Source organism: Dendrobates tinctorius, unplaced genomic scaffold (genome assembly GCF_039654945.1).
Source record: "Dendrobates tinctorius isolate UK_male_01 unplaced genomic scaffold, ASM3965494v1 ptg000060l, whole genome shotgun sequence".
Taxonomy (NCBI): domain Eukaryota; kingdom Metazoa; phylum Chordata; class Amphibia; order Anura; family Dendrobatidae; genus Dendrobates; species Dendrobates tinctorius.
Window position 1 is genome coordinate 46,425,139 of NW_027361728.1, and position 72,089 is coordinate 46,497,227.

Below are 72,089 nucleotides of genomic sequence, written 5' to 3' on the forward strand. Positions count from 1 at the left end.
ACTTTGGTCACAGCTGTGCCATCGAGCCTGTGACATAGCGCTCAGATATCAGTGGGCCTCACTCAATACAAAAGTGTCCAGTGTCCAAAAGTGTGTGCAGAGATTCAAAATCTCCCTTATCCTCTAGTCACTTTGGTCACAGCTGTGCCATCGAGCCTGTCACATAGCGCTCAGATATTCATTGGGCCTCACACAATCCAAAAGTGTCCAGTGTCCAAAAGTGTGTGCAGAGATTCAAAATCTCCCTTATCCTCTAGTCACTTTGGTCACAGCTGTGCCATCGAGCCTGTCACATAGCGCTCAGATATTCATTGGGCCTCACACAATCCAAAAGTGTCCAGTGTCTAAAAGTGTGTGCAGAGATTCAAAATCTCCCTTATCCTCTAGTCACTTTGGTCACAGCTGTGCCATCGAGCCTGTCACATAGCGCTCAGATATTCATTGGGCCTCACACAATCCAAAAGTGTCCAGTGTCTAAAAGTGTGTGCAGAGATTCAAAATCTCCCTTATCCTCTAGTCACTTTGGTCACAGCTGTGCCAACGAGCCTGTCACATAGCGCTCAGATATCAGTGGGCCTCACACAATCCAAAAGTGTCCAAAAGTGTGTGCATAGATTCAAAATCTCCCTTATCCTCTAGTCACTTTGGTCACAGCTGTGCCATCGAGCCTGTCACATAGCGCTCAGATATTCATTGGGCCTCACACAATCCAAAAGTGTCCAGTGTCCAAAAGTGTGTGCAGAGATTCAAAATCTCCCTTATCCTCTAGTCACTTTGGTCACAGCTGTGCCATCGAGCCTGTCACATAGCGCTCAGATATTCATTGGGCCTCACACAATCCAAAAGTGTCCAGTGTCTAAAAGTGTGTGCAGAGATTCAAAATCTCCCTTATCCTCTAGTCACTTTGGTCACAGCTGTGCCATCGAGCCTGTCACATAGCGCTCAGATATTCATTGGGCCTCACACAATCCAAAAGTGTCCAGTGTCTAAAAGTGTGTGCAGAGATTCAAAATCTCCCTTATCCTCTAGCCACTTTGGTCACAGCTGTGCCAACGAGCCTGTCACATAGCGCTCAGATATCAGTGGGCCTCACACAATCCAAAAGTGTCCAAAAGTGTGTGCAGAGATTCAAAATCTCCCTTATCCTCTAGTCACTTTGGTCACAGCTGTGCCATCGAGCCTGTCACATAGCGCTCAGATATTCATTGGGCCTCACACAATCCAAAAGTGTCCAGTGTCCAAAAGTGTGTGCAGAGATTCAAAATCTCCCTTATCCTCTAGTCAATTTGGTCACAGATGTGCCATCGAGCCTGTCACATAGCGCTAAGATATTCATTGGGCCTCACACAATCCAAAAGTGTCCAGTGTCTAAAAGTGTGTGCAGAGATTCAAAATCTCCCTTATTCTCTAGTCACTTTGGTCACAGCTGTGCCATCGAGCCTGTCACATAGCGCTCAGATATTCATTGGGCCTCACACAATCCAAAAGTGTCCAGTGTCTAAAAGTGTGTGCAGAGATTCAAAATCTCCCTTATCCTCTAGTCACTTTGGTCACAGCTGTGCCAACGAGCCTGTCACATAGCGCTCAGATATCAGTGGGCCTCACACAATCCAAAAGTGTCCAAAAGTGTGTGCAGAGATTCAAAATCTCCCTTTTCCTCTAGTCACTTTGGTCACAGCTGTGCCATCGAGCCTGTCACATAGCGCTCAGATATTCATTGGGCCTCACACAATCCAAAAATGTCCAGTGTCCAAAAGTGTGTGCAGAGATTCAAAATCTCCCTTATCCTCTAGTCACTTTGGTCACAGCTGTGCCATCGAGCCTGTCACATAGCGCTCACATATTCATTGGGCCTCACACAATCCAAAAGTGTCCAGTGTCTAAAAGTGTGTGCAGAGATTCAAAATCTCCGTTATCCTCTAGTCACTTTGGTCACAGCTGTGCCATCGAGCCTGTCACATAGCGCTCAGATATTCATTGGGCCTCACACAATCCAAAAGTGTCCAGTGTCTAAAAGTGTGTGCAGAGATTCAAAATCTCCCTTATCCTCTAGCCACTTTGGTCACAGCTGTGCCAACGAGCCTGTCACATAGCGCTCAGATATCAGTGGGCCTCACACAATCCAAAAGTGTCCAAAAGTGTGTGCAGAGATTCAAAATCTCCCTTATCCTCTAGTCACTTTGGTCACAGCTGTGCCATCGAGCCTGTCACATAGCGCTCAGATATTCATTGGGCCTCACACAATCCAAAAGTGTCCAGTGTCCAAAAGTGTGTGCAGAGATTCAAAATCTCCCTTATCCTCTAGTCACTTTGGTCACAGCTGTGCCATCGAGCCTGTCACATAGCGCTCAGATATTCATTGGGCCTCACACAATCCAAAAGTGTCCAGTGTCTAAAAGTGTGTGCAGAGATTCAAAATCTCCCTTATCCTCTAGTCACTTTGGTCACAGCTGTGCCATCGAGCCTGTCACATAGCGCTCAGATATTCATTGGGCCTCACACAATCCAAAAGTGTCCAGTGTCTAAAAGTGTGTGCAGAGATTCAAAATCTCCCTTATCCTCTAGTCACTTTGGTCACAGCTGTGCCAACGAGCCTGTCACATAGCGCTCAGATATCAGTGGGCCTCACACAATCCAAAAGTGTCCAAAAGTGTGTGCAGAGATTCAAAATCTCCCTTTTCCTCTAGTCACTTTGGTCACAGCTGTGCCATCGAGCCTGTCACATAGCGCTCAGATATTCATTGGGCCTCACACAATCCAAAAATGTCCAGTGTCCAAAAGTGTGTGCAGAGATTCAAAATCTCCCTTATCCTCTAGTCACTTTGGTCACAGCTGTGCCATCGAGCCTGTCACATAGCGCTCACATATTCATTGGGCCTCACACAATCCAAAAGTGTCCAGTGTCTAAAAGTGTGTGCAGAGATTCAAAATCTCCGTTATCCTCTAGTCACTTTGGTCACAGCTGTGCCATCGAGCCTGTCACATAGCGCTCAGATATTCATTGGGCCTCACACAATCCAAAAGTGTCCAGTGTCTAAAAGTGTGTGCAGAGATTCAAAATCTCCCTTATCCTCTAGTCACTTTGGTCACAGCTGTGCCATCGAGCCTGTGACATAGCGCTCAGATATCAGTGGGCCTCACACAATCCAAAAGTGTCCAGTGTCCAAAAGTGTGTGCAGAGATTCAAAATCTACCTTATCCTCTAGTCACTTTGGTCACAGCTGTGCCATCGAGCCTGTCACATAGTGCTCAGATATGCATTGGGCCTCACACAATCCAAAAGTGTCCAGTGTCCAAAAGTGTGTGCAGAGATTCAAAATCTCCCTTATCCTCTAGTCACTTTGGTCACAGTTGTGCCATCGAGCCTGTCACATAGCGCTCAGATATTCATTGGGCCTCACACAATCCAAAAGTGTCCAGTGTCTAAAAGTGTGTGCAGAGATTCAAAATCTCCCTTATCCTCTAGCCACTTTGGTCACAGCTGTGCCAACGAGCCTGTCACATAGCGCTCAGATATCAGTGGGCCTCACACAATCCAAAAGTGTCCAAAAGTGTGTGCAGAGATTCAAAATCTCCCTTATCCTCTAGTCACTTTGGTCACAGCTGTGCCATCGAGCCTGTCACATAGCGCTCAGATATTCATTGGGCCTCACACAATCCAAAAGTGTCCAGTGTCTAAAAGTGTGTGCAGAGATTCAAAATCTCCCTTATCCTCTAGTCACTTTGGTCACAGCTGTGCCAACGAGCCTGTCACATAGCGCTCAGATATCAGTGGGCCTCACACAATCCAAAAGTGTCCAAAAGTGTGTGCAGAGATTCAAAATCTCCCTTTTCCTCTAGTCACTTTGGTCACAGCTGTGCCATCGAGCCTGTCACATAGCGCTCAGATATTCATTGGGCCTCACACAATCCAAAAATGTCCAGTGTCAAAAAGTGTGTGCAGAGATTCAAAATCTCCCTTATCCTCTAGTCACTTTGGTCACAGCTGTGCCATCGAGCCTGTCACATAGCGCTCACATATTCATTGGGCCTCACACAATCCAAAAGTGTCCAGTGTCTAAAAGTGTGTGCAGAGATTCAAAATCTCCATTATCCTCTAGTCACTTTGGTCACAGCTGTGCCATCGAGCCTGTCACATAGCGCTCAGATATTCATTGGGCCTCACACAATCCAAAAGTGTCCAGTGTCTAAAAGTGTGTGCAGAGATTCAAAATCTCCCTTATCCTCTAGTCACTTTGGTCACAGCTGTGCCATCGAGCCTGTGACATAGCGCTCAGATATCAGTGGGCCTCACACAATCCAAAAGTGTCCAGTGTCCAAAAGTGTGTGCAGAGATTCAAAATCTACCTTATCCTCTAGTCACTTTGGTCACAGCTGTGCCATCGAGCCTGTCACATAGCGCTCAGATATGCATTGGGCCTCACACAATCCAAAAGTGTCCAGTGTCCAAAAGTGTGTGCAGATATTCAAAATCTCCCTTATCCTCTAGTCACTTTGGTCACAGCTGTGCCATCGAGCCTGTCACATAGCGCTCAGATATTCATTGGGCCTCACACAATCCAAAAGTGTCCAGTGTCTAAAAGTGTGTGCAGAGATTCAAAATCTCCCTTATCCTCTAGTCACTTTGGTCACAGCTGTGCCATCGAGCCTGTCACATAGCGCTCAGATATTCATTGGGCCTCACACAATCCAAAAGTGTCCAGTGTCTAAAAGTGTGTGCCGAGATTCAAAATCTCCCTTATCCTCTAGCCACTTTGGTCACAGCTGTGCCAACGAGCCTGTCACATAGCGCTCAGATATCAGTGGGCCTCACACAATCCAAAAGTGTCCAAAAGTGTGTGCAGAGATTCAAAATCTCCCTTATCCTCTAGTCACTTTGGTCACAGCTGTGCCATCGAGCCTGTCACATAGCGCTCAGATATTCATTGGGCCTCACACAATCCAAAAGTGTCCAGTGTCCAAAAGTGTGTGCAGAGATTCAAAATCTCCCTTATCCTCTAGTCACTTTGGTCACAGCTGTGCCATCGAGCCTGTCACATAGCGCTCAGATATTCATTGGGCCTCACACAATCCAAAAGTGTCCAGTGTCTAAAAGTGTGTGCAGAGATTCAAAATCTCCCTTATCCTCTAGTCACTTTGGTCACAGCTGTGCCATCGAGCCTGTCACATAGCGCTCAGATATTCATTGGGCCTCACACAATCCAAAAGTGTCCAGTGTCTAAAAGTGTGTGCAGAGATTCAAAATCTCCCTTATCCTCTAGTCACTTTGGTCACAGCTGTGCCAACGAGCCTGTCACATAGCGCTCAGATATCAGTGGGCCTCACACAATCCAAAAGTGTCCAAAAGTGTGTGCAGAGATTCAAAATCTCCCTTTTCCTCTAGTCACTTTGGTCACAGCTGTGCCATCGAGCCTGTCACATAGCGCTCAGATATTCATTGGGCCTCACACAATCCAAAAATGTCCAGTGTCCAAAAGTGTGTGCAGAGATTCAAAATCTCCCTTATCCTCTAGTCACTTTGGTCACAGCTGTGCCATCGAGCCTGTCACATAGCGCTCACATATTCATTGGGCCTCACACAATCCAAAAGTGTCCAGTGTCTAAAAGTGTGTGCAGAGATTCAAAATCTCCATTATCCTCTAGTCACTTTGGTCACAGCTGTGCCATCGAGCCTGTCACATAGAGCTCAGATATTCATTGGGCCTCACACAATCCAAAAGTGTCCAGTGTCTAAAAGTGTGTGCAGAGATTCAAAATCTCCCTTATCCTCTAGTCACTTTGGTCACAGCTGTGCCATCGAGCCTGTGACATAGCGCTCAGATATCAGTGGGCCTCACACAATCCAAAAGTGTCCAGTGTCCAAAAGTGTGTGCAGAGATTCAAAATCTACCTTATCCTCTAGTCACTTTGGTCACAGCTGTGCCATCGAGCCTGTCACATAGCGCTCAGATATGCATTGGGCCGCACACAATCCAAAAGTGTCCAGTGTCTAAAAGTGTGTGCAGAGATTCAAAATCTCCCTTATCCTCTAGTCACTTTGGTCACAGCTGTGCCATCGAGCCTGTGACATAGCGCTCAGATATCAGTGGGCCTCACACAATCCAAAAGTGTCCAGTGTCCAAAAGTGTGTGCAGAGATTCAAAATCTCCCTTATCCTCTAGTCACTTTGGTCACAGCTGTGCCATCGAGCCTGTCACATAGCGCTCAGATATTCATTGGGCCTCACACAATCCAAAAGTGTCCAGTGTCTAAAAGTGTGTGCAGAGATTCAAAATCTCCCTTATCCTCTAGTCACTTTGGTCACAGCTGTGCCATCGAGCCTGTCACATAGCGCTCAGATATTCACTGGGCCTCACACAATCCAAAAGTGTCCAGTGTCTAAAAGTGTGTGCAGAGATTCAAAATCTCCCTTATACTCTAGTCACTTTGGTCACAGCTGTGCCATCGAGCCTGTTACATAGCGCTCAGATATCAGTGGGCCTCACACAATCCAAAAGTGTCCAGTGTCCAAAAGTGTGTGCAGAGATTCAAAATCTCCCTTATCCTCTAGTCACTTTGGTCACAGCTGTGTCATCGAGCCTGTCACATAGCGCTCAGATATTCATTGGGCCTCACACAATCCAAAAGTGTCCAGTGTCTAAAAGTGTGTGCAGAGATTCAAAATCTCCCTTATCCTCTAGTCACTTTGGTCACAGCTGTGCCATCGAGCCTGTGACATAGCGCTCAGATATCAGTGGGCCTCACACAATCCAAAAGTGTCCAGTGTCCAAAAGTGTGTGCAGAGATTCAAAATCTCCCTTATCCTCTAGTCACTTTGGTCACAGCTGTGCCATCGAGCCTGTCACATAGCGCTCAGATATTCATTGGGCCTCACACAATCCAAAAGTGTCCAGTGTCCAAAAGTGTGTGCAGAGATTCAAAATCTCCCTTATCCTCTAGTCACTTTGGTCACAGCTGTGCCATGGAGCCTGTGACATAGCGCTCAGATATCAGTGGGCCTCACACAATCCAAAAGTGTCCAGTGTCCAAAAGTGTGTGCAGAGATTCAAAATCTCCCTTATCCTCTAGTCACTTTGGTCACAGCAGCTGTGCCATCGAGCCTGTCACATAGCGCTCAGATATTCATTGGGCCTCACACAATCCAAAAGTGTCCAGTGTCCAAAAGTGTGTGCAGAGATTCAAAATCTCCCTTATCCTCTAGTCACTTTGATCACAGCAGCTGTGCCATCTAGCCTGTCACATAGCGCTCAGATATCAGTGGGCCTCACACAATCCAAAAGTGTCCAGTGTCCAAAAGTGTGTGCAGAGATTCAAAATCTCCCTTATCCTCTAGTCACTTTGATCACAGCAGCTGTGCCATCTAGCCTGTCACATAGCGCTCAGATATTCATTGGGCCTCACACAATCCAAAAGTGTCCAGTGTCCAAAAGTGTGTGCAGAGATTCAAAATCTCCCTTATCCTCTAGTCACTTTGGTCACAGCTGTGCCATCGAGCCTGTGACATAGCGCTCAGATATCAGTGGGCCTCACACAATCCAAAAGTGTCCAGTGTCCACAAGTGTCTGCAGAAATTCAAAATCTCCCCTGTCCTATAGACACCTTGTACCTTGTTTTACATTACTATATAGTTTGTTGAATTTTGTCTACATTTCTACCAAAAATGAGGAAGGCTGGTGGAAGAGGCCGTGGAATTGGGCGGGAGTTGGCAGCTGGTAATGATGTTGGTGGTGGTGGATCTGATGGTAGTGGCAAGAGCAAAATAGGACCGAATGCAGGAGGTGTTGAGCCTGCGTCATCGTCTGGCTACATAAGGCCTCGAACTCTTAGTTTTCTAGGAGTTGGCAAACCGCTTTTAAAGCCAGAGCATCAGGAAAAAGTTTTGTCTTACATTGCTGACTCAGCCTCCAGCTCTATCACCTCCTCTTCTTCAGTTGTAAAAAGTAAAAGCACTGAGTCGTCATTGGAGGCTCATGTTCTTGAACCACACCTTTCCTTGTGTCCTTCACCCCAACCAAGATTGAAGGATGACGCAGGCCATACTACTGATTACTCCATGGAGCTGTTTTCACATACCATGCCTGGATTATCAAGTGAAATGGTGAATTACCCAGGCCAAGATGAATCTGACATAGAGTGCACTGATGCACAGCCGCTGATGGATGATTCTGCTGGTACATTCACTCAGAGCACTACATTGTCCTCGCAGTGTACAGAGCCAGATTCTGACCAATGTTGATGAGGAGGAAGAGGAGGAGGGAATCCTTGATGACATTCAGCCATTGTCTGCTCAGGGACCTCTCCTGGACGAGGTGGAGGAAGAAGAGGAGGAGGAGGATGATGATGGGGATGATTACTTAGGGATGGAGGATGCATCTCGTGGGGCAAGTGAAAATGTTGGCATGGCAAGGTCTGGTACAGGGTTTGTGCGTGACTGGAGGGATGTGGATTTGCCAGAAAGTGCTCCTCCAACCAGCACTCGCAGTGCATCATTGACACCGGGAACATTGGCCCACATGTCAGATTATGCCTTGCGGATCCTAAAAAGGGACCCCCGCATTGCCAAAATGATGAACGATGACGACTACTGGTTGGCCAGCATCCTGGATCCACGCTATAAAGGCAAATTACAAAACATCATGCCACAGGAGAACCTTGACCTAATATTGGCTAATAAACAAGCAACTCTGGTAAATCGGTTGCTTGAGGCATTCCCAGCACACAGCAGCGGTGATGGTTCTCACACGAGCCGTACGGGCCGGGGGCAGCTTGGCAGAGGTGTTCGTGGTGCACACAGCAGAAGTGGCATTGGAGACAGGGGTTTCATGACAATGTTGTGGACTGATTTTTCAAATACCGCTCACACAACTGGTAATACTGCATCGATGGAAAGTGACAGGAGACAGCAGTTGTCAACCATGGTTACAAACTACTTTTCCTCCCATATCGATGTTCTCCCACACAGGTCATTCCCCTTTGACTATTGGGCCGCTAAACTGGACACCTGGCCTGAATTGGCACAATATGCCTTACAGGAGCTCGCTTGCCCAGCTGCAAGTGTGCTATCGGAAAGAGTCTTCAGTGCAGCTGGATCAATCCTGACAGAAAAAAGGACCCGTCTGTCAACCCAAAATGTGGATGATCTAACCTTCATTAAAATGAACCATGCATGGGTTTCCAAGGATTTTGTCCCACCTTCCCCTGATGACACATAGGGTGACAGAAAAATGGCTTGCTTTGGTCCACCTCTTCCTGGGACTTGACCTATTTCGCCTTTTGCATCAGCTGAATGTCCAACATCAACATATGCCACTTTCTAAAACTCCCTAACTGTGCTGCCTCCCCCCCCATGGCCGGGGTCACCACCTAGCGCAAGACACCGTGCGAGTGCCGTTGCCCTGAACAGGTGGGTAGGCCGACTCTTGGGCGCGGGCACTGGCACAGGGTCCCTCATAGTGCAATCAAGTGTCTCTGACGGTGGTGGTGCACACCCGCCGTCAGACACACCACTGTACTATGAGGGGCCCAGTGCCAGTACCGACGCCCACGAGTGGGCCCCCTTGCTTGGGCAGGGCCCCAGCATTTGCAATTTTTACCTCTCCCTGCTCCTCCGCTGTGTAATCTGGGCCGTCAAATCCATACTGTGCCTGACACCATCTGAGCCTGCCTCCTGATGTATAGACATATATTTTGAATGTGTACGCTATCCATACATGTTATCCAGGGAAACGGTACCCTTTCTAACCTTTGTGCAATCACGTGAAATCCATACTGGGCCTAACACCGTCTGAGCCTGCCTCCTGAGACATATATTTTGAATGTGTACGCTATCCATACATGTTATCCGGGGAAACGGTACCCTTTCTAACCTTTGTGCAATCACGTGCAATTCATACTGGGCCTAACACCATCTGAGCCTGCCTCCTGAGACATATATTTTGAATGTGTACGCTATCCATACATGTTACCTGGGATACGGTACCCTTTCTAACCTTTGTGCAATCACGTGCAATCCATACTGGGCCTAACACCGTCTGAGCCTGCCTCCTGATGTATAGACATATATTTTGAATGTGTACGCTATCCATACATGTTATCCGGGGAAACGGTACCCTTTCTAACCTTTGTGCAATCACGTGCAATCCATACTGGGCCTAACACCGTCTGAGCATGCCTCCTGAGACATATATTTTGAATGTGTACGCTATCCATACATGTTATCCGGGGAAACGGTACCCTTTCTAACCTTTGTGCAATCACGTGCAATCCATACTGGGCCTAACACCGTCTGAGCCTGCCTCCTGAGACATATATTTTGAATGTGTACGCTATCCATACATGTTATCCGGGGAAACGGTATCCTTTCTAACCTTTGTGCAATCACGTGCAATCCATACTGGGCCTAACACCGTCTGAGCCTGCCTCCTGAGACATATATTTTGAATGTGTACGCTATCCATACATGTTATCCGGGGAAACGGTACCCTTTCTAACCTTTGTGCAATCACGTGCAATCCATACTGGGCCTAACACCGTCTGAGCCTGCCTCCTGAGACATATATTTTGAATGTGTACGCTATCTATACATGTTATCTGGGGATACGGTACCCTTTCTAACCTTTGTGCCATCACGTGCAATCCATACTGGGCCTAACACCGTCTGAGCCTGCCTCCTGAGACATATATTTTGAATGTGTACGCTATCCATACATGTTATCTGGGGATACGGTACCCTTTCTCACCTTTGTGCAATCACGTGTAATCCATACTGGGCGTGAGAACGGCTGGCGAGCTGTTAAGCAAGCTACAGCACCTGTGGTTTGCACACATAAGTTTTTCATTTTTTCAGGAATGACGGTTAGGCCTAATTCCGGAAATGCGGTTGACCTGCACTTACTGGGAAATCATTGTTCGCGGGCAATAATTGTAATCAGTGATCCCCATCACTAACGTTGTTCAGCGGGTTATCTGCACCTGTAAGCGACAAACGCTGGCCTTTTCAGTGTAACGCACATGCAGCCACGGACATGTAAGGGCATGACACACCAGTTATTGGCCAATCTCATGTGCCAGAGCCTCACGTGTCCCTCTAGTAAGCCGGACTCGGACCGCGGGGCATGACGGAGTCTCGTTCGTTAACGGAATTAAGCTTGCAATGTGTGCATCTGTTCTGTAGCTGGCATGGTTGAGGTTTCCCAGGTGGAGTTGAATTTAACCGTAGGCTCCACTCCTGGTGGTGCCCTTCTGGACATTCCTTTAAGGTTCAGCTTTGCAACCATACTGCCCACGTAAAACAAACACTTTGCCTTCATGAACGCTGTTTGGAGGGTCATGACTCGTGGGAATAACGCCGCCCAATCAGTTAACCTGCTAGAGAGATCCTTCGTTGCTCCCAAGCATGACATCACACTCCCTGGGAGGAAGGTAATGCCTCTGTGGCGACCGTACTCCTGGGGGTGACACAAGTGCACTGATGCCCGGCCACTGCTAGATGAATCTGCTGGTACATTGACCCAGACCACTACATTCCCCTCGCACGCTACACGACCTGAATCTGACCCTGATGAAACTCAGGTTACCCTTCCCATATACAGTTCCATCTTACACGGTGACAAAGAGGAAGCTGCAGATGAAAGTGCAGGTTCGGCCCACCCGCCATCAGACACACCACCGTACTATCAGGGGCCCTGTGCCAGTGCCATCGCCAACGAGTGGGCCCCCCCTGCTTGCCCAGGATCACAGCACTTGCAAAGTTGAAATACTGTGCAGTGAGATGGAAGATGGGGACGACGAGGAGTCCAGACAAGTACAGGGATTCCCTAGCGAGGAGACTTATTTGATTGTTTTCAATGTTGGGACAGCAATTTTTGGGGAGCACTATACTCTGGAGAATGATAGATGGGGCCCACCATACACTGGAACATTCCAAAGGTGGACATCAGACACTGTAGCAGCATTTACAGGGCCCATTATACACTAGAGCATTAGAAATGGGGCCCATTATGTTTGGAGCATTATTTGGGCCCATAAGACAGTGGAGCTTCATCCATGAGGACCAACATATACTGTAGCATTATGTGGAGCTCATCATATACTGTTTCAAACATTATATGGGACCAATGATTCTGTATGGAGAAATAGATGGGCCTCGTCATGAGATGTAAAAAGTGAGGTATTTTTCATTGTTCTATACCGCTATCTCTCTGCCGTATCGGAGCATGATGAGTTGTGGTATGTGTTAAAGGGGCGCTCTTTCGCCCAGGGCACATGAAAACCTGCAGCCAGCCCTCCCCCCCACAACTTTAGCCAAATAACCCCCATTTTTCAGTGCGTAACTTGTATTATGAAGTTAATTAAGGTTGACAAGCTTAAGTAAGAAGAATTGATGCTTTTGGCATTCAAATGGGCACTGTAGGTGTGTTTCCTGTCCTCCTCTCACTGCCGACTTTTATTCCCCATTGACTTACATTGGGTTTCGTGTTTCGGGACGACCCCGACTTTTCCCTATAATCGGACGATCTTGCTCGACCCGACTTTTGGAAAAGTCGGGTTTCACGAAACGAAATGCGACCCTAAAAAACCAAAAGTCGCTCAACTCTAATTACAACTAAATATTCAGATTTCAGATGCAAAAATGGTGGGGTTCTAAAGGCACAGGTACAGTTCTTGATGACAAGATTAGAAAGGTTTTCATTTAATTAATAACTACTTGATTAAAGGGAATCTGTTCGGAGGATCAATTCTCCTTAGCCGTTTTTTGGGGTGTGTAGGTCATAGGAAACTGAACAAAATGATACCTTGATATCTGTGATCTGATGTCTTATTCCAGAAAAATCCACGTTTTTCTTATATGTAATTGAGCTGTTAAGATCTATGGGCTGGACACCGATCTACTGTACATAAAAATCTACCTCTAGAAATTATATTACATGATGGGGGCATTTCCAAAGTGATGTGCAATGGCCAATTTCTTTTCCCCTGATCTCACTGCAGAGTTTTGTGTGATTATAACTGACACATCTTTAGGGTCCACTCAGCTTCAGCTTCCATCTCACAGGCAGACAGGGTTGCAATACAGCAGAGCTGTGAGAGCTGCAGATGCTAATATTTTTCTTTTGAGACAATGTTCTATTGTTCTGTGTTAGTCCCAGGTCTCACACCTGTGACTCCCACTTTCATTTACACTAATCTCTGGGGGCAGATTTTAAGGGAGATCTGTATCTTGACCACAGATAGCCCTTAACAGCCCATTTACTAATAAGAAAAATGTGGATTCCACTGGAATAACACATCAGATCACAGATATCAAGGTATCATTTTATTCAGCTTCCTATGACCTACATGCTCATATAGACGCTTAGGCGCAGGAAGCACCAAAAGAAACTAAGCAGACAAATGGTTAATGTCAGAACTTTACTCAATAAGTAGACAAATGGTTATTCACAGGCAGTAGTGAATAATAGGTAAACTGGTATTTGCTTGCAGAGAAGATTACACACTGTGTCAATAGAGATGGAAGTGTGAGCAGCACCCGTAGTACAAGATAAGAGTTTGTTATCAGGCACCTGTTGTAGCAGAGTTTTACCAGTATTAGCAGAATTACTTCGCTACCAGGCAATTGTTGAGCCAAAGTTGAGAGTGCAATAGGATTTTCAGGTCTGAGCTAGGAAGTAGTGCCGGATCATGAAACAGCAAGCTAGTGTTTGCTGAAGAGATGATTAGACAGCTGAGAGAAGTGGATAATGAAGCAAACTCATGGAGTGCATGTGGTGTCACGGGGCAGTAGGGGGAAAACAGGAGACGTGGAACCTGGGCCCCTGAACTGCCCCTCAGGCTAAGGAGGTGCCCTGAATTTCCTTAACTTGGGGGTACACTTGATGGTAGTGAGGCCCAAGTCCCCGACCTGTCCCTGTCTCCTGTTTAGCCCTGAACTAAACCCCCAACCCCCTCCCTGGGAGGTGAGACAGAGAATAAAGTGAACTGCACAAATAACAAGAAAGGAAAATATAAAACAGACACCATGGGGTTAAAGCAACTAAAAACCAAAACTTAGCTTTATCTGTTGCCAATGCTCCAAGCAGCAGAGTAATGCACCCGATCAGCATTCAGCAGCATCTCCACTGCTCCAGATAAGCTGAACCCCCTCTGCACCAGGTAGGTCCAGCCTTCACCAAGGTTGGTTAGCAAATGACCAGTATTACCAACAGTGAATTGCAGCACGAGGTGACCTTATAAAGGGAAGTGGGAATAGTCACCACCTGCTGACTAACTAAACATGTAGTAACACCAGCGGTCACCGGGGGGGAACCCAGCAGCCGACCAACTACAGTTGTAGTAACACCAGCGGCCACCGCGGTCAAAAACCCATATTAACCCCCGAGGGCCAGAAAGGAAAAAGGTTTATATAAGAGAGTCCAGACTCTGACACAGATCCAAAAATGGATCGTGACATGTGGTAGCTGAAGGCTATGCTTTTTGAATATTCAGACATCAATGGCTCTCCTAAAAAGGCGAGTGGTGATGTCAAAGGTGTTTTTTCCTGAATTACCACAGTACACTGGTGAAGAATTGCACAAAGGGAACTGGCCTTATGGGAAATAAACAACACCAATGGGTTCATATATCCACAAATAATACTGCTCCCCCCTATATTAACCCTAGTAAATAAAATCATAAGTGAGAATTCTTATTTAAAGTAAAATGTAAATTTAACATTAAAAATATTAAAAACACTTTAGACAAAAGTTTAAGTACAAAAAGTGTCCAAAATGAAGTTTTCTGTACAGAACTACTTTTCAGCTTAGCATCTACATAGGCAAAAAATTATGTATTTTTTCTTTCTGTTAAATTGCCTAATCCACCTTGCTCGGTGAATGGTTCATTACATAATGTATTTGAAAAGGAGACCTGTTCTGCCTCTTTCTGCTTTCTACATGCTCTGGATCTGCAGTTGCTGTGATTATAATAATCCTTAATGATATAATCTTCATTGATTTTATCTTTTATTCTATCAGTAAGCTCATTGCAGCCAATGGTTCATGGAGAGACATGTAGCGCTGTTATCTTCACTGAAGTAAAACTCTTTATTTCAGTTTGAAGGTACAATAAAGGTCACACAAATGTATGACTTTTTCAAATTGCTTCTGTTCATATAATCTTTTAGGTTGTAAAACAATTGTGTCTTAAAGATACAATGAATCCTGGGTGTTTTTTATTAAAATCTTTAAAGATCAAAGTTTTAAATACTTATAGCTACCGTAATGGGAAATACTTGCTCTACATGCTTAAGAATTCTTATTATGTATTGTATATTCTGCTATATTTGACCATGGTCTTGTGGAGACGTGAACCTGTCTTTGACATTGTCTAAACTGTTTGCTAAATCTGATCAGTTCACTTTAGGTGAGAAAGCTGAAGGACTACTGAAACATTATTGCTGGGCTATTGTAAGTGAATGCTACATAAATATTGATGCATATACATGATGCTTTATTCTGTGCCACAGTATTGTATGTTTCAATGTCAAATTCATGGAGGTCAGTTCTGTAAACCATGTCTATGTATGCCAGGTTTTTATCATGTTGGGCATATTTCTCAAAACATATTTAGCCATAACTCAAGGAAGAAGTTAAACATTCCGAAAATATGCCCCCAAATTTCAATACAGAAGATTTTGTTGGACTATAATGCTCCAGATGATAACGTTTTGTATGTCTAGTAAGCAAAACAGTAAGGTGCATGTTATGGACATAGTTAAACTCACCATTGTTTATTAAGGGTTTTGTCACCATAACAAATAGTTACAATTGGAAAGAGCTTATAATAACAAATATTTTTGCAATTTAACTCTTGTGAAGAATTCTCTCTGGTCTCAAGGATGGCAGGATTTTTATTTTTTTATTATAATTCTGTGGTCTATATCAGTGGATGGTCTCCTAGGTAAAGATTCCTGGCAAGGAGGAAGCTTGATGAAGGCAAGCGGTGCAATAAGAGATAAATAGGTTATGGATTTCAAAATTCACTTGTCACTGAAAGTGGTAAGGTGCAGGGTAAGCTCTATGCTCCTTAAGTCCCCTTCACACATAGCGAGATCGCTAACGATATCGCTAAAGCGTCACCTATTTTGTGACGCAACAGCGATATCGCTAGCGAACTCACTACATGTAATACTTACCTCTGACCCGGCTCCTCACTGGATATTGCTGATCGCACGAGATTGTCCTGGTCCATTTCTCGTTGTCGGCTTCCTGCTGGCGCTGACGAGCGACTAATGGATGCGGGAGGAAGTTGTCATCAGAGCTGCCATCTGACAGGTAAGTAACGACCGCCGACCACTGCTACGTCGCTGGAGATATCTGCCTGTTTGGCAGCTCACTAGCGACCATTTAGCGATGCACCAGCGATCCTGACCAGGTCGTATCGTTGTCGGGATCGCTGGTGCATCGCTAAATGTAATGGTGCCTTTAGACTCAAATTTTTCTCGATTTGGAAGGTGCAATGTTTATTGTTATTTCGTAAAATCAATAGCCAATGACCATGTAATTGCAAAGAAAAGAAAAATAAAGACAACACGATATATAGCACACTGCCACCTTCTGTCAGTCTCCCACAAATCTGACATTGATTGATAGCATTTTCTTACACTGTGAGACATTAACAGCAGCTTTTTAAACATTATTGGCTGTTGGCAGTATATACAGATTGGCTCTCCTAGTCAAAATTAAATTATCGTTCATTGGATTTTTTAAGCTGAGTACCTCAACCAATTGGTGCTACTGTACTGCTTCTGGAGCAGTTTTACTTTTTTGTGCTCATCCATTCCAAAATGATTCCCCCCACCAGAAATAAAAAATGAAAAGTGTTCTCCTAAATACACTCAGTAACACAAAACTTCTCAGTGGTGTTACAGGGCTCTTTTGGTATGTAACTGGACCCAAGGCAGTAGTCATGTGAGTGGGCCGCCTTTTCCACTCTAGAGCAAGTTACAGAAAGTTGAGTGTTGAGGGTGTGTAAGAGCGAGATTACTTCAGAATCTGATACCTCCATCTTCCTTTTTTATAAATTTGGTGCAGTACTGCTTCGTTTAACCCTTTCAATCAGGGAGCCAAACCAACTTTTACAAACAATGTACTTTTTATGCACAGCCAAACTGGTGAACAGGGAGTAACAGGTTATGCACTTTTCATCGCCTACCATAAACTACACTGGCTACTGCCCAAGAGTTAAAGTAAGCATTTTGATCCTGGTAATAGGTACAGCAATTTACCTGGGTATAGGGTCATATGGGTCCAGGTGTATCACTATGATCCTATTACCCTGTTTCTTTGCTTAATCTAGTCATAAAAGCCTCAGTACCAAAGCAGGGATCTATTACCCTTTCCCTTAAGGTTTCCTTTCCACTGGAAATTACGTTTTCTGGCCTTTCTTTGCAGGAGGTTCCCACTTGCCTGTGATGACTGCCGCCTTTGTTACTGGTCTCTCTTCCTACTGAATCTTTTATATTCCACCACTGGTCCACCTGTGCTCTCCCTTTCACCTCCTCCCCAACTCTGACTCCCACCACTCTTCATCACTTCCTAAATCCCTAAAATCTCCCCACTGGTCCCTCAAGAAATCCGCCTCCAACCAGGGGCCGGATTTGCAGTTAACACTGCAGGAACCTGACACACACCATGGCCATAGGGAAACATACTTTTTATATTAACTTAACACTCAATAAGACATATTTTAACATTAACTCAATGAAGTCTTCGTGGGAGGGACATGACAGCTCGCTCACACCCTCTCAAATAGTCACATATCAGCTCTAAAAATGGCTACCATTGACAGATTTAATGCATCTAACTCCATTTAGCAGATCCCAGAGGTTGCTATGGCCTTCATTCTTTAACCCTTGTACAGGGATCTCGACTGAGATAGGGTTCCCTGTATTGTGGCGATGAAGTCAGCTGAAGGCAGGCAAAAGTAGTCAGATATTCAGGTCACCACCGGTCAGCACCAGGAGGGCAGATAAGATTAACAATAAAGAAGCCCACTCAGGGCTCACAGAAAGGAAAAATCTAAGCAACTAGGAATTAACCCCATAACTCCATTACCAAAAGTCACAGTAAATTTAACAGCACTGCCTCATCTCCTTATCACCCGCAACAAAGAATATGCGGTGCTACCCAGTGACTGAAGGGGAAACAGAGGCGATATGAACTGGTCTGAATGTGAATATTACATGTGCGCATTTGCCCTTTCTCCTCTGATGTTGACCAATTAAAGCTGGGACTCACCTGCAGAGAAATTCTGTGCTGCACATTGGTTGATTGAAAGGAAAATTTCCATCTTTATTACTGAGTTGCATAACTTTAGAACTGAGGAGCACAGAAGAAAAACAAAAATTGTTCCACAATCAGTAGAGAAGCATCAAAAAATCCAGTGGAAAGTTTAACACCGCAGCTTCAGCTATCTAGAACAGAGCTATAATCAGTGATAAAATATATATTTTCTTATGTTTCTATGAGAAGAGAATGAATGCAAACATTCTTTAACTACTTCAGGCTGACAAAAAGGCTAATTGTGGAATTTTGTAATGGGATCATTAGAATGTAGATGTAGTCCAAAATAAACTCTGCCCCAATGATTGCTGCTCTTTGCCCAGTTCTGACAACTTTTAGAAAATGTTTCATACATATATTCAAATGATGTCAGAAGCTTTTTTTTTTTTTATAAGCTTTGCTTTAATAAACTTCAGACTTTGGGTTTAATGGTCTTCTAAGCAGCATTTTTCACATACTGTACAGCAGAAAAGAGAAAAGACAATGATATCACATTCCACATGCGGCAAACAAGCCTTTCCATAATCAGCTCCATGCCCTATATACAGAAATTTTGTACTCAGTGTTTTTCCCTGCTGGTTACAAATAATAATTTTGCAAGTATGATGTGGCAGAAAGAGATTAGTGTCAAATGTACAAATACCTGATAAGCTCATTTTTAACAACTAACACGGTTGCCAGAAAACGTATTTATGCTAAATAAGTAGAAATAACAGAAAAAGCAAGCGCATTATTTATGCTTGCCCAATATCTACAACCTGGAGAAGAAGTACTTGTTTCGGGATTTATAGCAGGACATATGTCGCATTATACTGTGGTGCCTAATCAAAGAAAGTGACTTAACATTTGCTATTCAGAAAGTATCCCCGGTGATGCACTACAAAGACTGCCTGTCACACTGAAGAGAAAACAAGTGCTGTTCCAGAACAGTTTGCAAAGTGACATTTACTAAACTGACAAAATGGAAAAATGCTATAGATTTGCTTTAGACATGGCTAGTCAAAATCACAGTTAATATTGTGGCAGCGTAAAAGCATCCAATTGCGATTGTTGATATCTGACCTGCATGCACTATCAATTTAAACACAGACCATTTTTATACAAACTCCATTTCATGTACCATGAAATTGGACTATAATGCATTCAATCACCGGTACATTGTAATGTCTATGGTTAAGGCCTTTTAGAACAGCCTATGAATCCAATGTGCCTTGGGCTTTATTTCTAAACTGTCACAATAAAATATGTAAAATCTTTCCACTTTGATATCCTTTCCTAAATTACTAGCTGATGGAATCTGAAGTATTGCACATCTTTAAGAGACATTTTTTTAAATTTCTACACGGTATAGAGAATCTACTGATACTGATACAGTACAGCATTACCGGCCTTAGCTCTGTGCGGTACCAAAGGGCACTGGCTGTAGACTGCAGTGGGGTCAGTTTATCCCCCCACTTGGTGCCCCAGCACACTCTTCTGTCAGCTTGGCACCCAAACTAAATAGATGAGGAATAGGTGCATGCATCGCACTGTCAGGCTGAGGAGGCTGAATGGTGTCATGTACTCAGCTTCTCTACCTACTGGTTCTCTGAAGCCCCGTGTATGAAAAGGCTTTAACATAGGAAAGTATAATATATTCTATATAATATGTGTTGCATGTGTGTAAGTACAATGTTAATGTAATATGTGCAATTGTGTGAAATCTTATGAGTAATACATGTATGTATGTGATTGTAATTCTGCAAGTTGACATTGGAAACGGTCAGTTTTTCCATTTTTCTGACAAACCTGACATGGCAGTTTAGGTCTGCCATCATGCTGTCATGCACCACACTCCAATAGTAAGACATGGTACAACATTTACTTTTATGGGCCAGGGCAGCAACTTCAGCAGTGACTGTACCATGCCGAGTCCTGACAGAGTATAATATGCACACTGTTAGGATTTGGCTTTACTTGTCTGTCTGAGTGGTCATCACATCACTACTCATAAGAGATTTTGATTCTTGTGGTCACATGCCAACTAATTTCTCTTCCTGCTTCTCTCAATGTTCTTTGTTCTTTTGAGAGAAGCAGATGAGGTGTTACTTCGCAGATTACTGCCAATTAATTTGAGTGGTCCCGTTGCGACAACTTGAACGGATAACCAGCTCATATCCTAACAGTGGGCATATTACATTCTGATAGACATGATACAGTTACAGCCAAAGTTGCTGTCTGAACCGACAAAACCCTTTATGTAAATTGTTTACTATTAACAGAGTATGGTGCATGACACCAAGATGGCAGACTGACTGTCATGTCAGCTCTGATAGAAGAGCAGAAAAACTACTGTCTTTTTCCAATGTGAAACGGCAAAATTACAAATACAAAAATAGCAACCTGTCAGACTTAGGGCGGTTTCACACGTCCAGATAATTCAGACACCGGAAAATCTGGTACCGGAGCTATCCATGTCCGTGTGTCCATGTGGACACGTGGTACCTCCGTGTGGCACACTTGTGGAAACCGTGTGCTGCAAGTGTGCCAGATCAGGACCACACGGATGCCACCTTGAAGAAGCACTACAGTAAGCACTGTTCCCAGCGGCTAATGCTGACCGCAACTGTAATTCTGCTCTCCTGCTCTGCCAGCACGAGAGCAGAATGAAATCCCTACGTGGGTTTTCCCTCATGTTAATAACCAACCAGACGAAAACTTACAGCTGGGGGCTGCGACCCTCAGCTGTCAGCTTCAGCCAGGTTGGTTGTGAAGAATAGAGGGGTCCCCACGCTGTTTTTTTTTTAATTATTTAAATAAATAATTTAATAAAATGGCATTGGGTTCCCCCCTATTTTTGACAACCAACTTGACTAAAGCCAACAGCTGAGGGCTGGCTGATATTCTCAGGCTGGTAAGGGGCCATTGATCTTGGCCCCCCAGCCTAAAAACAGCAGTCCCAGCTGCCCAGAAAAGGTGCATCTATTAGCTTTGCCCGGTTCTTCCCATGTGCCATTAAATCCGGATTAGTAATGGAGAGGTGTCAATAAGACACCGATCCATTACTAATCCTACAGTAAAGAAACTGTTAAATAAACACAGTCATACAATAAGAATAAATTATTTTAATGAAAAAATACAACACACACATTTTTATTATCTTTATTATACTATTAATTCCATTGCAAAGTCCTCGTTCTTCTGAAAAAAAGGTGAACATAATAAAACAAATCTATACATTACCTGTCCGGCGCTCAGTCACGTCCCACAGCGTAAATCCATCTCGTGGGTTAATATATTTACAGTCGGAGTGCTGCTAATACAGCTGCTGCCGACTGTAACTGACTGGGGAATGAATGGAGCAGAGCGCACTCAGTGATGAGCGATGACGGCACAGCTAGTTACTGAGCATGCGCCGGCTACTCCATTTTTTTCCCAGTCAGTTACAGTCAGGAGTGGATGTATTAACAGCGCTCCCACTGTGCATTTTAATGCAATGTTGTGGTGACCAAAGAAATGTAATTCTGATGTTTTGATTTTTTTTTCTCGCTACGCCATTTAGTGATTAGGTTAATCCTTTTTTTGTTGATAGATCTGTCAATTCTGAACATGGCGATATCAAATATGACTATGTTTGATTTTTTTTATTGTTTTATTTTCAATGTGGGGTAATTTGAACTTTTATGTTTTTTGTATTTTTTTCATAATTTTAAAAACTTTTTTTTTTTACTTTTAGCAGGCTTCAATAGCCTCCATGGGAAGCTAGAAGCTGCCACAACTCGATCGCCTCTGCTCCATAGAGGTGATGCTCAGATCACCTCTATGTAGCAGATTTACTGCATTGCTATATGAGCGCCGACCATAGGGTGGCGCTCACAGCAATCTGGCATCAACAATCATAGAGGTCTCAAAGAGACCTCTGGTTGGCATGCCGACACACCGGTGACCCACAATCATGTGACACGGGTCACTGGTGAGCGCATTTCCAGCCGGATGGAAGGAAGTGATTGTTAAATGCCGCTGTCAGCGTTTGACAGCGGCATTTAACTAGTTAATAGCAGCGGGTGGATCGCGATTCTGCCCGAGGCTATTGCGGGCACATGTCAGCTGTTCAAAACAACTGACATGTCCCGACTTTGAGGTAGACTCATCGCTGGAGCCCACATCAAAGCGGGGGTGCTGCCATCGGATGTACTATTCCGTCCGATAGTAGTAAAGGGTTAAAGCATTTCTGGCTATGGAAAACACCAAAAATGTGTGAAAACCACATATGAAAACAGACGTGAAAAATGTCTTCTGGTCTTTGTGTGTGGTTAGATAACAGTGAGTGCCCTTATAAATAGTGGTTCGTGCCACCTTTTCCAATGTCACTTTATAAAACAACCAAGGCACAGCTGTAGCTCTTTCAACTGGAAGATGAAAACTCTTCTTATGCCATAAATGAAAATTCTTTTTGATGGAATTATTAGATTGTAAGGGTATATGCAACAGTATTGGTATTACTGTATCTGTAGCAGTGACATTGAAGCATCTACAGATACTTTACTAAATCTGCGTATAAGGCCTCATTCAGATATCCATTTTTTCTCACATACGAGAAGAACGGATCGATTTTGATCAGACATTGATCAGAGTTTTATTAGACTGTCATCTGTGATTCATCAGTTTTTCATGTTCGTGGAGAAAAAAAAAAGTTTCTGCAGCTTCTCCTTTAAGACAGTCCGTGAAAATTGTACCACACTTGGATGTCATCTGAGAGCGGTGTCTTTTCTTCATGAATCCATTGACTAGCACAGCCGACCCTCGGATCAGAATCGGTCATGTCTCTGCAATTTTCCGCAGACTGCTTGGTCCATGAAAATATCAGATATGTTACTGACCCCATAGATGATCACAGGTGCGAGTGCTGTGCTTTCTGTGAACACGATGGAAAGCACTCGTACGTGAAAATCAGATTTATAGTAACACAAACACTTCCTAATACCAAAATAAGCTACGTTTTAGTCTATCACGCATGTTCTTGCTGCCTTTTTTAAAGAGTAAAAAGGAGCATCATATTTTTCAGACACTGATTCAACCCTAGTAATGATCATATTGACGTAAATTTTAAAAACTATATTGGCATAGTTCTTACATTCCGTTGATGAACATTGACCATGTTTCGTGATGTGGGCTACACAGTGCCAAGACAATGCAACACATTAACACTATATTGCATCCCATGTAGAAAACACATAGCCATGAGCACTAAAAAGTGCACGCCTAAAGTCAAACGGTGTCCACTGTACTGTGCTAAAACATTGCTTACATCGTCCCCATAGCTTTAAGGGTTCCCACTTACGTCAATATTAGTTATTTCCTTGAAAAATAACATTCCGAAAAGCTGAAAGTTCAATTTTTATCAATGCTATTTCTGTTTTATTTCCCAAACCTCTAATAACAGAAATCACACCAGCAACAAAAGTCAAGACTGCGAGATTTGCTACAGAAAACAGCAGTGGACTATATTGGAACAATCTCAAAGTCATATAAATTGCTATTACAAAAAAAAAAAAGAAAAAAGTAATAAAAAAGTAAATAATTAATAAATCCATTAATATTTGAATATAGAAATGATGACGTTGCTGCTACTATCCTATCTTTTCCTTTTCTTTTGTCTCCGTTGGGTAAATGAAGCCGTTGACATTAGAACAGAACAGATACTGAATGCAACATGGTCACTATAGTGCAAAAGCAAAGATATAAATATATAATACAAAAGCAATGCTATACACAGCAGTATATATCATTTCCCAATAATCTTTGCATTTTTATAATTTCATTTTATTAAATATTTAACATTTTGCATCAACTAATTTTAATAGAAAGAAGACAAAAAAATCCCCGAAACAGAAGATAATGGTCCATTTTACATCTGCATTGTTGTCCTAATGCTTCCAGAATAGCTTTTAGGAAACATACAGTGAATGGCAAAAATGAGTAAACTATACCGGATCATTCCATGCTTCGCTGGGCACTGCTGAGCACAAGGTTGTTTCTCTGATTGCTAGGACCTGACCACCATACTGAATTTGTTTTGTTGGCTCTGTGTATTAAATGTTGCCTTGCTGACCTTCATGCATTGCGCTTGAATCATTATTCCTTTTTAATAGCAGGATGCCGCAATGCACAAAGTAGCTAGGATGGTGTAAATGTAGTTTTATATAGTATAAAGTGTCATTAGTAAAAGACGTGACAAGGAATAACAGAGATAAACATGCTTGTATTTTATAGACCAAATATAAAATTAAAAAATGTAATGTGCTATCCCTCTTATAACCCAACAGTATTCTCATATAGCCAATTTATTCCAAAGTAAAGAGATTTTATTTTTCCAGATATGGGAAGTGCATTATTTTTCAGCTCAAACCTACGGCCATGTAAGCCGAGAGGACAAGTGCAAAAGTTTTATTATCTTGCAAGAATCAGACCTCAGCATCACCTTAGAATATTGATAGGAAGAAGATAAGGTGTCTTACCAAAGAATGGTACTGCTTTTTTATAATTTTTTGCCCCTGAATGTATTAAAGGTTGATAACTTTCTAATCGCTGTGGGTCCAAACACCAAGACCCAAATGTGCCCATAAATGGGATTCTAAAAATGCCTCATTCGAAGGGTCAATTAGCTGCCCATGTGCACCACTGCCCTATTTAATATCTATGGTACTAATGGAAATAGCTGAGTGCAGATGAATGCAGATGTGGCATGCATGCTGGGGCCACCAATCCATTCTGACATGGCACTTCAGGGCTTAATTCTCTGTATCCCAGCAGTTTGTGAATTCTGCGAATAGATGATGTCTTGCAAAACTAGGACTTCACTTTAAATATTTCAAGAATGAGATACAGATGTCAGTTTGTCGCCATGCAGCACACTGTTGAGAGCCTTATCGCTGCCACTGGTTCTATTATGTAAAACAGATTCCTGAAAGGCTTGAACCATTAGCAACTGGTGAGTGCAGTAAGAATATTTTCGCATAAAATGGTACGCTCACGTTATTGAATTGCTTTATTTGTTAGACAGCATGAAAATAAGCAAGTTTGCAATTGACTTGCTTTTGTATCTGCTGTCTTTCTTTTGCCATGAGAACTTTTATCTTATATACAGTGCAGCTTGTTGTCTTGGAGATTCGTCAACCAGAGTCTGGATGAGTATGTGTACTAGCTTCATTTCAGGCTGAGGAGAGATGCTATGCATCTTTCTCCAGACCATTGATTTCCATACAACAATTAACTGCTCACGTCCCTTGCCCTCTCTCTCAACTCTTGGTCTGTTATCTATCCTGTAAGATTTCTGGACCCTATCACCCAGCTACCAATATAGTTTATATAGTAATTCTCCTAATCACAGCTCTCACCTTCCTAGACATGTGCTTCTGTTTTCTCTATATGCAAATATAGTGATAACATTATCCAGTCAGCATAAGAACACTGAGAGACCTAAGTGTGTCACAATAGCAGAATATGCTGATCAGAAAGAAAGCAACTGGACCAGAACTCTCACTCAAGAAAGAGGATCCGGTATCTATCACCTCTCTGACAACCCCCAGAAGCAAGAAAGTAAAAGGCTGTTCAACAGTGTGATGATGAACACACAAGGTGAGTGTGATGACTACTGGATTTGACCCTCTGGGTCATGATACCAACCCACCCAGGGCAAGCTAACCTAGTGAGGACCACCCCATATACAGGGAGTGTAAGGGCCAGACCCAGGGGGTGAAGTACCATGACTGCTGGAATCAGGTGGTTGGCTCACAGAAGACACGAGTGAGTGTGTCTAGCAAGATGCAACAGGGAGCATGCAGAATACAAGAGTGTGCAAAGCTTGGACACAGGGGCACGCGAGGTATGGGATAGTACAGGGCGTGTGCAAGGGAGTACGGAGGGTTCAGGACAGTACAGGGCATGAACACGGGAGCACACTAGGTACTGGGTAGTGCAAGGCGCGTACACGGGAGCACACAGGGTACAGGAGCGCGTATGGCGTGTAGTGACAAGCACGCCCGGGTATGAAGCAAAGCAGAGCGTGTGCAGGATAGCACGCCTGAGTACAAGGCTAGACAGAGCTTGTGCTGGGAAGCATGCCTGGGTGCAAGGCAAGGCAGAGGGTGTGCTAAGAAGCATGACAGCACAAAACAATCACTGACCTCAGGGAGACCAGTCAAAGAAAACACTGCGGCAGCCGGCACAGACGCTCAATCAGTGAAATCCTAGGTGCAATGCTCCCTGGGAAATACGAATATGCAAATAAATTCCGTGGAGCCTCATTTAAGAGTCTCAAACACGGGACTAGCCAGATTTTCCTCCAGGGAAGGACCCAGCCAAGGGGTGGCTCCTTTCAGAAACCACCATTACCACCATATTAAGTGGCCCTTTAAGTCAATATCCAGCTCTTTACGAGTTTACAGATATGACAAGGAAAATACCAATACCAGGTATCCATCCACAGGCAGCTGTTTCTGGGTGTCGCCCCTCATCAGTGTGAAGTAGGATTCTGGCTAGGTGGGAGCAATGCCTAGTAGACCAACATCACAAAACAATCACTGACCTCAGGGAGACCAGTCAAAGAGTACACTGCGGCAGCCGGCAATGGCGCTCTATCAGTGAAATCCTAGGTGCAATGCTCCCTGGGAAATACGAATATGCAAATAAAGTCCGTGGAACCTCATTTAAGAGTCTCAAACATGGGACTAGTCCCTTTAAGAGTCTCAAACACGGGACTAGCCAGATTTTCCTCCAGGGAGGAAAATCTGGCTAGTCCCTTGTTTGAGACTCTTAAATGAGGTTCCACGGACTTTATTTGCATATTCATATTTCCCAGGGAGCATTGCACCTAGGATTTCACTGATTGAGCGCCTTTGCCGGCTGCCGCAGTGTTTTCTTTGACTGGTCTCCCTGAGGTCATTGATTGTTTTGTGATGTTGGTCTACTAGGCATTGCTCCCACCAAGCCAGAATCCTACTTCACACTGATGAGGGGCAACACCCCGAAACAGCTGTCTGTGGATGGATACCAGGCCTTGGTATTTCCCTTGTCATATCTGTAAACTCATAAAGAGCTGGATATTGACTTAAAGGGCCACTTAAAATGGTGGTAATGGTGGTTTCCGAAAGGAGCCACCCCTTGGCTGGGTCCTTCCCTGGAGGAAAATCTGGCTAGTCCCGTGTTTGAGACTCTTAAATGAGGCTCCATGGACTTTATTTGCAAGAAGCATGACAGGACACAAGGCCGGAGCAGAGCGCGTGCTTAGAAGCACGGCAGAGCACAGAGCAAGTGACCTGAATACAGAGCGTGGCCAAGCAGGGAACAAGCAGGCCTAGCAAGGAAGCACAACAATAATCTGGCATCTCCCATAGGAAAAGGTAGCCTAATATAGGGCATGAGCGCTGGGACTTCCGGATCAGGTCATCCAGGACCATAGAGATGGCGTGGCTGCAGTCAGGGCAGAGAGTAGAGCACCTGCATGCTTAGCAAGACAGTGCAGCCATAGGATCAAGTGTGAGAGGTGCGCGTGCGCACCCGATGGGATCCCAGGAGCGGCCTCGGCAAGTGGTGACGTCGGGCGCAGAGTCCCGGCCCCGGGTGATAGCGGCATGACAGTGAGACTACCTCTTTATCTAGCACCATATTGTGTTGGTGCAGAAATAAAGAACAACATTTCAGATACTTTATTAGCACTGATAATAGATTATAGCAGTAGGTTGCATTGGCCACACAGGACCTACCACTTTTAAATTAATGTCAATTTTAGAGTCAATGAAGTTCAGTAATTCATAAAGAGGATCAGGGTTTATCTATAATGGCTCACATGTGAAGACCCTAAAATTGATAAAATATAACTTTTAATGAATGTCAATATTAAAGAGGACTAACAACATGTAAAACACAAGACGCACTACAAATAGGGATGTGCTCCTGCCTACCAGCGGAGGGTGGCAACCGTGATATGCGATTTTGGCTCCCCTGCTCCTCAGCAGCTGTCCCTCTTTGCCCTAATGGGCCCTATTATAAAATATAGGACACACAAACAACAGTAGGACCTGTCAATCAAAGGTGAAATCCTCAAATAATTTTTGGGGCCTCCACATGGGAATAATTTTAGAGTGACATATTTTTCATTGGAGTCTTTTTCATTGCTGATCAACTCAATGTTGTTTCTGCTTGTCGGGAGGCAGTGACCTCCTGCTTGAATGACAACTCTGACCAGTGGTGTTTTTATGCTTATGGTCTAATCTATGTGCTCTATGATACTGTTATATGAGCCAACTTTGCGTCTACACTGTGTATAGAATTATTAAGCATTATTTTTGATGATTAATTTATTATTGAGCAACTACAGTGCTGTCAGACAATCGAAAATGTTAAGAAACCTGAAACCTGGAAATTGAAAAAAGTAAGGTTTGGTCTTTCTTAATAGACTATCTACGTTGGCAATATTTTTGGGAAACTATTACTGTGCAGAATTATTAAACAACTATTTGAAAAAATGTAAATGTTTTCATTTCAATAGTTTATTTTCATGTTTTAAAGTGAGAATAATCAACAAATCAAAATGTACAAAAATATATATCTGACATTTAAAAAAAAACACCAGTAACCAAAATAGCCCCCCTTCTTTTCAATAAAAATTATAAGTCTTACATTAATGGAGTTTGTCAGTTTCTTAATATGTGGATTATCAACTTTTTGAGCAGCACCAACCAAAGCTTCCCCAGACACTGTTTAGTGAGGTGTCTGTTTTTCTTTACCATAAATTTCCTGTTTAAGAAGAGTCCACAAATTCTCAGCAGATTTTAGGTTGGGTGATTAGGGAGCAATGTCATTATTAGTGTTGAGCGATACCATCCGATATTCAGAAATATCAGATCGGATTGCATCTGCCCGATACAAAAAAAGTATCGGGTATCACCGATTCCAATACCGGAAGTCCCATTCAAGTCAATGGGACAGAAATATCGGAAATAAAAAAACCCCCTTTCTTGCCTCGTACATCTTGTTCGGGAGGGGGGAAGAGTGTGGGCTGACACTGTGCATGTCTGTGTGTGTGGGCGGGGTCTGTGCGGGCCTCTCGGTGGTCTGTGCCGACTGTCGGGGGGTCTATGCCGGCTGCCGGTGGTCTGTACGGGCCTCTCGGGGGTCTGTGCCGACTGTCGGGGGCCTGTGCCAGCTGCCGGGGGCCTGTGCTGGCTGCCGGTGGTCTGTGCGTGCCTGCCGGGGGTCTTGTGTGTGTGCAGGCATCGTCCGATAGGACTACAAGTCCCATCGGGCGATGCCTGCTACAATGACAGTGATTGACACATTAGCCAATGATGGGACAGTAGTAGTCCCATCATCCGGCTAATGTGTTGAATGTAAAAAAAGAAAAAAAAACATACTACATATATACTACATTCATACAACATACATATATACTACATACATGCTGCATATATACTACATTCATACAACATACATACATACTACATACATACTACATATATACTACATTCATACAACATACATACATACTACATACATGCTACATATATACTACATTCATACATCATACATACATACTACATACATACTACATTCATACAGCATACATACATACTACATATTCTGGTGTAGTGACCACTATGTCAGCTAGGGGGCGCTGTGTGGGTGTCCCAGGACGGGTGTACAGCCACATTCAGTGTGGTAACAGGAGCAGGGTCCTAAATGACCATTATGGGTCTCAAGGTGGGTGGCCTTGGGATGCAGGCTCCAGGGTGTATTGATCAGCAGAGGTACTGCTGATATTTCTGTTACACTGTGTCAGGGAAGCCTGTATATGTCTGTGTGCAATAGAACCTTTAGTGAGGTCATAGCCAGGTGATCACCTGTGGGTGTGGTTACAGGGCTATGTAATTGAGGTGTCTAGCACATGTGAGAGAGTGTGGAGGAGTCTGGCAGAGTGTGGACAGGCTTCCATGTGTCCAGGTGGGACACTACAGAGAGTGTATATGGGGAGGACTACACCTCCCAGCATGTGCTGAGACTCTCGGTCCGAGTCTGAAGCCACGGACGTTTATGTTCTTTTTTGCCTAAGCTGGAGGCTATTTTGGTGATATGCAGATTTATGGTTTATGGAGCAAATAAACCTCATGAACTTTGGGAAGAACCTGCCTCATGATTGTCTCCCGCTGCACTTGAGCGAGTCACATCCCTACAATTGGTGGAGAACGCGGGCAGCGATTCCCAGAAGCACGTGTGGCAGTGCTGGCGATTCTGAGCCAGGAGAGCAGACGGTCTGACAACCATGAGTAATACTGACTGGGGTCAGAGAAAGTGACTGTATTAAAATTTGTGGGATACCTCTGAGGAGAAGAGGCGTCCAGGAACCTGTGTGGCCGACACATGTAACAGACAAGAGTCCGTGTTGCACTGACCTGGATCAGTGAGCAAGGTCCTGGAGGGTCAGTGTTGGGAGGTTCTGGGAGAGGAATCGGATCCCTGGAACACGTGATATGACCTTGGACCTGGTGAGGCCGGTGTGTTGGGAGACCCTGGGAGGAGGGTCGGCTCCCTGAATAGCACCCGGTGTGCGCCTGTGTGTTGGACGGTCTCAGGCGGAGACGGTACCTCCTGAACAGCACACGGACAGGACACGTGAGAGACTGTGCATGTGTTTTTTTTTTTTTTTCTCTGCAAAACCTGAAGGTGCTTGCTGTGGCTCAGTGGGGTCACGAAGGTCTCGCAGCACAGGGACCTGGTGTTTTCTTTTTGGGATCTGCCCTGGGAGCATTGGTAGCAGACGCTGTCTGTCTACACCATCCTGCTGCAGCTTATTACATGTGACTAAGCGGATACAGTAGTTGTGGCTTTACACAACTATTGAGGGTGAGTACCCTGTATTATTGCTTCATAACCCATTATACCTGCACTGGTAAGGCCCTATGGGCGCACTTTTGTGGGTTTTTTTATCTTTGAGGGTGATAAGCGGCTTCCGGTAACCCGGCGGGGTTACGAAGGGGACAAGTGGCTTCCGGTGGATCGGCGGGTCCACGAAGACAGCACAGCAGGAACTGCAGTGACACCAGCCGCTGTGTGTGTGTGAACGGCAGACGGAGGTGCCGGTGGTTTGTGACAGCAGAAGCTGTGGTGGTGCCAGCAAGGACTTGTCTGGTATCGTGAGAGACAAACTGTGTGGTGTGGACTGTGGCATAAGAAGTTCTGCAGAACGGACATGGGGAAATCCCAAAAGGGAGTGGTAACCCAAAAAGGGGTGGAGTCCCAAAAGGGGGCGGTGACCCAAATTGGAGTGGTAACCCAAAAAGGGGTGGAGTCCCAAAAGGGGGCGGTGACCAAAATTGGGGTGGCAACCCAAAGCGGGGTGGTGGTCCAGAAAGGGGCCAAGTTTGAAGAAGTGACAGCACTGGGTGACTCAGTAGGTATGTCTGGAGTACCGCAGTGTATGTGCAGGTCTTTTTCAGAATGTGGAATATCCTTTCTGGGTAGTAATGATGGGCCACAGATGTGTACAGTGATGCTGCACTGGGAAGGAGCCTTTGGTCGGCTGGACTCAGAGAGTCAGGTGACTCTGACAGGAACTCCTCTCGTTTTCTCTCTGACTGAGAAAAATGTCAGGGTTCGCTGTAAACACGGGGTCACGGTGAACTACGCAGTAGACAGGGTAGTGTTTGTGGGGACCAAAGGTGGTGAGTGCCAAGGTAGAGGGATACCACGGGACTTAGTCTATGCCTGGGAGAGGGTCCGGGACTTTCTTGTGTTTGATGACGTTTGGTCGGACGATGGAGATGCTTCGACTGTGGGGCAAGCAGACACTGAGACAGTGACGGCTCCTGACGTGGACAGGTCAGAGGTAGAACTGACCGGAAGAAGGACATCTGCCCAACTTACGGACCTGACGTCTCGTGGTAAGACAGATGGTGGGCTGGGAGATGAGACGACTGGACTAGTCACATTGGTGCTGGATGGTAACTGGAGGGATCACTCGACTGGTGTGACTGACCCAGTGGTACCCGTTGAAGATATAATTAGAGAAGTGGTGGTGCGACACGTGATGGACAAAAGAGAGCAGGATCGTGAGATACAGCTGATAAAGGAGACTGTAACAGAACATGTCGAACGGGAAAGAATCCTAAGGCAAGCAGCTGAGCACAGAGTGGATGAGCTGGAGAAGGAAGTCTCTGAGCTCAGAGGTCACCTGTCAGCGTGTCAAACTAGGAACAAAGCTATAGTGAAGGATATGGAGGTGCTCAGAGAGGCCCAAGAGAAGCATCAACAGGAGATTCTCAGGAGAGAGGATGAGCGTCGCTACCTGGCAGAGGAGCGAGATAAAGTTCTGCAAGAACTCAGTGGAGTAGTAAAAGGTCTTCTGCGGGAGAAGAAGTGGATGGGCGAAGACGTACAGCAGCCGTGCCCGACTGATAGCAAGGCAGAACTGCCAAAGCCCATCTTGGAAAAGGGTCCTGAAGACTGTAAATCTCAGGAAGATGGTGAGCCAAGAGCTGCACAAGACAGTCACCCGGTCTTGGCAGATACCTTGAGGGGAGTGTCCGTGGGGAACCCAGAGCCATCTGTCCAGGATGAGAGCAAGTCCATGACCTTCAAGTGCGTGATGGAGGTACCTGAAGACGTGCGAGAAGCGTGTGCCAGCAAAGGTGTGCATGAGACCTTTAAAAAGGCAGTAAAGGCCTATAGTGTGAGCTGGGCACCAGAAACAGACCATTTGGTGATGCTGGCAGAAACAGAAGACACAGAGAGAAGGGTGGCTGTCCTGAAGGAGATGCACCTACAATGTCTCCGCATGAAACAGATACTCGTGGAGTGTAATAGGAAAGCCGCTCGACGTCTGGAGCTTGCAAGGGAAGCTCAAAGTCGGCTGGGCTTTGTGGAAGACATAATTCCGGTACCCAGAAATCTGGTGGGGAAAGTCGTTGGCAGACTTGGAAAGGTGATGCAGGAGATGGTGAATCGATCCAGTGTGAAGAGAGTGAGGATCCCACCTGCTGGTGAAATCCAAGTCGTTGAAGATGACATGGTTCCTGTCATTGTGGTTGGTTCGGTGGAAAGCATTGGGAAGCTTCGCATGCTCCTGGAATATCGGGTAGCGTACCTGAAGGAGATTGAGCAGCTAAGACAGGATCGACTGCAGATGAATAAGCAGATAGAGAACGTCAGGTGGCATCCACCTCCAACCCAAGGTGTAAGGACCCGAAGGGATTCTCCAAGGAATGAAAGGACAGGTAGTCGAAGGCAAGAACGTCGAGAGTCCGCAAGTGGCCATTCTAATCTTAGTGACATACGCACGAGACCCGGTGGTGGACATAGCGACAGAGGGTCAGACTCAGACCAGCCAGTTAGCCCAACTGGACGTGGGACTCATGACAGTACGAACTGGGAGAGCCGGCCAGTGAGAGAAATGTCAGGTGACGGAGCGCACTGCAGACAGGTGGAGACTAAAGAGTGTCTGGTCACACTGATGGACGTTGACGGGAAGGCCAAAGCCCAAGGCCGAGATACTGACCGCTGGGGGCGGGGGAGGCCTAACGTAAATATGATTCAGTATGACTACCAAAACAGACGGAGATGGTCCTCTCGACTTGTAGGGCAAGGTGACATGGGTGCCAGGTCTCAAGATCCCTGGGTGATGTCATGTGTTCAACCCCACAAGTTTGAACAGAGGGGGGAGGTATGTGGTGTAGTGACTACTATGTCAGCTAGGGGGCGCTGTGTGGGTGTCCCAGGACGGGTGTACAGCCACATTCAGTGTGGTAACAGGAGCAGGGTCCTAAATGACCATTATGGGTCTCAAGGTGGGTGGCCTTGGGATGCAGGCTCCAGGGTGTATTGATCAGCAGAGGTACTGCTGATATTTCTGCTACACTGTGTCAGGGAAGCCTGTATATGTCTGTGTGCAATAGAACCTTTAGTGAGGTCATAGCCAGGTGATCACCTGTGGGTGTGGTTACAGGGCTATGTAATTGAGGTGTCTAGCACATGTGAGAGAGTGTGGGGGAGTCTGGCAGAGTGTGGACAGACTTCCATGTGTCCAGGTGGGACACTACAGAGAGTGTATATGGGGAGGACTACAGCTCCCAGCATGTGCTGAGACTCTCGGTCCGAGTCTGAAGCCACGGACGTTTATGTTCTTTTTTGCCTAAGCTGGAGGCTATTTTGGTGATATGCAGATTTATGGTTTATGGAGCAAATAAACCTCATGAACTTTGGGAAGAACCTGCCTCATGATTGTCTCCCGCTGCACTTGAGCGAGTCACATCCCTACAATATATACTACATTCATACAACATACATACATAGTACATATATACTACATACATACATACAACATGCTACAGACATACAACATACATACATACATACTGCATACATACTACATACATACTGCATACAATACATTCATACAATACATACATATAGACATACAGTACATATAACATAGAGTACATACTCACCATCACTTGTCACTTTGATCCCCAAAGCCAGTGTCATCTGTGGAAAAATATGAAAATAACAAACAAACAATATACTCCCTGATCTGCAGAAATCCACGCGCGTCCCACTCCGATCTCCGGTGGAGAGCAGCAGCATCAGCTGATGCGACCGCTCTCTACGGGGCTCCAGGAATCCAGTGACGGGAGGTAGGTATCCTTCCGCACTGTATTCCTCCGCCACTGTAAAAAAATAGTCCCTGGTCTCACTTTATGGCAAAAGCTGAGTGGGAATCTCGCACAGCAATGCCAAAAGTGAGACTAGGGACTATTTTTTTTACAGTGGTGGAGGAATACAGTGTGGAAAGATACCTACCTCCCGTCATTGGATTAATGAAGCCCCTAGAGAGCGTACAGACCACCGGCAGGCCTGCACAGGCCCCCAGTGGAGGAATACAGTGCGGAAGGATACCTACCTCCCGTCATTGGATTATTGAAGCCCCTAGAGAGCGGTCGCATCAGCTGATGCTGTTGTTCTCCACGGGAGATCGGCATGGGACCCCTGTGGATTTCTGCGGATCAGGGAGTAAATGGCTTGTTTGCTATTTTCATATTTTTTCATAGATGACACTGGCTTCGGGGATCAAAGTGACAAGTGATGGTGAGTATGTTCTCTATGTTATATGTACTGTATGTCTATGTATGTATTGTATGAATGTATTGTATGCAGTATGTATGTAGTTTGTATGATGTATGTATGTTGTAAGTCTATGTATGTATTGTATGAATGTATTGTATGCAGTATGTATGTTGTATGTCTGTAGCATGTTGTATGTATGTAGTATGTACAATGTATGTTGTTTGAATGTAGTATATATGAAGCATGTATGTAGTATGCAGTATGTATGTATGTTGTATGAATGTAGTATATATGTAGCATGTATGTAGTATGTATGTGTGTTGTATGAATGTAGTATGTATGTAGTATGTAGTATGTATGTATCTTGTATGAATGCAGTATATATGTAGTATGTATGTAGTATGTATGTATGTTGTATGAATGTAGTATGTAGTATGTATGTTGTATGAATGTAGTATATATGTAGCATATATGTAGTATGTATGTATGTTGTATGAATGTAGTATATATGTAGCATGTATGTAGTATGTATGTATGTTGTATGAATGTAGTATGTATGTATGTTGTATGAATGTAGTATACATGTTGTATGTATGTAGTATGTATGTATGTTGTATGAATGTAGTATATATGTAGCATGTATGTAGTATGTAGTATGTATGTATGTTGTATGAATGTAGTATACATGTAGTATGTATGTAGTATGTATGTTGTATGAATGTAGTATGTATGTATGTTGTATGAATGTAGCATGTATGTAGTATGTATGTATATTGTATGAATGTAGTATATATGTAGCATGTATGTAGCATGTAGTATGTTTGTATGTTGTATGAATGTAGTATACATGTAGCATGTAGTATGTATGTATGTTGCATAAATGTAGTATACAGTGGGGCAAAAAAGTATTTAGTCAGTCAGCAATAGTGCAAGTTCCACCACTTAAAAAGATGAGAGGTGTCTGTAATTTACATCATAGGTAGACCTCAACTATGGGAGACAAACTGAGAAAAAAAAATCCAGAAAATCACATTGTCTGTTTTTTTTTCATTTTATTTGCATATTATGGTGGAAAATAAGTATTTGGTCAGAAACAAGCAATCAAGATTTCTGGCTCTCACAGACCTGTAACTTCTTCTTTAAGAGTCTCCTCTTTCCTCCACTCATTACCTGTAGTAATGGCACCTGTTTAAACTTGTTATCAGTATAAAAAGACACCTGTGCACACCCTCAAACAGTCTGACTCCAAACTCCACTATGGTGAAGACCAAAGAGCTGTCAAAGGACACCAGAAACAAAATTGTAGCCCTGCACCAGGCTGGGAAGACTGAATCTGCAATAGCCAACCAGCTTGGAGTGAAGAAATCAACTGTGGGAGCAATAATTAGAAAATGGAAGACATACAAGACCACTGATAATCTCCCTCGATCTGGTGCTCCACGCAAAATCCCACCCCGTGGGGTCAGAATGATCACAAGAACGGTGAGCAAAAATCCCAGAACCACGTGGGGGGACCTAGTGAATGAACTGCAGAGAGCTGGGACCAATGTAACAAGGCCTACCATAAGTAACACACTACACCACCATGGACTCAGATCCTGCAGTGCCAGACGTGTCCCACTGCTTAAGCCTGTACATGTCCAGGCCCGTCTGAAGTTTGCTAGAGAGCATTTGGATGATCCAGAGGAGTTTTGGGAGAATGTCCTATGGTCTGATGAAACCAAACTGGAACTGTTTGGTAGAAACACAACTTGTCGTGTTTGGAGGAAAAAGAATACTGAGTTGCATCCATCAAACACCATACCTACTGAAAAGCATGGTGGTGGAAACATCATGCTTTGGGGCTGTTTCTCTGCAAAGGGGCCAGGACGACTGATCCGGGTACATGAAAGAATGAATGGGGCCATGTATCGTGAGATTTTGAGTGCAAACCTCCTTCCATCAGCAAGGGCATTGATGATGAAACGTGGCTGGGTCTTTCAACATGACAATGATCCAAAGCACACCACCAGATCTCAACCCTATAGAAAACCTTTGGAGGGAGTTGAAAGTCCGTGTTGCCAAGCGAAAAGCCAAAAATAATCACTGCTCTAGAGGAGATCTGCATGGAGGAATGGGCCAACATACCAACAGCAGTGTGTGGCAACCTTGTGAAGACTTACAGAAAACGTTTGACCTCTGTCATTGCCAACAAAGGATATATCACAAAGTATTGAGATGAAATTTTGTTTCTGACCAAATACTTATTTTCCACCATAATATTCAAATAAAATGAAAAAAAAACAGACAATGTGATTTTCTGGATTTTTTTTTCTCAGTTTGTCTCCCATAGTTGAGGTCTACCTATTATGTAAATTACAGACGCCTCTCATCTTTTTAAGTGGTGGAACTTGCACTATTGCTGACTGACTAAATACTTTTTTGCCCCACTGTATATGTAGTATGTATGTAGTATGTATGTATGTTGTATGAATGTAGTATATATGTAGTATGTATGTAGCATGTTTTTTTTTTTTTTTACATTCAACACATTAGCCGGATGATGGGACTACTACTGTCCCATCATTGGCTAATGTGTCAATCACTGTCATTGTAGCAGGCATCGCCCGATGAGACTTGTAGCCTATACTGACTAGCTAAACAGCTGAGCAATTTAAAGCTTGTAATGGAGCATTGTCCTGAATAACAATCATGGTTTTCTTGAAAGAAACAGGCTCTTTCCTGCACCACTGCTTTAAGAAAGTATGTTCTAAAAACTATCAATAGGTTTGGAAGTTAATTCTGAGTGCTTCTTCAACCAGAAAAAGTCCTATTAGCTTATGAATAATAATAATAATAATAATAATAATAATAATAATAATAATAATAATATCAGCCCATATCAGTACTTTCCGTCTACCTTGCGGGCATCAGAGTGGAAGTCTGTGCCTGTTACTGATCCAGTCATTGTCCCATTGATCAGGTCCATCAAGGGTGAGTCTCATATCATCAGTCCATAAAACCTTTGAAAAGACTATTCTATTGGCAACAAAATAGTTGATGGCTCTGTGAAAATGCCCAAATAAGTAATTTCAAGTGTGCTGCATTCCTCTGTAGGAATATGAACAATTTTTGACTTTTCAGAGTCAGTTAAAGGGAACCTGTCAGCAGGACTGTGCTGAGTAACCTAAAGTGTCAGGTCGGCGCCGTTATATTGATTACTATGATACCTTGTTTGATGAAATCTGTCTTGTGGTTGTTGTTTATTTTGTATTTGAAGTTTTCAGTTAATGATATGCTCGTGCTCCAGGGCGGCCTGTAGGGGGGTCTTCATGTGGTGCTCTGCTTATGTATTCATATTGATGGCTTCTGACAGGTCACTAATCCCTCAGTGACCTGCCCCTTATTTTACATACTGTATATCTTATTGTTTGGAAAAAAAATAAAAAGATTACGTTCATCATGCAGGTGCCAGTGGCGGCGCCTGAGCTGTAGCATGATTGGATAAATAATGTCCATATATTCATTTTATTTAATGACTAGCTGAAGAGCCCGGCATTGCCTGGGCATAGTAACCAACTATGGTTAGTTATAACAAATTATAAATGTCACGGTCACGTGTGTCTGGACGCAGCGAGTACCGCAAGGCGAACCTATATGACACACGTGACCCTGGATACACCACCTCCAGTTGGGCGAATTTAAATAATAGGACGTGCAGCTGGATAAACCGCCTCCAACTGGCGAATTTAGATATTACTCGTAAATCTGGAAACCCCGCCTCCAGTAAGGCGAATTTAAATAATAAATGGGGAACCTGGGTAACATTAACAATGGTGGGCCCTGCAATAGGAAATAGGGAAGTGGAGACCTCCTGAACTCCCCTGAGCCAGTGTCCCTGCACTCCTAACCTTCCCTATGCCGGTTCCGCACCGGGCGACGCACAGGAACCTAAAAACCCTTGCTCGCCCTAAACCTAAACCCTCACTAGGGAATTGGTCGGTGCGGAAACTAATCCCACCACTGCACTAAACACACATAAGGGAAAAAGACAATACAGGGGAAACACCACTTAGCTTTGCTCTGTTGCGTACGCTCCTAGCAACAGAGCCCACCACCTGTGTGCATCTTCTCCTCCACCCGGATCCATCACCATAACTGGATCCTTCACCATAGTGCAGCCTTGGAGCAGAGTCCACCAACAGTTGCAGCTGTCCAGTAACTGAGTCCCAAAGATGAGTTCAGCTCCTGCCCCAAAAGTCAAGCATGCTTGAGTCCAGCTCTCAGCAACCAAGTCCCGCATGCTGAGTGCAACTCTCTCCATAGTCATCACTCCACCAAGCCATGCAAGCACTTCCTGCTGACACCATAAACTGTGAATCCACCATGCCATGCCAGCCCTTCTTGCAGACCACCTAGCTGCCACTCGTCCCCTCTGGCGGGGCTGCGCAGGACTCATGTTTAGCTCCTTCATCACCCAGGCATGCTTCCCAAATGACGAACACAATATCACCAACAGTGATTGAACACACCTGGCTCTCTTTTATAGAGCCTCACACCTGATTTATAATTACGTGCACTAAACCAAAGAAACTAAAGTGCACTACCACTCACCACCACCGGGGCAACTTAGAATGAACGACACCACGTGTAATAATTCTAATGGCCACCGGGGGCAATCACATCAATTTGGCACCTAGCCAAAGGAAAAAAGTTCACTTATCAATTTAAACTGTCAGATCCACGCTGGATCATGACAATAATGATTATATTGCACATAAAAACATTTCACATCATATATTCAACACTACAGATTTGCAACACAAATTAACGATTACCCAAGTTTTGATAGTATTTTATTTTCAACTCATTCAAGAGTCTTTTGATAAACAACATGTTTGATTTTTCCTTTCGGTGCAGAAATGAACAGTTTTTGGCAGTTCCAACTCTTGAACAGATCACGTAAAGTTGACCATGAGAAAAGCATGGAGATTGCAAATCGATCCCTACTACTTAAATCGATCCCTACTACTTTCAAGGACAGTCCCTGAGCATTGTTAATGGACATTGCAAATAGCAGTTGAACTGGAAACTGGAGGCATTTAAAATCAAAAAACAAATCAGATGGAATGAGTGGAATTCTTGGAATTAAAATGTCCTCTCCTTTGTCACATCCTGTTTCTGAGCTGTGTATCTAACCCTATCCTGTGTGATAATGTCTGCTGAGCTGTGTACCTAATCCTCTCCTGTGTGATATTTTCTGCTGAGCTGTGTATCTAATCCTATCGTGTGTTACTGACTGCTCATCCGTGTATCTAATCCTATCCTGTGTGATACTGACTGCTGAGCAGTGTATCTAATCTTATCCTGTGTGATACCGTCTGCTGAGCCGTGTATCTAACCCTATCCTGTGAGATACTGACTGCTGAGCCATGTACCTAATCCTATCATGTGTGTTACTGACTGCTCAGCCGTGTATCTAATCCTATCCTGGGTGATACTGACTGCTGAGCCATGTATCTAATCTTATTCTGTGTGATACTGTCTGCTGAGCCGTGTGTCTAATACTAATATGTTGGATACTGTGTGCTGAGCTGTGTATCTAATCCTATCCTGTGTGATACTGACTGCTGAGCCGTGTATCTAATCCTATCCTATGAGATACTGGGCTCCCCCTGCAGTCTGTGTCAGAGGGTGGTCTGTGATGGCACAGTAATTAATTGTGTTATTTCCAGCTTTACAGAAGGACGATAGCACCATAGAAATGATAAGAATAAGAGGCCTCAGTTACCACAACTATCTACAAAGAAAACTGTTGCTGATAGCAACCAATCACAGCTCGTTTTTCATCTTTTAAACAGCTCTGGGACAGCATGGCGAGTTTTGAGTGGCGACTTTTGTGTTTCGACTTTTATGTGGCGAGGTTGGTGTTTGTGTGGTGAAATGTGTGCTGAGGGTGGTATATGCGTTGAAGCACGTGGTAGTGTGTGGCGCATTTTTTGTGTGTGTTCATATCACCGTGTGTGGTGAGTATCCCATGTCAGGGCCCAACCTTAGCAACTGTAAGGTATATACTCTTTGGCGACATCGATCTCATTCTTTAAGTCTCCCTTGTTCACATTTGGCAGCTGTCAATTTGCCTCCAACAGTTTGCCTTTCACTTTTTCCCCATTATGTAGATAGGGGCAAAAATTTTTGGTGAATTGGAGTGCACGGGGTTAAAATTTCTCCTCACAACATAGCCTATGACGCTCTTGGGGTCCAGACGTGTGACTGTGCAAAATTTTGTGGCTGTAGCTACGACGGTGCAGATGCCAATCCCGGACATACACACATACATACATACATACACTTTTTCCCCAATATGTACCTAGGGGCAAAATTGTTTGGTGAATTGGAACGTGCAGGGGTTAAAATTTCGCCTCACGACATAGCATATGGTACTCTCGGGGTCCAGACGTGTGACTGTGCAAAATTTTGTGACTGTAGCTGCGACGGTGCAGATGCCAATCCTGGACATACACACTGGGGTGTAGAAACCACTGAGTCCGCTAGGGGGTGCTGTGTGGATGTCCAAGGAGAAAGGATGAATGGCAGAATACGGAATGGCCGTTATGTATCCCAAAGTGGGTGGCTTTGGGATGGAGTCTTGTTGTGAGTTCATTTTCCCCTTCATTACTGAGGCCCGAGGAACTCCCTCTTCTGGTAAAGAAAGGTAGTGAGCCAGATTGTCAAACACCTGAGGCTGATGATTGTGACTGGCTGAGTGGAGTTACGGACTGGATATAATGCTGCCGACGCCCTTCTGCCCTGTGGGTGATTTCTCTGTGGGATCCTTGGAGACCAGTCTGAATTCCTGCTCCTCCAAAGCTAAGTTTGCTGCTCGGCCTTTTGCTTTTGTGCTTTGACTTTGTTTTTGCTTTGTTTTTCTGGATTTCTGCCATTCCCTGCTGGGGTGTGCTGAATTCATTTAGCTCTGTCTTCTGAAAATACCTGAGTGCTGATTCAGTTTTTGAAGCCTAGCTGCTTCAGGGCCTTTTTCATATCAGCTGGTTGGCTTATGTCTTTGATAGGGTTTTGGCAGATTGCAGACAGCAGCCTTCCTTTCCTTTCCTATCTAGGTAGTTTTGGGGCCCCGTCTTTGCTCAGTCTATCTTTCTGTCTGTGTTAGTATTTTCATCTTGCTTCACCGTCATTATATGTTGGGGGCTGCCTATTGCTTTGGGGTCTGCTCTGGGGCAGTTTAGATTTCCCCTTTCTTTCTTTAGGCCTATGTATTTCTCTGGCTGTGATCGAGGGGTCTAGGGCATCGTAGGAACCCCCCACGGCTACTGCTAGTTGTGTTGATAGGTTCAGGGGTCTGCAATCTGATAGTTGCCAACTTCTCTGGTTTTCTGGACTTAGCTTGTATTTCTGCTTTTGCCTCCTACGGTGACTCATTCATAACAGAGTCTTATGTGTTGTTCAGCAATGATATTGCTGAGGTGTTGTTTCAATGTGTAAGGGAGAAGTCTCCAGGTAACTAGAGAAATGGGCAGGCCTGGTTACCTACAAACCCACCCAGGAGCTGTGTTTAAAGCACTGTTGGAAAGAGTGTGTAAATGCTTGAAGGACCTGTGATGAGGTCAGAGTCATGTGACCCGGTGGGCGTGGCTATGAACCATATAATGTAGCCAGGGTAGGTCACAGGTGGTGAATGCTTGGACCCGGTTGGTCCAGTGTGGAAGGTCCTGCTGAGATGGGGCTTCCTGCCTGGCAGCACGTGTGGACGCTGTGAGTAATAGCTGCAAGTGCCTGAGAGTTCCCTGGAGGGAATGAATGTCTGCAGTATGGAGAAGCAGCCATGAGAGAACCCTGACGGGGTGAGATATAACTGTGAGGCTGAAAAGCCTGCGTATTGGACATTGCTAACAGAGTGAAGCTCTGTCATGGACGCTATGCCGTTTATATATTGCTGGTCATTTGTTATGATGTTTAATAAACCGCATGGACTATACAGGTTTATGGAAAACCTGTGCCGGATCTGATTTTGTGGATGCCAAGCGAGTAATCCCCTACTTAAATGACAGCGCTACCTCACATGTGGTGGAGAATTGCAAAGCGCAATATTGTAGCCTTGTTGCTAGGGGCAACGGAAAAGGACTGCAAAGTTTTGATTGCTAAGGGCAACGTTTTCCGAAGACATATGTTACAGTGCTGGCAAGGCTGAGCCAGGAGGGCTGATGGTTGGGGAAGCCACCGCTCGGCTGTGGTTCTGGAACCGTATGGCGGCCTAGTGAGTAATGCACTGTCCAGATCAGTGAGCCCAGTGCGGCCATTTCCCCAGGAGAAAGAGACTTATAGGATACCTCTGCGGTAGAGGGGTCCGAGAACCTGTGCGGCCAGCAGGTAACGGTCGTGAAAACCGTGTTGCACTGACCGGGGTCAGTGAGAAAGCGACTGGTGATTGATAGGGGGCCTCTGTGGAGAAGAGGTATCCGAGGACCTGTGGGGCTGACACAGGTAACGGACAGGTGTTTGTGTTGTACTGACCTGGGTCAGTGTGAAAGACTGTGTACCTGGAGGGTTCAGTGAGCAAGATCCTGGAGGGTCAGTCTTGGGAGATTCTAGGAAAAGAATCGGATCCCTGGAGCAAGTGGTATGACCTTGGATCTGGTGAGGCCTGAGCATTGGGCAGTCTCAGGAGGAAATGGATGTCCTGAAAAGCACCCGCTAAGCACCTGAACCTGTGTGTGTTGGGAAACCCTAGGAGGAGGGCTGCTCCCTGAATAGCACCCAGTGCGCCCTGTTCATTGGACGGTCTCAGGAGAGGAGACGGAATGTCCTGAAGAGCACACAGACAGGACACGTGAGTTTTGTGTGGTGTGTTGGTGTGGCCGGTGTGATGGAAAACCCTGGGAGGAGGGTCGCTCCCTGAATAGCACCAGGTGCGCCCTGTGTGTTGGACGGTCTCAGGAGGGGAGAAGGAACGTCCTGAATAGCACACAGAAAGGACACGTGAGTTTTGTGTTTGGTGTTTTTTTTCTTTTCTCAACTCAGCCTGCGGTGGCTCGGTGTGAGTCAAGAAGGTGACAAGTGGCTTCCTTGTAACTCGGCGGGGTTACGAAGGGGACAAGCGGCTTCCGGTAACTCGGCGGGGTTACGAAGGGGAAAAGCGGCTTCCTGTAACTCGGCGGGGTTACGAAGAGGACACCAGCCGCTGTGTGTGTGAACAGCAGCCGGTGGTGTCTGTGATCAGTGACAGCAGGAGCTGTGATGATGGTGCCAACAAAGACTTGTGGGGTATCGTAAAAGAGACAAACTGTGTTGTGTGAACTGTGGTCTGAGAAGACCGGTATAACGGACATGGGGAAATCGCAAAAGGGGGCGGTGGCCCAAATCGGGGTGGTCACCCAAAAGGGGTGGAGTCACAGAAGGGGGGCGGTAACCCAAATTGGGTTGTTAACCCAAAAAGAAGTGGTTCCCAGAGGGGGGTGGTGACCCAAATTGGGGTGGTAACCCAAAAAGGGGTGGAGTCCCGGGAGGGGGCGGCGACCCAAATTGGGGTGGTTCAGGAAATGGCAGCACTGGTAGCCTCAGTGGGTATGTCTGGGGGACCGCAGTGTGTCTGTATGAGTTTTGAGGAGTGCGGTATGTATTTTCCGGATAATGACGGGCCACAGGTGTGTACCGTGATGCTGCATCGGGAAGCAGTCTCTGGTAGACTGGACTCAGAAAGTCAGGTGACTCTGACAGGAACTCCGCTCGTTTTATCTCTGACCGAAAAAAACGCCAGGGTTCGCTGTAAACATGGGGTCACGGAGAACTATGCAGTAGACCGAGTAATGTTTGAGGGGACCAAAGGTCGTGTGTGCCAAGGGGGTGGGATACCACGAGACTTAGTCTATGCCTTGGAGAGGGGCAGGGACTTTGTATTGTTTGATGACATATGGTCGGACGATGGAGACGTTTCGACTGTGGGGCCAGCAGACACTGAGACAGTGACAGCTCCTAAAGTGGACAGGTCAGAGGTAGAACTGACCGGAAGAAGAGGTACATCTGCCCAACTGACTGACCTGACGTCTTGCGACAAGACAGATGGTGGGGTGGGAGATGAGAAGACTGGACTAGACACATTGGTGGTGGACAGTAACTGGAGGTTTCATTCGACTGGTGTGACTGACCCAGTGGTACCCTTTGACAATATAACTAAAGAGGTAGTGGTGAGACACATGCTGGCCAAAAGAGAACAGGATCGTGAGATACTGCTGATAAAAGAGACAGTGGAAGGACATCTCGAACGGGAAAGAGTCCTGAGACAAATGGCTGAGCACAGGGTTGAGGAGCTGGAGAAAGACGTCTTGGAGCTCAAAGAAACTGTAAGTGGTCTTCTGCGGGAGAAGAACTAGGACAGTGATGAACAGCGGCCGGGTCTGACTGGTGGTGGAACGGAGCTGCTGGTGCCCATCTTGGCAGACAGTCATGAAGAGATGAGATCTCGTGAAGTTGGGGAGCTAAGAACTGAAGAAGACAGTCACCCGATCGGGTCAACTGTAGTGAGGGAAGTGTCCGTGGTAAAACCAGAGTCTCCTGGCCAGGAAGAGAGCAAGGCCACGACCTTCAAGTTTGTGATTGATGTACCAAAAGACATGCAAGAGGCCTGTGCTGAGGAAGGTGTGTATGAGGCTTTCAAAGAGGCGGTCAAAGCGTGTAAGGTGCACTGGGCGCCTGAGACTCGGCAGTTGGTGATAGTATCAGCCAGAGAAGATACATCAAACCGAGTAGCTGTCCTGAAGGAGATGCATCTACAATGTCTCCACGCCAAACAGCTGGTCAGGCAGAGTAATCTGAAGGCTGCTCGACGCCTAGAGTTAGCAAGGGAGGCTATGGATCGGCTGGGTTTGCGGAAAGATGTGGTTCCGGTACCCAAAGCTCTGATTGGGAGAATCATTGGAAGATCTGGGAAGGTAATGCAATACCTTGTGAATATCTCCGGTGTGGTGAGGGTGAGGATCCCTCCTGATGATGAAGACCAGGTATCCAGTGAAGAGGGTAGGATTCCCGTCCTGGTGGTTGGCTCCGTGGAAAGCCTGAGAAACTTTTGGATGCTCTTGGAGTATCGAGTGGGGTACCTGCAAGAGATTGAGCAGTTGAGGCTGGACCGCCAGCAAATTAATAAAGAAGTATGGAATACCAGGTGGCGGCCGCCTCCAACCCAACATGTAAGGACCCGAAGGGTTCCTCCAAGTAGTGACGTGGCAAGTGGCCGAAGAATGTCAGCAAGTGGCAGTTCGACGGGCCATACGAGGCTGAGAGACATTAGTTCCTGTGAGATGCTGAATGGGTCAGACTCAGGCCAGACAGTAGGCCAAACTAAGACTGATGACCGTACCAACCAGGGGAGCTGGTCGGCGAACGGAACAAACAGTGAGAGGAATGTGGTGACTAGACATTGTCTGATGACACAGACAGGCTGTGACTGGACGGCCAAAGATCAAGGCTGATATTCGGACCGCTGGGGGCGGGGGAGGCCTAACGTAAAGATGAGGCCATATGATAGATGGAGATGGTTCTCTCGACCTGTGGGGCAAGGTGTAATGAGTGCCTGGTCGCAAGACACTGGTGTAATGTTCTGTGTTCAACCCCACAAGTTTGAACAGAGGGGGGAGGTATGTGGTGTAGTAACCACTGAGTCCACTAGGGGGCACTGTGTGGATGTCCCAGGAGGAAGGATAAATAGCAGAATACAGAATGGCCGTTATGTATCCCAAAGTGGGTGGCTTTGGGATGGAGACTTATGTGTTGTTCAGCAATGATATTGCTGAGGTGTTGTTTCAATGTGTAAGGGAGAAGTCTCCAGGTAACTAGAGAGATGGGCGGGCAAGGTTACCTACAAACCCACCCAGGGGCTGTGTTTAAAGCACTGTTGGAAAGAGTGTGTAAATGCTTGAAGGACCTGTGGTGAGGTCAGAGTCATGTGACCCGGTGGGCGTGGCTATGAACCATATAATGTGGCCAGGGTAGGTCACAGGTGGTGAATGCTTGGACCCGGTTGGTCCAGTGTGGAAGGTCCCGCTGAGATGGGGCTTCCTGCCTGACAGCACGTGTGGACGCTGTGAGTAATGGCTGAAAGTGCCTGAGAGTTCCCTGGAGGGAATGAATGTCTGCAGTATGGAGAAGTAACGATGAGAGAACCCTGACGGGGTGAGATATAACTGTGAGGCTGTAAAGCCTGCGTATTGGACATTGCTAACAGACTGAAGCTCTGTCATGGACGCTATGCCATTTATATATTGCTGGTCATGGTTTATGATGTTTAATAAACCTCATGGACTATACTGGTTTATGGGAAACCTGTGCCAGATCTGATTTTGTGGCTGCCAAGCAAGTGATCCCCTACTTAAATGACAGCGCTACCTCACAACACATACATACATACAAACATACACACACACACACACACACACACACACATTGAGCTTTATATATTAGATATACATTTGTTGAGGGAAAAAAACAATTTCTTCCTCAATATGGCGCTGACCTAGCCTGCGCAGTAGCATAATTCAGAAGGCACAGTGTCACTGAAGCTGTTTGGGATTTGGAGCTAAGATTATGTTTTATTGAAAGCGGTTTGTAAGCAGTGTTTACGTTTTGTCACCACTGCTAACCTGCAGCAGTGGCAGGTAACCTAGGCAATTAGCGATAAATAATACAATTAAAAATCACTCTGTTCTTAAGAATAGAAATTATCTTTAAAAATAAGCAGGCTGCAAAATTACTTGATTTGCAATTTTATCAATGTAAAATCATGTGAATAACCCTTTAAAGGGAATCTGTCACCTCATTTTTGGTCTATGAGATGCGGCCACCGCCATCAGGGGCTTATCTACAGCATTCTGTAATGCTGTAGATAAGCCCCGATGTAACCTGAAAGACAAGAAAAACTAGTTAGATTATACTCACCGGGGGGCGTGGTCCGGTGCGGTGCCTCCCATCTTCTGGCGATGACGTCCTCCTTCTTACTTCTGCCGCGGCTCTTGCACAGGCGTACTTTATCAGCACTGTGGAGGGCAGAGTACAGTATTGCAGAATGCTGTAGATAAGCCCCTGATGGCGGTGGCCGCATCTCATAGGCCAAAAATGAGGTGACAGATTCCCTTTAAGGAAAAAAGATATGACTTGATATATGCCTGGATTTATTAATGTTTTTTAACTGTGTTTACTATATTAGCCTAAAATTAATTAATTTGAAGAAAATTTTCACAAACTGACATACAATTAGGTTTTAAAGGGGTATTTCCACTTCAGACATTAATTGTATATCCACAGGATGTGTACATTTTTCCGCCTGGACCAGTACTTCTTCCTTGACCCCCACTGCCACTTGGTGAAGCAGCAATCAGCCACCTCATCCCGGTAGAGAATGAACTTAGAGTTGTCCTCTGTGTCCATAAATCTCTGTCTACACATCAATGGGAATATAAGAAACAACCTAGTAATCAGATGGAAGGAGATTTTGGAGGGTCCTCGTTATCAAGATGAGTGTAGACGCCAAAGCTGGCCTTTTTATGTAGCACCAAAGTGTAGCTTTAAGGCTACCTTCACACGTTCAGTATTTTCCATCAGTGTTTGTAAGCCAAAATCAGGAGTGGGTGATAAATGCAGAAGTGGTGACATGTTTCTATTATATTTTTCCTCTGATTCTTCCACTCCTGACAAATACTGATGCAAAACACTGACTAAATACTGAATGTGTGAGCGTGGCCTACATGTATTACTCAGAGCGACTCATTCTAAAAACAAGGTCAGTGCTGCAAATTGTGTTTACTTAAATCATGTAGAGTGTATAAAAGCTATATAAACTCAACCATTTTTTTAAATATCTTAATAATGAAATGCCCTCTATGCCCATTTTTATTAGTATGCAAATGTGCTATTTCTTCATATGTATGGCAGTGACAGATAAAATGGACAATCGTATCATTAGCATAAGCACTACACTGCATAGTTGCAATATTTTACATAGGAAGGGAATTATTTATGTTTGTTGTACTTTGTTCTGCTGAAATCAATGGCTTTAGCTCTATCTCCTACAACATCTTAATATCCACTGACATCCACAATTAGAGCAAAATGGCCCTCACTTAATCATAACTACTATTTATATCATGTCCGTGAATAAATCTCCATTGTTTAATTTTGTATATATCCAACCTTGTAATATTACAGCACAATCCTGACTTAAAGGGAATCTGTCACCAGGTTATTGCTAGTCCCATTTGAGAGCAGCATGTACTATAAGGTCAAAGACCCTGATTTTAGCGATGTATGAAATTATGTGCTGCTTAATGTAATTTTGATAAAATCATTTTTTTCTGCTGCAGAGCTAGCAGTTCTCTGAATGCTGAGCTCTGTATAACTCCGCCCATACCTCTGATTGACAGCTCTCTGTATACACTGTGCATAGGCAGAAAGTTGCCAATCAGTAGTGGGGCGGGGTTATACAGAGCTCACGAGAATTGCCGACTGCACGGCAGCAGATTTAGGCAGTCCTCTAGCAATAATCTCCTGCTGATAAAATAGTCATTTTATCAAAACTGCATAAGCCGCTCAGCAAGTGACATATCACTGGAATCTAGGTCTCTGTTTCTAGAACATGCTGCTCTTGGAACAGGAGAAGCAACCTGGTGACAGATTCCCTTTAATAATGAGCGTTCTATTGTTTCATTTTTATATTATTTCAGAACTAGATGTTGTTCTTGTTTGACAGCTCTTAGTATTCTATGAAAATAAATGTCACTGCACTTTTAAAATTAAAAGCTGTTTTGAAGATGAATGGCCTGTTTTTGGACATGTTCTTTGACTAATTTGTCAGAAAAACCGGCCACAAACCACATCTGATTGATGTCAGTGGAGAAGTAGCATCACCATTCATATGGTACAGAATTTTCTAAACCAATTTTGAAATTAGCAGCGTGGCAAAACAATAAATGTCGAGATTTATATAAGTGATTTCCACATATACAGAGAAACCATGGCAGGTAGCAGCAATTATGTTAGACTCATTAATGGGATTGTCTTTAATGCGAATACCGAGCATGATAAACTGCAAATCTGTGGCAGAAACCAGAGGGTCAGCCTAGGATTTGTACTAAGCATTATTTGAAAATCCCCCTCAGAATGTTCCACATCACTGACAAAACTGACTTGGCCCATACTGTTATTTCATTCGCTAACAACTTTTCAAAACATTATTTATTCTAAATAGTCAAATATTTGGAATGATTATTACACAATCAGGGGAAAATTCACTCAGCAAAATGTACCAAATTTGTGCCTCAAGTGGAAGCAAAGAACTAGGGAATATGTCATATATTTGCTTTATTTAGTGATTTATACACCTTTTTAGCCAATGAACAATTTTGAAAATGTCTACATAAGGAGACCTGGTTATATTGAAGGTACCATCAGAAAATGTCGTAATATTTAATCCGAGCTTTATAGTGCATGTATATATTCCTGTGGCATCATTACCTGTAACATCATTATGTCCAGCGAGATGCAGCAAAATATAATGTGGTCTCCTAATTAAAAGAGGCAGAGGGAAAGCCGCTGGTAGTAGGAGGTTTGCGGCTCTGTTGTCCAGGAATGATACTCCGTTAGGCGTCGGGATCCAGTCGCTGCACAGCAGGAATCCAGAGGCTTGCATTCGGCGGTCTCCGATTCCTTTCAGGCCGCACAGGAGGTTGCTCAGCAGACTCGGCGATCCAGGTGCTCTGCTCAGACCAGCTCTGTAGGGTTGGTTGCTGCTGCCACCTCTGGGCCAGCTATAGCAATGCATGCTAGTCACCAGCAAGCTACTCCAGGGACTAAGTCCTCCTTTCGGTACACTGAGCATTCCCATGGGACAACAATCTCTCTTTGGAGATCGGAGGTCACATGCTCAGGTCCTTCTCCAGCTCGGAATGGAACAACAGGAAGGTCAGGAAGATCCCGGAAGGACGCTGCTATAAAAGAGTCGCATGGCCGCACGGCCATGCACTAGTATAGACAAAGGTTAGACCATGTGGAGTGAGTGTTGTATGCATGTATGAATGTCTCTGGTGAATGACTCATTGGAAACCCCTACCCTTGGTACGCATGTGCTGTGCAGCCTAGCCCGTCAAGCGCCCAGGTCTAGGTGTAGGTAGAGGCTGAGTCAGAAACTAGTATCCGTGTTCACCGGTGGCTCTGCACGCCACGGTGCACGTGCTCGACACCCCTCCATGGTCAGTGTCTATAGTGGTGTCCGCAGGTGCCACGTGCTCAGAAGGTCTAGAGGGACTCTGACCCCGTGTCCTTGGGGCAGAATTCTGTGACCACATTCTGAGCTCCCCCTTGCCGAGCTCTGTGAGTTACAACAGACTCTGGCATTTAAGTTTCGCGGTACTGCGGCTCTGTGACATAACAGAGTCCACTCCTGTTCACACCGGGTGATGTTAACCCAAGTGTGACCTTTTGTATACCGCCATATCCATCTGCCAATACTAAGCAGCAGTTTACCACCTCTGCACGGTGGACCCTGGGTTGCGAACGCATCTTACTATCACTATATTATTTGGTGCGTTCCGCCAGCCCATAACAATACTCTACATATGTAACCACTGCACCAGGGGCCTGCAAACCTTTTTTTAATATACAGAAACAAAAATGAAAAAAGTGGTTTTCCCACTTTAAAAAAAATTGGCCACAAACACTTTCGTATATGTGACATAAGTAGAGCGGATACTCACTCTCTTCAGGGAAAGTGTTGACTATCTTGCACGCCTGTGTGCTCAGTGCTTTGGCTGCAGCAATTTGGACATGTCAACAGCTCATATCACTGTTGCAGCCAATCACTGTCCACAGCAACTCTGTCAGTGGAGATGGCACAAGCCTCATGCTTAAGACAAAACACTGAGACTGAAGCAGGAGTGGAGAGCCATTGTGAACTCCGGAAGCATCAGTTCATGCTCTGTTTGTTATGTCACATATTTGATAAGTGTTTAGGGTCCTTTATTCTTAAAGTGTAAAACTCCTGTAAAGTAAATACTTGATTTAAGCATTAAGTCATTTTCTGATGAGACATTCCCTTTAAAAGGAGTTTCAAAATATGCCACATATACTAACAACATGTATGCCACCCCAGAGTCCAGTTGCCATGGTGACGCTGCCTCCCTCTAAGGGTTGATGTCATGCCTGGAGGCAGGGTGGTCACCATGCCAGGTAACACAGTGTGCATGTCAATTCCTGCTCCAGGCCAGAAAGGGGAGCTTCCTGATAAATTCTGGCCAGTAGGTGAGGTTAGTGAGTCAGAAAGAAGTCAGCTGAGAGAGTAAACAGGAGAGTCGTCATGGAAATGGGAGTCAGCTGGATCTCGTGACAGGACAGTGAGAGAGGATAGTTGGCAGTTAGTCTGTGGAGAGGGAAGGGACAGGAGCAGAGACAAAGGCTCTGGGGAACTAAATTTGCATAAAATTGACAAATCTGGAGGGCAGGGTACTGCAAGCCCCCTTGCCACACCGAACACCTGAAGGCATGGCAGAAGACCAAGAACCTGGGGCTGACAGTGAAAAGGACAGTGCCCGTGATATAGGCTCACGCTGTCTGCCATACAGGTTAGAAACCATCACTCAGGAGAGGGCCACAGCTCAGCTACAAGCAGCAGGGACCCGAAAAGAGAGAGGTCCATTTACCCCGGTATGCCACCCTTGCTTAGCTGTTTACTGTCAGTAACAATGCAATAGAGGCAGCAGAACCCATGCTTCTGTCTGACCAGGTGGAAGACAATGGCTCTGAGGGGCAGCTGGAGGATTGGTGTCAGCAGCTACACGTAGGCACTGACTCCAACCCTTCGCACCAAAAGCATGGGACGTACCAGGTGGTTCGAGAATTTGAATGGGTCTTCAGCAAACATCCTCTAGTCTTTGGGCAGGCAAAAGGGGTCCAACACCAAATCACCACTGGAGATCATCATTAAAGAGAGGTAACGACCTGTACTCCCAGCACACTATCAATGTGCCAAAGGTATGCTACGGGAGATGAAGGAGGCTGGGGTAATGAGAGATAGTTGTAGCCACTGGGCAGCTACATTAGTCCTCATTAAAAAGAAATATGGTACTATGAGAATGTGTGTAGATTACAGGTGGATTAACAGCATTACACATAAGGATGCTTACCCATTACCTAGAATTGAGTAATCATTAGCTGCACTGAGAACCGCTAACTATTTCTCTACCTTAAATCTCACCAGTGGGAATTGGCAGGTTCCCGTGGCAGAGGCAGACAAAGAAAAGACAGTGTTTATGACACCAATGGGTCTCTGAGAGTTTAACTACATGCCGTTCAGGCTCAGCAATGCACTGGGAACATTTCAGCAATTAATGGAATGCTGCCTTGGACATAAAAACTTTGAAACCTTTCTGCTGTACCGGGAATACATCATCATCTTTTCCAAAACCTATGAAGACCAATTGAAGCACCTAGCTGAGGTATTCAAAGCCCTGTCCAACTTTGACTTCAAAGTAAAGCCATCCAAATGTCACCTTTTGAAGCCCAAGGTGCAGTACCTAGGCCATATGGTAAGCTTGGAAGGTGTGGCACCAGACCCTGAAAAAGTCACCATTATCCGGGACTGGCAAAGACCCAGCACCATTCATGAAGTAAGGCTATTTCTTGGGTTGGTAGGCTACTACCAGAGATTTATCAAGGACTTCACCAAAATAGCTGCACCCCTGCAAGATCTTCTAGTGAGCCAATCCAAGAAGACCAAGAACAAGAGTCTTCCGTTCAAGTGGAACAAAAGGATAGAAGAGTCCTTCTTCAGGTTGAAATTGACCCTCATGGGAGATGAGGTCCTGGCCTACCCTGACTTTGACCAACCAATTGTACTTTACACTGACGCAGGCAACGTGGGATTGGAAGCAGTTCTGTCACAAGTGCAGAAAGGCAGAGAGAGTGATTGCCTACCCCAGAAGAAAGCTTCGTCCCACTGAAAGGAACCCCGACAACTACAATTCCTTTAAATTGGAGTTCCTCACATTGTCTAGGCGGTAACGGAGCGCTACAAGCAGTACTTGGCTTCAGCAAATTTCACTATCTACACGGACAATAATCCGCTAACCCACCTTGAAATGGCAAAGCTAGGTGCATTTGGCCCGGCTGTCCAACTACAAGTTTACCATCAAATACTGAGTGGGACATAAGAACGCTAATGCTGATGCGCTGTCCAGGATGCCCAATTCACCAGACATGGAAGAAGATCCAGAAGAACTCGAAGAAATCGAGTTACAAGCCTTCCACCATCCAGTTGTGGCCCAGCACTCCCAAAGGGTGAGGAATATATCGTACGAGAGGCAACATTGAACCCATTGCCCAAACATGAGTGGGCAGAGACGCAAGATAGTGACCCAGTCATTTGCCTAGTAAAGGAGTTGCTAACACAAGCTGATTCACACCCTGGTCCTGTTGCCCCACAGGAAACACAGCAGTTATAGAAGGAGAGAGGCAAGCTGTTCATCTATGAGGGTAAGCTGTGTTGGAGGAATATCAACTCGCGCACATACGAATTGGTCTGGCAGGTGCTAAGTCCCGAAGCGGGATGCGCCAATGATCTTGGAGGCATACCACGATGCAGCAGGACACTTCGGGTGGAAAAAGTTGGAGGTCCTACTTCATGAAAGATTCTACTGGGTTGGCATGAGGAGAGCCATTGAGAAGTGTTACCGAGAATGTGGCCTATGCAACCTGCACAGGAAAGTCCATAACAGCCAGCGAACCCCATTACAGCCAATCATCACAAAGGAGCCGCTTGAACTGGTAGCCTTGGATCATGTGAAGTTGACTCCGAGTAGGACTGGCTATACCTACGCTCTGACCATCATTGACCATTACTCAAGGTTCTTGGTAGTCGTGCCTGTCAAAGACCAAACAGCGAAGACAGCAGCCAAGGCATTTCAACACTTTTTTCGACCACACGGTTACCCTGAACAAGTGCTCACCGACCAAGGTCTAGCCTTTGAGGCAGAAGTGTTCCAGTTCTGTAACATGTATGTTTGCAAGAAAATCAGGAGGATGACATACCATCGATAGACAAATGGCATGCGTGAGAAGATGAACCAGGTGGTAATTGACTTATTGAAGACCTTACCTCCAGAATAACGAAACCAGTGGCCATAGAAGTTGCCAGATCTGGTAGATCTATATAATCATATACCGGTAAACTCCACCAATTGCACTCCTACCTGATGAGGGCAAAACCAGGCAAGTCACCCATTGATTTGGACATGGGAGCCTTAACACCTGAGACGAAATCACCAGATGCAGACGGGATACGGAGCAGCAGCAACAATACCGCAAACTGCTAGAATGTGTGTAGAAAAGTTTGTCCCCGGCAAGACAGAGGCAGGAAAGGAATCACCCCTGCAGTTCCCTTGACACCAGAACAAGTACTCAAAAGAAAGAGAAGAGTTCACAAACTAGATGACGAGTGGGAGGCTGAGCCATATACTGTTATACCTTCAGACTTTAATAACACTAAGGTATGCCTCATCAGCAAGGATGGAGGAGAAACCTCAGAGGCAGTCTCAAGCGATCATCTAAAAGTGTGCCTAATCAACTGAAAGACAAAGAGGAGGTCCAATACACCCCTCGACACACAGTAGAGGTGGAAAAGAAGATCCATACTATCCTTGGAGAATTTCCTCGGCCGTTGACACAAGTGAATCAGGCTATTGTAGTACCAGTCCTAACCTTTCACCAGCCTACTGCACTGGATGATGCAGAGACTCTTAATGAAACAGCTCCAGTAGCAGGTACCACATCTGCAGTGGAATGCAGAAATCTGCCCCTGCTAGCGGTAAATCTGTCAGTCCCTTGGTGAGTCTAAGAGTCAGGAGAAGGCAGTCCAGAATACCAATACTACACAGGTCCACTGATAGTGTAGTGACTAGTGCACTCGCTGCACCAGCAGTAGACACTAGAGAACAAGTCAGGCCATGGGAGATACCTGTAGTGCATAGATCCACTCGTAGTACCAAATGTCAGATCCCTGTCCGTTATAGAGAATACATAATGTAAATAAGTTAATAAGAATGTATAGTTGTAACCAATAAGCATGAGAGCCTTACATGAGAGCAGAGATTTACTTTATGAACTTTTTAAGTATTTGTAATAACCAGTTGAAGGACAATTGGGCCACGGGACTATTTGTGGTCAGGATTTTATTTGTAAATAGTTACCCCAACTTGGCCTTGAAAATAAGCCAACGGCGTGGCCGAAAAACCAGGCCCATTTACAAAGTGCCCTGTAGCCACGCCAAGTGACGACACACAAAATGGGCTAAGGCAGTTCCCACCAACTAAACCCTAGGTACAAGGACAAAGACAATTCTTGGACGGCAGAGCAAGGACTGGTTGCTGCAGTAACTGTGTGATTTTTTTTTTAGGTTTTAATAATTTTTACATTTTTAAGACTTTGTATATTTTCATTTATTTTTGTTGTTAACAGTTCTTGTTATGTTACCTCAGTCCGAGAGTACTAAATTTCACTGGGGGGGAATGTAGCACCCCAGAGTCCAGTTGCCACGATGACATTACCTCCCTCTAAGGGGTAATGTCATGCCTGGAGGCAGTGGGTCCCAATGCCATTTAACACAGTGTGCATGTCAATTCCTGCTTCAGGCCAGAAAGGGGAGCTTCCTTATGAATTCTGGCCAGCAGGTGGGGTTAGTGAGTCAGAAAGAAGTCAGCTGAAAGAGTAAAGAGGAGAGTTGTCATGGAAATAGGAGCCAGCTGGAGCTCGTGACAGGACAGTGAGAGGACAGTGAGAGAGGAGAGTTGGAAGTTGGTTTGTGGAGAGGGAAGGGACAGGAACAGAGACAAGGGCTCTAGGGAACTAAAATTGCATATAGCTGAACGCAGAGTTGAGCGCTGATAAAAAGGGATGCCAGAGTCCTTGGCTGAGCGGGTGCTGTATGCCCTGACAGCTGAATCTGGAGGGCGGGGTACTTCAAGCTCCCTGGCCACACCGAACACCTGAAGGCATGGCAGAAGACCAAGAGCCCGGGGCTGACAGTGAAAAGGACAGTGCCCGTGATATAGGCTCACGCTGTCTGCCATACAGGTTAGAAACCATCACGAAGGAGAGGGCCGCAGCTCAGCTACAAGCGGCAGGGACCCGAAAAGAGAGCACAGAAGGAAGGTCCCCAACCCCACCTGGCAGGGTGGATCCCCTGAATGCCTCAAGGCAAGCTGGACTCAATCCGTCATCTGCAATTGATACTCCAGATTGCATCTACTTTCAAGTAAAAGGTAAAGAAAATTGCACCTCTCTGTGTCCTTCACTTATTCTCTGCACTCCAACGTTCACCACCATCTGAACAATCAAATATATTAGTCCTGGGGCCCTGCTCTACCCGTGGGGAGCTGAACCATCTTTGCTGTGTCACCATCAGCCCCAGTGGACCAAAACCACAGAATCGGCCCCCAATTGCGGAACACCACGGTTGGAATCACGATTAAACACCACATAACTATCCTCTATTTTATGACACTGCCAGGGACACGGAAACGGATCACGGTCCCGTTACCCCCCCCATAGAACTGTATGAGTAGATCACGACAATCAATGAAAGTGAGACGAAGGTGCCTAAGTCAGTTATCCAACCAAACATAAGGTATCTTGAAACAACTTGGCACTCAATTGGTGAAACAATTTCACAGTTCTTTTATTTGCATCAAACGAAAAAAAAAATTCTGAACGTATGCATATGAAACGTTTCCACACAGAGCAGCAAACATCTCCTCCAGATCCTGACTTAAGCGCCATTCTGGGGCAATACTGTTGTCATTCCTATGAATGTGGCTTTATTACTTGTTGGTCCACGGTATTCAGTTGGGCTCCTGCTACTGTCAAATTATACTACAGCACAATTCATATGCAATACGTTTGCCAGCCATAGAAGCGCACTTCCACTGATTGCCTTTTTGAGCCATTCAACAAGGGATCATTTTTCCTCTGGCTACCTCACAGTGCCACCCTTTTTCTGTGTCCCACTTTCTGCCAAATGCAAGATAGCCCACACTACAAATTCAAGCTTATCCAGCATCACAGGATATCTTTCATGGACAATTGATCCATCAAAATATGGGTTTGCTTTCACAGCTCCTCTTCTAGTAATCTTCTATGAAAATAATTTTCTGAGGAAGGTCCATTGTATGACCAAAAACGTTCAAAAAATTTTTTTTGGTTGTCTGGATGCAAATAAAAGAACTGTCAAATTGTTTCACCAATTGAGTGCGAAGTTGTTTCAAGATAATCCCCCATATAACTGTCCGGTATGACTCCGGGTACCCAACTGCCCTGATAAGCGCATCACATGCACTATTTGTGCAGAAAATATTATAAACTAAACCATCCCAGTAAGTCCTAGCTCAATGAAAAGTGTCTATAATGTCTGGATGGTTAGGAGAACCCCTTCACATTCCCCATGCTTGGTTCCAATAACATAAAAGTGTTGTCAACTCATTTTCTGGTCTGCCTCTGGTTTCTGGCGAGGGAGCTGGTTGTGCTGACAGAGGAGTTGTGAGTTCTCTTTTCAGGCTCCCTCTGGTGGTGGCAGGAGGTAATGAAGCTGATCTAATTAACAGAGACCTGCCACCTGATAATGAGGAAGAGGATTGGACATATGCAGTCTCAGACTGGATTTAAGACAGCCGACTCCCTATTCCCATGCTGGTGATTTTTTCCTGCCTCCTGAGGTCTTAGTTTCCAGCTCAGTTCCTGCCTTCTCAAGCTAAGTTGTCTCTGCTTATGTTCACATTTGATTTGGTTTGGTCTATTCAGTTTTTGTGTGGTCAGCCAGCCCCGGCTGGGGCTGTGCTGAATTTCCACTTTTATGTCATTGTATGTGCCAGTTTGCTTTTTGTCCCTTATTAGATTGGCCTCTTTTTGTTCTGTTCTCAGAATATGCCAGAGTACTGATATAGTGGGAGAAGTCTAGTGACTTCAGGGTATTTTTTGCTATCAGAAGTGTTGGACATTTTTGCAGGGTTTTTTGGCGTGATTGCAGACAGTATCTTTCCTTTCCTGTCCTTTCTAGTTAGTGTGGGCCCCATCGTTTGCTCAGCCTATTTTCCTATCTGTGTTTGTTCTTTCATCTTGTCTCACCGTCAACACATGTGTGGGGGTTGTCTATTCCTTTGGGGTCTGCTCTGGGGCAGTTTAGATTTCCCCTTTTCTTGCTTTAGGCTTATTTAGTCCTCCGGCTGTGACGAGGCGTCTAGAATCATCGTAGGTACGCTCCACGGCTGTTGTTAGTTGTGTGGTTTGGATCAGGGGTCTGCAATCTGCGTAGTTACCAACCTCTCTGGTTTTCTGTGACTTAGCTTGGTTTTGTTTTCCTCCTCGGTGACCCATTCATAACAGAATCACCAGCCATAATGCAGATTCTAGGATACTCAAAAGCAGGAAAGAATTGTTAAAAAAAAAAGAAAAAAAAGTGTCAGAATTTTTTTTATGTATTTTTTCCTCATTTTCTCTGGGGCCATAGGAGGATTTTTTTCTCTAATGGAGATTAAGCAATTTTCTGATCGTGTGGAGCAGCTTGCTGCTGAGGTGCGAGGAATTTCCGCCTATTTCGTCCAGTCACATGCTGTTGAACCAAAGATCGCTACTCCTGATGTGCTTTCTGGGGATCGGTCTAAATTTTTGAATTTTAAGAATAATTATAAATTATTTCTTGCCTTGAAGCCTAACTCATCGGGGAGCTCTGTGCAGCAGGTTAAAATTGTCATCTCCTTGCTGCGCGGTGATCCTCAGGATTGGGCTTTTTCTCTGACACCTGAAAATCCAATTCAGACTAATGTGGACACATTTTTTCAAGCCTTGGGGTTGTTGTTTGATCAACCTAATACTATTGATCAAGCTGAGAAAACCCTATTGGCATTGAACCAGGGTCAGGATTCTGCAGAGTTATACTGTCAAAAATTCCAAAAGTGGGCGGTCCTTACTACATGGAGCGATGGTGCATTGGCAGCTCTCTTTTGGAAGGGTTTATCAGAGACCATAAAAGATGTTATGGTGGGATTTCCTGTTCCCTCTGGTCTTGATGATTCTATGTCATTAGCCATTCAAGTTGATCGGTGTTTACGTGAACGTAAAACTACACGAGAGGCGTTGCCACCTTTTGAACAAAAGTCTGAACCTATGCAATGTGATAGGGTTTTGTCTAGGGCGCAACATCAGGAGTTGAGAAGGAATAATAAGCAGTGTTTTTTCTGTGGAGACTCCTCTCATACTATTTCTGTCTGCCCTAAACAAGAGAAACGATTTGCACACACATTTGCTCTGGGCAGTGTACAACCTAAGTTTCTTTTGGCAATTACTCTGATCTGCTCCTTATCCACATTTTCCGCTAAGGCTTTTGTAGATTCAGGAGCAGCTTTGAATCTGATGGATTTGGACTTTGCTAAACATTGTGGTTTTCCTTTGATACCTCTGCGGACGACTATTCCTTTGATGAGTATTGATGCTACTCCTTTGGCGGAGAATAAACCTCAATTTTGGACCCAGGTGATAATGCGAGTTGTCCCAGACCACCAAGAAAATTGTAAATTTTTGGTGCTGCATAATTTGCATTATACTATTGTTCTGGGTTTTCCCTGGTTGCAAACTCTTAATCCAGTTTTGGATAGGAAATCTGTGTCTGTGGTGAGTTGGGGTTGTCAGTGTGTTCTTCGGGACACTCCTGTTTTCTCCATTTCTCCTCAGTCTCATGATATTCCCGATTATTTGGCTGATTTTTCTGATGTATTTAGTGAGAGTAAGTCTGCATCTTTGCCTCCTCATAGGAGTTATGATCGTGCAATTGAGTTGATGCCTGGGTGTAAATTTCCCAAGGGTCGGCTTTTCAGCTTATCAGTACCCGAACATGATGTTATGCAATCCAATATTAAGGAGTCGTTGGAGAAGGGGCATAGTCCATCCTCTTCACCCTTCGGTGTTGGGGTTTTTTTTGTGGCCAAGAAAGATGGTTCATTAAGATCTTGCATTGAGTATCGTTCCCTTAACAAATATCAGTACCCGTTGCCCCTGATGTCTGATTTATTCTCCAGAGTTAAAAGTGCCTGCTGGTTTACCAAGCTTGACCTCAGGGGGTGTATAATCTTATTCGCATTAAGCATGGGGATTAGAGTTGAGCGACTTTTGGCTTTTTAGGGTCGCGTTTCGTTTCGTTTCGTGAAACCCGACTTTTCCAAAAGTCGGGTCGAGCAAGATCGTCCGATTATAGGGAAAAGTCAGGGTCGTCCTGAAACACGAAACCCAATGTAAGTCAATGGGGAATAAAAGTCGGCAGTGAGAGGAGGACAGGAAACACACCTACAGTGCCCATTTGAATGCCAAAAGCATCAATTCTTCTTACTTAAGCTTGTCAACCTTAATTAACTTCATAATACAAGTTACGCACTGAAAAATGGGGGTTATTTGGCTAAAGTTGTGGGGGGGGCTGGTTCCAGGTTTTCATGTGCCCTGGGCGAAAGAGCGCCCCTTTCACACATACCACAACTCATCATGGTCGGATACGGCAGAGAAATAGCGGTATAGTACAATGAAAAATACTTCACTTTTTACATCTCATGACAAGGCCCATCTATTTCTCCATACAGAATCATTGGTCCCATGTAATGTTTGAAACAGTATATGATGAGCTCCACATAATGCTACAGTATATGTTGGTCCCCATGGATGAAGCTCCACTGTCTTATGGGCCCAAATAATGCTCCAAACATAATGGGCCCCATTTCTAATGCTCTAGTGTATAATGGGCCCTGTAAATGCTGCTCCAGTGTCTGATGTCCACCTTTGGAATGTTCCAGTGTATGGTGGGCCCCATCTATCATTCTCCAGAGTATAGTGCTCCCCAAAAATTGCTGTCCCAACATTGAAAACAATCAAATAAGTCTCCTCGCTAGGGAATCCCTGTACTAGTCTGGACTCCTCGTCGTCCACATCTTCCATCTCACTGCACAGTATTTCAACCTTGCAAGTGCAGTGATCCTGAGCAAGCAGGGGGGGCACACTCGTTGGCGACGGCACTGGCACAGGGCCTCTGATAGTACGGTGGTGTGTCTGATGGCGGGTGGGCCGAACCTACACTTTCATCTGCAGCTTCCTCTTTGTCACCGTGTAAGATGGAACTGTATATGGGAAGGGTAACTTGAGTTTCATCAGGGTCAGATTCAGGCCGTGTAGCGTGCGAGGGGAATGTAGTGGTTTGGGTCAATGTACCAGCAGATTCATCGAGCAGTGGCTGGGCATCAGTGCACTTGTGTCACCCCCAGGAGTACGGTCGCCACAGTGGCATTACCTTCTTCCTAGGGAGTGTGATGTCATGCTTGGAAGCAACGAAGGATCTCTCTAGCAGGTTAACTGATTGGGCGGCGTTATTCCCACGAGTCATGACCCTCCAAACAGCGTTCATGAAGGCAAAGTGTTTGTTTAACGTGGGCAGTATGGTTGCAAAGCTGAACCTTAAAGGAATGTCCAGAAGGGCACCACCAGGAGTGGAGCCTACGGTTAAATTCGACTCCACCTGGGAAACCTCAACCATGCCAGCTACAGAACAGATGCACACATTGCAAGCTTAATTCCGTTAACGAACGAGACTCCGTCATGCCCCGCGGTCCGAGTCCGGCTTACTAGAGGGACACGTGAGGCTCTGGAACATGAGATTGGCCAATAACTGGTGTGTCATGCCCTTACATGTCCGTGGCTGCATGTGCGCTACACTGAAAAGGCCAGCGTTTGTCGCTTACAGGTGCAGATAACCCGCTGAACAACGTTAGTGATGGGGATCACTGATTACAATTATTACCCGCGAACAATGATTTCCCTGTAAGTGCAGGTCAACTGCAGTTCCGGAATTAGGCCTAACCGTCATTCCTGAAAAAATGAAAAACTTACGTGTGCAAACCACAGGTGCTGTAGCTTGCTTAACAGCTCGCCAGCCGTTCTCACGCCCAGTATGGATTACACGTGATTGCACAAAGGTTAGAAAGGGTACCGTATCCCCAGATAACATGTATGGATAGCGTACACATTCAAAATATATGTCTCAGGAGGCAGGCTCAGACGGTGTTAGGCCCAGTATGGATTGCACGTGATTGCACAAAGGTTAGAAAGGGTACCGTTTCCCCGGATAACATGTATGGATAGCGTACACATTCAAAATATATGTCTCAGGAGGCAGGCTCAGATGGTGTTAGGCCCAGTATGGATTGCACGTGATTGCACAAAGGTTAGAAAGGGTACCGTTTCCCCGGATAACATGTATGGATAGCGTACACATTCAAAATATATGTCTCAGGAGGCAGGCTCAGACGGTGTTAGGCCCAGTATGGATTGCACGTGATTGCACAAAGGTTAGAAAGGGTACCGTATCCCCGGATAACATGTATGGATAGCGTACACATTCAAAATATATGTCTCAGGAGGCAGGCTCAGACGGTGTTAGGCCCAGTATGGATTGCACGTGATTGCACAAAGGTTAGAAAGGGTACCGTATCCCCGGATAACATGTATGGATAGCGTACACATTCAAAATATATGTCTCAGGAGGCAGGCTCAGACGGTGTTAGGCCCAGTATGGATTGCACGTGATTGCACAAAGGTTAGAAAGGGTACCGTATCCCCGGATAACATGTATGGATAGCGTACACATTCAAAATATATGTCTCAGGAGGCAGGCTCAGACGGTGTCAGGCACAGTATGGATTTGACGGCCCAGATTACACAGCGGAGGAGCAGGGAGAGGTAAAGATTGCAAATGCTGGGGCCCTGCCCAAGCAAGGGGGGCCCACTCGTGGGCGTCGGTACTGGCACTGGGCCCCTCAAAGTACAGCGGTGTGTCTGACGGCGGGTGTGCACCACCACCGTCAGAGACACTTGATTGCACTATGAGGGACCCTGTGCCAGTGCCCGCGCCCAAGAGTCGGCCTACCCACCTGTCCAGGGCAACGGCACTCGCACGGTGTCGTGCGCTAGGTGGTGACCCCGGCCATGGGGGGGGAGGCAGCACAGTTAGGGAGTTTTAGAAAGTGGCATATGTTGATGTTGGACATTCAGCTGATGCAAAAGGCGAAATAGGTCAAGTCCCAGGAAGAGGTGGACCAAAGCAAGCCATTTTTCTGTCACCCTATGTGTCATCAGGGGAAGGTGGGACAAAATCCTTGGAAACCCATGCATGGTTCATTTTAATGAAGGTTAGATCATCCACATTTTGGGTTGACAGACGGGTCCTTTTTTCTGTCAGGATTGATCCAGCTGCACTGAAGACTCTTTCCGATAGCACACTTGCAGCTGGGCAAGCGAGCTCCTGTAAGGCATATTGTGCCAATTCAGGCCAGGTGTCCAGTTTAGCGGCCCAATAGTCAAAGGGGAATGACCTGTGTGGGAGAACATCGATATGGGAGGAAAAGTAGTTTGTAACCATGGTTGACAACTGCTGTCTCCTGTCACTTTCCATCGATGCAGTATTACCAGTTGTGTGAGCGGTATTTGAAAAATCAGTCCACAACATTGTCATGAAACCCCTGTCTCCAACGCCACTTCTGCTGTGTGCACCACGAACACCTCTGCCAAGCTGCCCCTGGCCCATACGGCTCGTGTGAGAACCATCACCGCTGCTGTGTGCTGGGAATGCCTCAAGCAACCGATTTACCAGAGTTGCTTGTTTATTAGCCAATATTAGGTCAAGGTTCTCCTGTGGCATGATGTTTTGTAATTTGCCTTTATAGCGTGTATCCAGGATGCTGGCCAACCAGTAGTCGTCATCGTTCATCATTTTGGCAATGCGGGGGTCCCTTTTTAGGATCCGCAAGGCATAATCTGACATGTGGGCCAATGTTCCCGGTGTCAATGATGCACTGCGAGTGCTGGTTGGAGGAGCACTTTCACATCCCTTCAGTCACGCACAAACCCTGTACCAGACCTTGCCACGCCAACATTTTCACTTGCCCCACGAGATGCATCCTCCTCCCCTAAGTAATCATCCCCATCATCCTCCTCCTCCTCCTCTTCTTCCTCCACCTCGTCCAGGAGAGGTCCCTGAGCAGACAATGGCTGAATGTCATCAAGGATTCCCTCCTCCTCTTCCTCCTCATCAACATTGGCTGCAGACGCCTGCTCCTTAAGGTGCGTCAAAGTTTGCATGAGCAGACGCATAAGTGGGATGCTCATGCTTAGGATGGCGTCGTCTGCGCTTACCAGCCGTGTGCATTCCTCAAAACACTGAAGGACTTTACAGAGGTCATTCAGCTTCGACCACTGCACACCTGTCAACTCCATGTCTGCTCTCAAAGTGCCTGGCCGTGTATCCTCCCACAAATGCATTATGGCCTGCCTCTGCTCGCACAGCCGCTCCACCATGTGCAGGGTGGAGTTCCACCTTGTTGCAATGTCGATAATGAGGTGGTGGTTGGGAAGGTGGAGCAATCGCTGCAGCTTCTGCATACGAATGGAGTGTACAGGCGACCGGCGGATGTGCGCGCACAGTCTTCGCACCTTCTGGAGCAGGGCTGTTAACTCCGGATAATTTTTGAGGAAGCACTGCACCACCAGGTTCAAGGTGTGAGCCAAGCAAGGTATGTGGCTGAGTTTTGAAAGGGCTATGGCTGCCACAAAATTACGGCCGTTATCACTAACTACCTTGCCTGCCTCAAGATGTACACTGCCCAGCCATGACTCAGTTTGTCGCTTCAAGTACTCGGACAGCACCTCGGCGGTAAGTCTGTCGCCCAAACACATCATCTGCAACACAGCCTGCTGACGCTTTCCACTAGCTGCTCGATAGGGGGTTGATGATGGTGATGGAGTTGGTGTTCTTTCTGATGGCCTAGAATCAGTCTTTCGTTGATATAACAGTGGGATTCCCTGACTGCTGTGGCCTTGCAACGACACCTCAACATTTGCTGCTGTTCTAACCGGTGGGCTTACAGTGGGGGAAACAATGTAGCGTTGATGACTACCTTCGTTGTGATCAGTTGCACATGTGGCACTTGAGGTTTGGTGTTGTGTCCATGCTTGCAAGTGCATGCTGGTTAAATGTCTAAGCATGCAACTGGTATTCAAATTTTTCAGATTTTTCCCTCGGCTAAAGGTCTTTGCGCACTTCTTACAGATAACCTTGGCCTGATCATGAGGATTTTGTTCAAAAAAGTGCCACACTGCACTCTTCCTACTTTGGCAGACATTTTGCGGCCTAGCACGCTGTGATCTTTTGACCCTCTGGACAAGCTGTCCAGCAACTCTTTTGATGTTTGGAACCTGTCTTTGGAGTGCTCCGGGCCTGCCAGATAACAGCTGTTGCGATGTCGATGTCTGCTGTGGATGCTTCTCATCTGAGCTATTGGAAGCAGCACCCTCTTCCCCCAATGGATGCCAATCTGGGTCAACAACTGGGTCATCCATCACCTCCTCTTCTATGTCATGTGCACCTTCCTCTGTGTCACCGTGTATGGTGGTATAGTGTGCGGGAAGGGGCACCTGAGTCTCATCAGGGTCAGAATCTGACTCTGTACACTGCGAGGACAATGTAGTGCTCTGAGTGAATGTACCAGCAGAATCATCCATCGGCGGCTGTGCATCAGTGCACTCCATGTCAGATTCATCTTGGCCTGGGTAATTCACCATTTCACTTGATAATCCAGGCATGGTATGTGAAAACAGCTCCATGGAGTAATCAGTAGTATGGCCTGCGTCATCCTTCAATCTTGGTTGGGGTGAAGGACACAAGGAAAGGTGTGGTTCATGAACATGAGCCTCCAATGACGACTCAGTGCTTTTACTTTTTACAACTGAAGAAGAGGAGGCGATAGAGCTGGAGGCTGAGTCAGCAATGTAAGACAAAACTTTTTCCTGATGCTCTGGCTTTAAAAGCGGTTTGCCAACTCCTAGAAAACTAAGCGTTCGAGGCCTTATGTAGCCAGACGATGACGCAGGCTCAACACCTCCTGCATTCGGTCCTATTTTGCTCTTGCCATTACCATCAGATCCACCACCAACACCATCATTACCAGCTGCCAACCCCCGCCCAATTCCACGGCCTCTTCCACCAGCCTTCCTTATTTTTGGTAAAAATGTAGACAAAATCCAACAAACTATATAGTATGTAAAACAAGGTACAAGGTGTCTATAGGACAGGGGAGATTTTGAATTTCTGCACACACTTTTGGACACTGGACACTTTTGGATTGTGTGAGGCCCACTGATATCTGAGCGCTATGTGACAGGCTCGATGGCACAGCTGTGACCTAAGTGACTAGAGGATAAGTGAGATTTTGAATCTCTGCACACACTTTTGGACACTGGACACTTTTGGATTGTGTGAGGCCCACTGATATCTGAGCGCTATGTGACAGGCTTGATGGCACAGCTGTGACCTAAGTGACTAGAGGATAAGTGAGATTTTGAATCTCTGCACACACTTTTGGACACTGGACACTTTTGGATTGTGTGAGGCCCAATGAATATCTGAGCGCTATGTGACATGCTCGATGGCACAGCTGTGACCTAAGTGACTAGAGGATAAGTGAGATTTTGAATCTCTGCACACACTTTTGGACACTGGACACTTTTGGATTGTGTGAGGACCACTGATATCTGAGCGCTATGTGACAGGCTCGATGGCACAGCTGTGACCTAAGTGACTAGAGGATAAGTGAGATTTTGAATCTCTGCACACACTTTTGGACACTGGACACTTTTGGATTGTGTGAGGCCCACTGATATCTGAGCGCTATGTGACAGGCTTGATGGCACAGCTGTGACCTAAGTGACTAGAGGATAAGTGAGATTTTGAATCTCTGCACACACTTTTGGACACTGGACACTTTTGGATTGTGTGAGGCCCAATGAATATCTGAGCGCTATGTGACAGGCTCGATGGCACAGCTGTGACCTAAGTGACTAGAGGATAAGTGAGATTTTGAATCTCTGCACACACTTTTGGACACTGGACACTTTTGGATTGTGTGAGGACCACTGATATCTGAGCGCTATGTGAGAGGCTCGATGGCACAGCTGTGACCTAAGTGACTAGAGGATAAGTGAGATTTTGAATCTCTGCACACACTTTTGGACACTGGACACTTTTGGATTGTGTGAGGCCCACTGATATCTGAGCGCTATGTGACAGGCTTGATGGCACAGCTGTGACCTAAGTGACTAGAGGATAAGTGAGATTTTGAATCTCTGCACACACTTTTGGACACTGGACACTTTTTGATTGTGTGAGGCCCAATGAATATCTGAGCGCTATGTGACAGGCTCGATGGCACAGCTGTGACCTAAGTGACTAGAGGATAAGTGAGATTTTGAATCTCTGCACACACTTTTGGACACTGGACACTTTTGGATTGTGTGAGGCCCACTGATATCTGAGCGCTATGTGACAGGCTCGATGGCACAGCTGTGACCTAAGTGACTAGAGGATAAGTGAGATTTTGAATCTCTGCACACACTTTTGGACACTGGACACTTTTGGATTGTGTGAGGCCCAATGAATATCTGAGCGCTATGTGAGAGGCTTGATGGCACAGCTGTGACCTAAGTGACTAGAGGATAAGTGAGATTTTGAATCTCTGCACACACTTTTGGACACTGGACACTTTTGGATTGTGTGAGGCCCAATGAATATCTGAGCGCTATGTGACAGGCTCGATGGCACAGCTGTGACCTAAGTGACTAGAGGATAAGTGAGATTTTGAATCTCTGCACACACTTTTGGACACTGGACACTTTTGGATTGTGTGAGGCCCAATGAATATCTGAGCGCTATGTGACAGGCTCGATGGCACAGCTGTGACCTAAGTGACTAGAGGATAAGTGAGATTTTGAATCTCTGCACACACTTTTGGACACTGGACACTTTTGGATTGTGTGAGGCCCACTTATATCTGAGCGCTATGTGACAGGCTCGATGGCACAGCTGTGACCTAAGTGACTAGAGGATAAGTGAGATTTTGAATCTCTGCACACACTTTTGGACACTGGACACTTTTGGATTGTGTGAGGCCCACTGATATCTGAGCGCTATGTGACAGGCTTGATGGCACAGCTGTGACCTAAGTGACTAGAGGATAAGTGAGATTTTGAATCTCTGCACACACTTTTGGACACTGGACACTTTTGGATTGTGTGAGGCCCAATGAATATCTGAGCGCTATGTGACAGGCTCGATGGCACAGCTGTGACCTAAGTGACTAAAGGATAAGTGAGATTTTGAATCTCTGCACACACTTTTGGACACTGGACACTTTTGGATTGTGTGAGGCCCACTGATATCTGAGCGCTATGTCACAGGCTCGATGGCACAGCTGTGACCTAAGTGACTAGAGGATAAGGGAGATTGGATTGCTTTTAAAAAAGCAGTTTGCGGAGCAGTGGGTAAACAGCAATGCCAGCCTGTCAGGAAGCCTTAAAAGGCAGCCCAACAACCAACACCACTGATACACCACAATATAGCCTCCCCTTGTACTGCACACACAGTGACTGGTGTGTTGTGCAGGCCAAATTGCTATCAGCAGCAGAAGCAGTTTTTTTTTCTTCTCAGCAGGACAAAAAAAAAAATTGGGATTGCTTTTAAAAAAGCAGTTTGAGGCCCAATGAATATCTGAGCGCTATGTGACAGGCTCGATGGCACAGCTGTGACCAAAGTGACTAGAGGATAAGGGTGATTGGATTGCTTTTAAAAAAGCAGTTTGCGGAGCAGTGGGTAAACAGCAATGCCAGCCTGTCAGGAAGCCTTAGAAGGCAGCCCAACAACCAACACCACTGATACACCACTATATAGCCTCCCCTTGCACTGCACACACAGTGACTGGTGTGTTGTGCAGGCCAAATCGCTAGCAGCAGAAGCAGTTTTTTGGTCTTCTTCCCTGCCTAATGCTCTCCCTACAGAATCAGCAGCAACCTCTCCCTATACTGAGATCGGCAGAAGTAAGATGGCGGTCGGCGTGCACGCCCTTTTATACCCCCTGTGACGCCCACCAAAGCAAGCCAATCACTTGCATGCCCTTCTGAAAGATGGTGGTGACCCGTGCCTATGTCATCACGTTGCCCACAGTGTCCGTGGATCCTGATTGGCTGAAAAAGAGCGCAAAACAAACTTTTGAAACGCGACTTTGGCGCGTAAGTCGCCGACCTCGTGGCCGACCTCATCCTAGGGTCGGGTTTCGTTTCATGAAACCCGACTTTGCTAAAAGTCGGCGACTTTTGAATTTTTTCGACCCGTTTCGCTCAACTCTAATGGGGATGAATGGAAGACGGCGTTTAATACTCCGGAGGGACATTTTGAGTACCTGGTGATGCCTTTTGGGCTCACTAATGCCCCTTCTGTCTTCCAATCCTTTATGAATGATATTTTCTGGGACTTTGTGGATAAGTTTTTGATCATCTATCTGGATGATATTTTGATCTTTTCCAGTGATTGGGATTCTCATGTGGAACTTGTCCGGACTGTGTTCCGGATTTTGAGGGAGAATTCCCTGTTTGCTAAGGATCGAAATGCCTCTTTGGTGTACAGAGAATTTCATTTTTGGGATTTATTTTGTCTCCATCGACTATTGAAATGCACCCCGCCAAGGTACAGGCCATCTATGATTGGGTTCAGCCCACTTCTGTGAAGGCTCTCCAGAAGTTTTTGGGGTTTGCTAATTTCTACCATAAATTTATGGGTAATTTTTCTGGTATTGTCAAACCACTGACTGATCTGACCAAGAAGGGTGCTGATGTGCTGAATTGGTCTCGAGAGGCTGTCTCGGCATTTCTGGAGCTTAAGCGGAGATTCACTTCTGCTCCGGTTTTACGGCAACCTGATGTGTCAGTCCCATTTCAGGTGGAGGTAGATTCTTCTGAGATTGTTGCAGGCGCTGTTTTGTCCCAAAAAGATCCTGTGACTTCTAAAATGAATCCCTGTGCCTTCTTTTCTCGAAAGTTCTCCCCATCTGAACACAACTATGACGTGGGGAATAGGGAATTGTTGGCCATGAAATGGGCATTTGAAGAGTGGAGACATTGGTTGGAAGGAGCTAGACATCAAGTTGTGATCCTCACTGACCACAAGAATTTAATTTATCTGGAGTCGGCCAAACGCTTGAATCCTAGACAGGCTAGGTGGGCCTTGTTTTTCACGCATTTTAATTTTGTGGTCTCTTTTCTTCCAGGCGCTAAGAATGTTAAGGCAGACTCCCTTTCTAGGAGTTTCTTTGCTGATTCTCTTATTGTGACCAAGCTTACTACCATCCTAGGTGAGGGGGTAGTTCTTTCTGCCATTTCGCCCGATTTGAGATGCGCCCTGGAGGAATTTCAGGAGGATAAACCTGAGCGTTGTCCTATGGGAAAATTGTATGTTCCTGACCAGTGGAGGAAGAGAGTGTTGTCTGAAGTTCATTGCTCCGCATTGGCTGGTCATCCAGGTATTTTTGGTACCAGAGATTTGGTGAGTCGGTCTTTTTGGTGGCCTGCATTATCTCATGATGTCAGGAATTTTGTGCAGTCCTGTGGGACTTGTTCTCGGTCTAAACCCTGTTCTCGTTCTAGTGGGTTGCTGATGCCCCTGGTGGTGCCAAAGAGGCCATGGACCCATATCTCAATGGATTTTATTTCTGATCTTCCTGTCTCTCAGTGAATGACTGTTAT

The 72,089-nt window shown here is 45.4% G+C and overlaps 1 long non-coding RNA gene across 1 annotated transcript; it reads right to left on the bottom strand.

Annotated features, from left to right (window-relative positions):
* Positions 1–18,210: 18,210 nt before the first annotated feature.
* LOC141092769 (uncharacterized) lies at positions 18,211–51,149 on the bottom strand. Its single transcript, XR_012232906.1, has 3 exons — positions 50,910–51,149; positions 48,339–48,532; positions 18,211–18,356 (listed from the first exon to the last, which is right to left on the bottom strand). It is a non-coding gene; the product is annotated as an uncharacterized lncRNA (long non-coding RNA).
* Positions 51,150–72,089: the final 20,940 nt, after the last annotated feature.